Raw genomic sequence first — 72089 nt, 5'->3', positions numbered from 1 at the left:
TGTTTCCTCTGCTCTGGCTTCACTGTTAGGGTGGTGGGCCTTCGATCCAGGTCCAGAGACTTAGAGTGAGAAGACAGCATGTGGAGGGAGTTGTTGGAGCCGAAGTCCTTGCGGGCAGCCCCGGGGGACAGGTACCTCCCACTGGCAGAGCCTGGGGACAGAGAGCTATGAGAGGACGAGAAGGAGTGGGACTCTGTGGCTGAGTTACTCCTGAGGAGCATGACGTCGGGAGGTTTGTAGGCTTTGGCAATGTCCGCCGGGACAGGCACAGCCAGGGACTCCACAGAGGGAGGTCGGGACCTAACCCGAATGTGCTCCAGGTCCTCTGTGATGTTGTCCATGTCAGGCTCGTCGATCACACAGTTGTTGAGCTTGATAACGGGCAGGGTGAAAGCGCTGATCGAGGACGAGACGATTGACCTGGTCTGGCATCTCTTGGGGAAGCTGCTCTTCTCGTCCCTGTGGCGGCTGCCCTCATGCTGCAGACCAAAGATGGAGCCAGAGCGCTCTCTGTAGAGTGAAGGCAGGAGACCATGCCCCCCTTTGGCCTCGTTGAGAAGGCCCTCCTCGTCCTCCGTAGAGCTGGCCCTGCGAGACACCCTCACATTGTTCCCCATGCTGGGGAACCCTAGCAGGGTGTTAGCAGCAAGCTTGGAGGCACACTGGTTCTCATAGGTCCTGACCTCATGCTCCCCATAAGAGCCGGAGTAGGCCCCATTCATGTACTTGTGCTCTTTGATCCTCAGGCTGTGGATGTCGATGACGGTGGAGTACATGTCTCTCATGTGGATCACCTTGGTCTCCCGGTCCCTGTTTTCGTGCAGGATGGCATTGGCACAGATGAAGATGAAGATACCGATACCCATGGTGAAGGGGCCCAGCATCTTCATCTTCTCAGAGTGCAGGTGCTGCTCAAAGAACTGGGCCAGTGTACCGCTTTCCTCCTGGGTCACCCTGGTGTCGTTGGTGGATAGCTTGGCGTTGGCCGCTACGAGATCCTCTCTGTGTGGCCAGTAGCCCAGCACGGCCATGGCGATGCCCATCAGCAGGATCAATACACCCAGGATGAGGAAGAACCCAGAGGCAGAGTAGAAGCGGATCTTTCCCCTGACCACCACTACGTCGGCTCTGGGTTTACGCTTGGCCCTCCTCTTCTCCTGGGCCTCTCCTGGGGCTGGGGACTGGATGGGCAGGTGGTGTTGGGAGCGGGCCGAGTCCTGCCTCTTCAGCGCAGCAAGGTGGCCCGTAATCACTCCACCAGCTGAAATCATCACTACCGCTGTCCACGGCCCTGTAAAGACAAACAGAGAAGGGGAGTGAGACGCATCTGGTATGTTTACTAATGTCTCTTCTCTAGTTGCTGGGTTGCTGGCACTGTCCTCCTGGTATTCCCATGGTGGGAGGCAGAGCAACCATAACCTTTGGGGGGCGTCATCAAGCTGGGAACAGCATCTGCAGAAACTGCTCTTATGCTTGCTTTGGTAATTAAGAATGATGACAATTATGTTCTAATATTAATTCTAGTCACAGCCCATAGGCAACAATTAATCTGGCAATCTGGTGTTTGCCCTATTTGTTTTTTTCTTGTTAAAAGAAAGGAGAGCCTTTTTGGAAGCCAAAATGATGATTGAAATGGCAAATTGCATTATGTTTGTGAGCGAATGAATACAGATTTAGCTGTGATATAGCACTTTACATTTACACATGTCCCCTGCCTTTTCCGCTCCAGCTGTTTGTATCTCTCTCTCTCTCTCATATATCTGTCACTCTGTCTCGCTTTCTCTCTTACACACACCACAGACAAGCACACACAGATGCTCTTTTCCAAATGACTCCATCTATTTGTCATCTCAGGAGGAACATCTCATTTCCTAGTAAAAGGGTTTAAAGAAATATAACAGGCCGTTACTTAGTCCCTATGATCTTAAACGGATCTTAAATTAAAAAGTATAGAATTAGTTATGGCAGTCTATTAATGGAGATGACTCACAAGGGACCTTGAAATATATATATTTTACAGTAAAATAGAGCCTCAGCTAACACAAGCAGCACTGGTCAGTACTACTCAGTACTCAACTGTACTGACTACCATACACCATCCTATTTCAACATTTGCCAATGAACCATGACAATCAATTTATGGGAGAAATATGCTATCTTTTTAGGAACGGTAATCTCATCAGTGTTTCCAATAAAACCCCTTCAAAAGTACCAACAACCAGGTTGAAGGCAGGAGAGGTGCAGATACATGGTGCTTCACCAAGAGGTGTGTGGAGTGAATCCTCAACATCCTCTCTCTGTCAGCGCGAACAACAGGGGGTACTGTAGTGTGGACAGGTTGTCATGTTTACACACCAGAGTGTGTACGAGGAGCACACTCTCGCTCTATAGGGAATATTTACACCACCAGTCAGAAGTTTTAGAACACCTACTCATTCAAGGGTTTTTCTTTATTTTTTTAAACTATTTTCTAATGAAGATATCAAAACTATGAAATAACACATATGGAATAATGTCGTAACTAAAAAAAGTGTTAAACAAATCAAAATATATTTGATATTCTTCAAATAGCCACCCTTTGCCTTGATGACAGCTTTGCACACTCCGTTACATGTAAGGGATTGCAAAAAATGGTAACTGTAATCCGTACATTAACAGCATCAATATTGTTATCAGATTACAGATACTTTTGAAAAACTAGATGATTACTTGGAGGATTACTTTTAAATTCAGAAAGGATGCTCAATGACATTCAAATCAGCATTGACCATTTTTATCCATGTTTTTACCACCTGAGTGAGGCTGACCACAAGTCAGAGACCACTATGATGACACACCAAATGTTTTTTTTAAATTAATTAATTAATTAAACCTTTTTTTTTAACTAGGCAAGTCAGTTAAGAACTAATTCTTATTTACATAAAAGGCCTATCCCGGTCAAACCCTACCCCAGACGACTTTGGGCCATTGTACGCCACCCTATGGGACTCCCAATCACGACCGGTTGTGATACAGCCTGAGATGCAGTGCCTTAGACCTCTGCACCATTCGGGGGCCTTGATAGATCGCGGGAAAAGAGCAGGAATAGGCTTTTGTAGGCTACAGTCCGAGCTATGTCTTCTAATGGTGGGGCTGCTGTCGGCATCTAAAGATTATCCAACTTTATTAATAAACACCTGGAGGTAAGGATGACAGCAGCAATGTAGTTTACGGCGATATGGATATCACGTAATATTTATATTTACATAGCGCATTGATGTGAGTCACACTAGTACTCTCTCATTTAGCTATTTGCGCCTAACGCATTGGGGCTGTTCACAAATCTAAATGTGTATTTGAACCCAATAATGATTGAATTCGAGAAGTTTAGGCTGCCTATCAATCATTGTTTTTGAAACCAGTGGACAGCCAGTGAAAAATGTGCTCTTGCAAAAGCTGCGTAGAGCGGATTCAATGGAATAAAAGTGGGGCTTTTATTGCTCAATCTAATTCATGCTGATAAAAAAGAAATCCATAGGTCTAATGGACACATGCTCAACCTTGCACACTTTTGATAGACTTAAAGGGGCAATCTGTAGTTGCTACATCCATTTTTGTATTTACACAGTTGAAGTCGAAAGTTTAAATACACGTTCGTTGACACGACTCCGACCGAAGGACACTCCCCTTCACGTTCGGGTTGGCGCTCAGCGGTCGTCGTCGCCGGCCTACTAGCTGCCACTGATTATTTCCTCCCCCTCCTTATGTGTTTATTGAGTGCACCTGTTTTGAGTTAGGTAGTTAGTAGTAAGGCTTTATTAGTCAGCCGGCCCGCCTGGTTCTTTGTGCGGGATTAATTATTGTGACCGTCTGTTTGGTGTACTTGTGTGCACGTCTATGAGTTTTGTGTTTTCCCATTTTGTGGGGGTTTTCTGGACAGTTTAAGTCCCCCTGTTTGGGGCATTTGTTTGTTCATTACGCCCTGTGTTTTCGTGGGGGGTTGGTTTATGTTTGCCGTTTCTCTGTGCATTAAAATAGCACTCCCCTGAACTCTCTGCTTCCTGCGCCTGACTCCTCACCCACTACACTCAGACCGTTACATTAGTGAAATACATTTAAACTCAGTTTTTCACAATTCCTGCCTCCTGTGCTTGACATCATGGGAGAATCAAAAGAAATCATCCAAGACCTCAGAAAAGAACATTGTAGACCTCCACAAGTCTGGTTCATCCTTGGGAGCAATTTCCAAATGCCTGAAGGTACCACGTTCATCTGTACAAACGATAGTAAGTATAAACACCATGGGACTACGCAGCTGTCATACCACACAGAAAGGAGATGCGTTCTGTCTCCTAGAGATGAACGTACTTTGGTGAGAAAAGTGCAAATCAACTCAGAACAACAGCAAAGGACCTTGTCAAGATGCTGGAGGAAACAGGTACAAAAGTATCTATATCCACAGTAAAAACGAGTCCTATATTGACATAACCTGAAAGGCCGCTCAGCAAGGACGAAGCCACTGCTCCAAAACCACCATTAAAAAGCCAGACTACGGTTTGCAACTGCACATGGGGACAAAGATTGTACTTTTTGGAGAAATGTACTCTTGTCTGATGAAACAAAAAATAGAACTGTTTGGCCATAATGATCATCGTTATGTTTGGAGGAAAAAGGGGGAGGCTTGCAAGCCGAAGAACACCATCCCAACCGTGAAGCACGGGGGTGGCAGCATCATGTTGTGGGGGTGCTTTGCTGCAGAAGGGACTGGTGCACTTCACAAAATAGATGGCATCATGAAAGAGGAAAAGTATGTGGCTATAGTGAAGCAACATCTCAAGACATCAGTGAGGAAGTAAAGCTTGGTCGCAAATGGGTCTTCCAAATGGACAATGACCCCAAGCATACTTCCAAAGTTGTGGCAAAATGGCTTAAGGACAACAAAGTCAAGGTATTGGAGTGGCCATCACAAAGCCCTGACCTCAATCCTCTAGAACATTTGTGGGCAGAACTGAAAAAGCATGTGCGAGCAAGGAGGCCTATAAACCTGACTCAGTTACACCTGCTCTGTCAGGAGAAATGGTCCAGAACTCACCCAACTTATTGTGGGAAGCTTGTGGAAGGCTACCCAAAATGTTTGACCCAAGTTAAACAATTTAAAGGCAATGCTACCAAATACTAATTGAGTGTATGTAAACGTTTGACCCACTGGGAATGTGATGAGAGAAATAAAAGCTGAAAGAAATAATTCTCTCTACTATTATTCTGACATTTCACATTCTTAAAATAAAGTGGTGATCCGAACTGACCTAAGGCAGAGAATTTTTACTAGGATTAAATGTCAGGAATTTTGAAAAACTGAGTTTAAATGTATTTGGCTCAGGTGTATGCAAACTTCCGACTACCATTCAAAAGTTCGGGGTCACTTAGAAATGCCCTTGTTTTTGAAAGAAAACCACATCTGTTGTCCATTAAAATAACATCAAATTGATCAGAAATACAGTGTAGACATTGTTAATGTTGTAAATGACTATTGTACCTGGAAACGGCTCATTTTTAATATCTACATAGGCATACAGAGGCCCATTATCAGCAACCATCACTCCTGTGTTCCAATGGCACGTTGTGTTAGCTAATCCAAGTTTATAATTTTAAAAGACTAATTGATCATTAGAAAACCCTTTTGCGATTATGTTAGCACAGCTGAAAACTATTGTGCTGTTTAAAGAAGCAATAAAACTGGCCTTCTTTAGACTAATTGAGTATCTGGAGCTTCAGCATTTGTGGGTTACATTACAGGCTCATTGTAAACATTATACAGTGTTTGTTTACATTTACAGTCTCATAACATGGTTAAAACAAAACATTTTATATCACGGATGGTCAGTCCTTGCATCCATAGCTTTTCTATTAATCTGAGAGTGGTTACATTTCTCCAGGCCCAAATACTTATTTTCCACCATAATTTGCAAATAAATTCATTAAAAATCCTACAATGTGATTTTCTGGATTTTTTTTCTCATTTTGTCTGTCATAGTTGAAGTGTACCTATGATGAAAATTACAGAACTCTCACATCTTTTTAAGTGGGAAAACTTGCACAATTGGTGGCTGACTAAATACTTTTTTTGCCCCACTGTACATTTTAGTCTTCTCTAATGCCTCTTAAGGGGAAAGTAATCTCAAAGTAACGGAATGTAATCAAATTACGTTACTGAGTTTGGGTTATCCAAAACTTACTTTATTTGATAACAATTTTGGACAGGTAACTAGTAACTGTAACAGATTGCATTTAGAAAATAACCTACCAACCCTGCATCTGAGTACATCCCTCAAGGCACTTCCTTATAGTAGTTTAAGGTCACTGCACATGATTGCATGGTGAAAATACTAGATGGATCTACAAAATGTGTTATTCCCATTGCAGACAGAGAGGAAACTCTTGGGCGGATGCATGACAGTTGTATGACCCACTTCTCTGACTGTATCCATCCCCCACCCACCCAGTACCCCCCCACCCCCACCCAGCATTAGGTCTGAGAGGAGGTGTGGGTGGTGTAGCCTTTTGATGTCGACTTATCTAAAGTTCACCATGAAATACCAGGATGAGGAGAGAGAGAGGAGCAGTGGGCGGCAGGGGGTGGATTATATCAATACATCGGAGAGTGCAGTTCCTGTTGACTTTCTTTTCTTCTTTCTAACGATGTGTTTGGAACATAGAACATTGCTCGAATGCCACACGTTTTTTTTGCAAAGGACACACAGGAAATCTAATAAGAGTAGGACACCCCATGAGAATCATAAACATCAGTGGACATAAAAAAAACCTGTTCTGTCAGAGATAAAACAGAATAGATGAAAAACAGACAATAATATGTCAGGGTGTCAGTGAATATACATGTCTGTTCAGTGTTGAAAACCAAATCTAGTCTTCTCAGATTGTAATGTGTCAAACTTGACATGAGTTTAAATGATCAGATAATGCAAAATGTTGAAGGAAAAAAAAATCCCTTGCTGCTTTGGCAAATGATTTATTGACAGCAGCCATAGCAGATGAGATGAGGAGGATTGTGGTCCGGGCATTATTGTTGTGATCAAGGGGGCAGCCTGGTCTCATAGACTAGACGTAACATAGTAAATGTACATCTGTGACGCTAAAATTAGTATGATATGTTTGGTATGGTTACATAAGACAGATGGTTATGTAAGTCAACCACTCTCATAACCCTAACCTTGACCCTTTAACCTAACTCCTAACCTTAACCCCTAACCCTAACATCTAGCTAACATTAGCCACAACATATTGTTATTCGTAACATATCATATCAAATAGATGATACCACATGAAACATAACATATCACTCTAATTGGAGTGTCTCGGATTTACCTGTACTATGTTACATCTACCCATGAGTCCAGGTTGAAGTGGGAGGTGTTGTTCCAGACGCTGCATAATGTCTGGATTAGTGAGAGGGTGAGTGAGAGAGAGAGAGCCGTGTCAGTAACTTCTAGACGGGCGCGTGTGTGCAGTGTGTGGGTGGGCGGTGTAATGGTACCGCTGGTTCCAAGAAAATGAATAATTTGCACAGTAATGCAATAAACAATAATATAATCAATCACTGCATGTGCACGTGTAGAGATACAATATGTGAAAACCTACAAACACCAGATCAATAGAACATTTGCTGCTATGTTCCCATTCTCATTTTCAAACAAAATGCCTGCAGGGTAAATTGTTTAAAACAGATATGATGTAATGATAAAACAGCCTGTGATGAAACGATGGGAAGGAATTTTGAATTCACCAGAATAAAATAAAAAAAAATTGAGAGATCAAAGTGGTGAGAAGGATAGAAATGATATTTGATACGAGCGCAGCTCCATGAGACGACCCAGTCAATGGGATTCGATAGATAAAAACATCTGTTTAAATAAAGGTTCAAATAGAACCATGTAAATAATCGTTATTTTAATACAGAAAAGGCCATCGAGGACAAGACATTTTTTCTTGAAGAATAATGTAATTGTTTCTTACCTGTAAAATATGGTGCTTCTTTCTAGCTGGTGTTATTTGCCCATTACGCATGGAAAATTATAACGCAAGCCATGTTTCTCGACACTCGTGGTTGGCTTGCTATGTCCGTTTGTATTCCCATTACATTTATAATCGAGTGCCGATACGAAAAAGAATGAACTTCCAAAGCGAAAAGGTTTCATTGTTTCGCTCCATTTCCAAAACGCGCACCTGGACTGTTGGCTACACGTCTGTACTAACTGTTCCAAGCTGCGCAGGGCGCAGAGAATGTCTACTGTTGTTTTACTGTCAACCGTCTCAACTTTTTGTCACTAAAGATCCGGTGATCCACACACAGTCGACTATAACAAATCAAATACGTGTTCTGTTTAGCCTACTAACTTTAAAGTATTCACATCTGGGGACAAAGCGTACGTGAATTCTTTTGGAGTTATACCAAGACGCCTTATCATGTCCACTTTCTATTCTTCCATGGAATGGTAGCTTGTAAATAGGCTCTCTCCACCAGCTGGCTTCAGTTCGGAATAATGCATTTATTTGCGATGTAGACCAGGAAAAGCATTGTACTCCCACAGTGAGTAGAAAAACAACAAGAGAAAGCTTATTTGAATAATTTATGCGTGGAGAAGTCAAGCATCTGAATACAATATTACCATAATAGTTTACAATGTCCCCAATGCAAAGACAATAATTGATGCAAATATCGATAACAGGTAGTAATCTAAGCTCCCTGCATGTTGCTTTCAATCTAGAGATGCAAATGATTGAGTTAACCAAATCCTTTGATGATGACCATTTTAAGAATGCAATCATTTATAATGTCTCCATAACACAGACATAATAGTCTATATAGCCACTGAATCAAGATGAATCTCATTCCCTGTTCCTACTGCCTACATGCTGTGATGAGCAAGCACACTCGGAGTAAACAACCAACTGTAGCTTATTGTAGCAGGAGCAATTAAAGGGTTAAAAGCCCAGAGATCTATATCGAAATGTTGCAGATGTTTGAGTCTGTCATTTCCTGTGTTTATGCAATGCAAGTCTGGCTCAACTGGATACCAAAAAAAAAAACATATTCACTCGGGGCTTCGAGAGAGCTAGGGCTTAAAGTGTACGTGGCTGGGTTTTTATAATAATTTCTCCACTGTGATACTGCCTAAATGTTCTCATTTGAAATGGGACTAACCCAACTTCTAGTATTGTTAGGTTCCACTTCAGCCTTTGGGGTTGAGGGGCTGAGGAAAGGAGTTTAAAGAGGGGCTACGCCTATTCTGTCTCCCAACCCCTCTGGTCCTTGTTTGGAATTCTCAGGGTTTGTCAAATGAGGAGATTGACAGCATTGTTAAGATGGCGCCGAAGAGAATGTCTGACGTTTTACATGCCCGTAACAAATTGTGCTATTTTGTTTTTTTTGCATTGTTTGTAACTTATTTTGTACATAATGTTGCTGCTACCGTCTCTTATGACTGAAGTAATTTCTGGACATCAGAACTGGGATTAGTCACCACAAACTGGAGGAATCTTTTTCCTTTAATGAGTCCGACGAGAAAGATATACTGCTCTCCCGGGAACAGGCCCAAATCCCTCTCATTTGCATGGAGAAAAGACGGAGGAAAGGAGGATGCAGATCAGGCTGTCTTTTGAGAATCCATAGGCGAGCGAGTAAACTCCCACTGCCATCAATTCTACTTGCTAACATGCGATCATTGGAAAAATAAAACTGATGATCTACGATTATGATTATCCTACCAATAGGATATTAAAAACTGCCATATCCTATGTTTCTTTGAGTCGACACGGATAATATAGAGCTGGAGGGATTTTCAATGCACCGGCAGAACAGAGAAGCTACGTCTGGTAAGACGAGGGATGGGGGTGTGTGTCTTTTTGTCAATAACAGCTGGTACCCATTGTCTAATATTAAAGAAGTCTCGAGGTATTCCTTGCCTGAGGTAGAGTACCTTAATGATAAGCTGTAGACCACACTATCTACCAAGAGAGTTCTCATCTATATTATTCGTAGCCGTCTATTTACCACCACAGACCGATGCTGGCACGAAGACCGCACTCAACCAACTCTATGAGGCCATAAGCAAACAAGACAATGCTTAGCCAGAAGCGGCGCTCCTAGTGGCCGGTGACTTTAATGCAGGCAAACTAAAATCAGTTTTACCAAATTTTTACCAGCACGTCACATGTGCAACCAGAGGGAAAAAACTCCAGACCACCTTTACTCCACACACAGAGACTCATAGAAAGCTCTTCCCCGCCCTCCATTTGGCATATCTGACCATAATTCTATCCTCCCGATTCCTGCTTACAAGCAAAAACTAAAGCAGGAAATTCAGTGACTCGCTCAATATGGAAGAAGTCAGATGACATGGATGCTATGCTACAGGACTGTTTTGCTAGCACAGACTGGAATATGTTCCGGGATTCATCCAATGGCATTGAGGAGTATACCACCTCAGTCATTCATCCAATGGCATTGAGGAGTATACCACCTCAGTCATCGTTTTATCAGTAAGTGCATCGACGACGTCGTCCCCACAGTGACCGTACGTACATATCCCAACCAGAAGCCATGGATTACAGGTAACATCCGCATCGAGCTAAAGGCTAGAGCTGCTGCTTTCAAGGAGTGGGACACTAATCTGGATGCCTAAAATAAATACCACTATGCCCTCAGATGAACCATCAAACAAGCAAATTGTCAATAAAGGATTAAGATTGAATCCTACACTGCCTCTGACGCTCTTTGGATGTGGTAGTGCTTGCAAACTATTACGGACTACAAAGGGAAACCCAGACGCGAGCTGCCCAGTGACGCGAGCCTATCAGATGAGCTAAATCCCTTTTTATGCTCGCTTCGAGGCAAGCAACACTGAAGCATGCATGAGAGCACCAGCTGTTCTGGATGACTTTGTGATAACGCTCTCAGTAGCCCGATTTTCAAAGCCACGGGCATAGATGGATTACTAGGACGTGTACTCAAAGCATGCGCGGACCAACTGGCAAGTATCTTCACTGACATTTTCAACCTCTCCCTGACTGAGTCTGTAATACTTACATGTTTCAAGCAGACCAGCATAGTCCCTTTGCCCAAGGAAGCAGACCAGCATAGTCCCTTTGCCCAAGGAAGCCATTGAAGTAAAAGTAACCTGCCTAAATGATTACCGCCCCGTAGCACTCACATCGATAGCCATGAACTGCTTTGAAAGGCCGGTCATGGCTCACATCAACAGCATCCTCCCGGGTACCCTAGACCCACTCTAATTCAAATACCGTCCCAACAGATCCACAGATGACGCAATCTCAATCGCACTCCACAGTGCCCTTTCCCACCTGGACAAAAGGAACACCTATGTGAGAATGCTGTTCATTGACTACAGCTCAGTGTTCAATGAGACAGCCTATTGGGAGGAGGTCAGAGAACTGTCAGTATGGTGTCAGGACAACAACCTCTCCCTCAATGGGAGCAAGACAAAGGAGCTGATTGTGGATGACAGGAAAAGGCGGGCCATACAGGCCCCCATTAACATCAATGGGGCTGTAGTGGAGTGGGTTGAGAGTTTCAAATTCCTTGGTGTCCACATCACCAACAATCTATCATGGTCCAAACTCACCAAGACAGTTGTGAAGAGGACACAAACCAAACCTTTTCCCCCTCAGGAGACTGAAAATATATGGCATGGGTCCCCAGATCCTCAAAACGTTCTACAGCTGCACCATCGAGAGCATCCTGACAATTTGGATCACCGCCTGGTATGCCAACTGCTTGGCATCTGACCGTAAGGTTCTACAGAGGGTAGTGCGTACGGCTCAGTACATCACCGGGGCCAAGCTTCCTGCAATCCAGAACCTATTTAATAGGCGGTGTCAGAGGAAAGCCCATACTATTCCATTGACCTCCCCCCCCCACCTACATGTACAAATTACCTCTAAACCTGACCCCTGTATATAACCTCGTTATTGTAATGTTACTGTCTTACTTTTTATTATCTTTTACCTTAGTTGATTTGATCAGTATTTTCTTAACTCTTCTTGAACTGCACTGTTGGTTAAGGGCCTGTAAGTAAGCATTTCAAGGTAAGGTCTACATTTGTTGTATTCGGCGCATGTGACAAATAAAGTTTTATTGATTTGATATGAGGACCTTGGTGGTTTATTTGTGTGTTATTTATGGCTTTTCCGATTGCTCTAAGAGGGCGGAGTCGGTGTGCTGCGGCAAGTTGGGATTAGTCTGGGTAACATTTGAGACGCAGCCTTGGTGTGATGATAGATACACTGGAGTATCACTCTGCTGTCAATCTGAAGCAAATTTTCTGAGTGTGAGCATCTCAGCTGCATGTGGTCACATCCCACTGCCTAACTGTCTAATAACATGAGTGAATGGAGCCAGACTAGTGAATCTCAGTGAGGGGACAGGTTTTTATCCATGCATGTCCTGAGATCGTTATCCACACCAGCTGTAACTCAGTTGAATGTGCTGCATAACACATGCGTGACGAATGTGTACACACAGCACTATAATTGTGGTCTCTTTTTTTGTGTGTACATTCACTATCTTAAACCCTATTAAATTAAGCATATTGTGAGGAGTATTTCTGTTTTATACAGAAAAGCTGCTGAATTGTGTCAGGGATGTCAGTGAAAGGGCACTGTCTATTTTTCTAGGATGACATACAACTCAATTTGATGGATACATTATCTTCTGTTGATGGCTGAGATGAATCATGTTCGTGGTGTTATTTTCTTTTTATGTAGCTCTTTCAGTGAATCCCTCAAAGCCTTTTCCAGATCAGTTACGATGTATGGCATCCTTTAGGCTGCCACGGTTTCCTTGTGACTGTTGTGGTGTGTGAATACATTTGTCATTCATTTCATCTGAATGTTGGTCATACATTACAATTACCACTTTAAAGTGAATCCTCCTTGTACATGCTTCACATGCACAGTACATCAGGGCGTACATAGCGGCATCTTGAATATGATACATTAAGACATTAGATGCTGAACAAAACTCATTTAGGATACATTTATGAAATGTGTTGTTTTTTAAAAATTAAATACCAATATTCTGGATTATAGCATCTCAACTCAACACAGTCCCAAATACTCACAGTTCTCAAACTTAAGCTTGTGATAAAATCCACCCACACGAACCCTAGTGGAACAGAAGTGTAGTTCTAGTGACCTTTCCAAACAGTATTCATGTTTTTTTAACCTTTCCTTAACTAGTACGTGTAAATACAGGTCACGTGATCTTATCAATTACATGGAGTCAAAAAACTGGAGGGTGACCTATTGGTCAGGTCGAGTGTCACAGAAGATCATCGTGTGTTTCCCAGAGGTTACGCTCAGGAGAGAGGAAAGCGCATCACCCTGCGGAAGAGACAATGAACATCTGAGGTATTTTGAAGAAAAATCAAAAGGGGGTTTTTGTTTCTGATCTTCTCAGCAACCTTTGTATTAAGCAGCTCTCAGGTGCCCAGCCTTCCTTGGAGTGTATTTCTATAGAAGAGAGCTGAGTAGGTGCTGTGCTGCGGGAGAAGCACACAGTGAAGTAAAGCTTATTTCAACGGTCGGGCCAAATGCTGTCTCCCCAGATTAATCTCCTAACGTTCTGCAGGCTGTGTAGGTGTGATCATAAACCACCCCCGGGTCTAAAGATAGGTTACCTCTCGCAATTAGGATTTCACATGAAGAAAACTCGTCATCCTGACATTAAAACTAACAAAGACTGGGTAAATCTTGTGACGACAACGGTCTGGTCTGGATTCAGTCAATATTTGATTGACACAGAAGTTTGCCGTCATTCCTATCTTTTGTGTAAAATGGGGCGGAGGTTCAAAGCGTGATTATTTTACCCTGACAATTTCTTTGAGTACACTGTTGTCACTGAGTAACTGTTGAGTGATTTGTTAAAAAAATAGAAGCCCAGTGGGCAAAACCTGATGGAAAATACATTAGTATAATTATGGTCACAAACTTATTGAAAAATGACTTTTTTTAAAAAGAATTTTTACTGACCAGAATATGACGTATTTTTCTGACCACCATACCATACGACCAGATATTATGTACTGGTCAAAGTTAAGACCTCATCATAGGTGGTCATTACCAGGTTGAATACAGCTTATTACCTACTGTAAAAAGTATTGCAGAGGAATATACCAATTAATGTTTCAATCTGCAACATATTTTTACATTTCAAATAGATCAAGCAATGGCAAGAATGAATCTACATAAAAAATACCCATCTAGGTACATTAATTGTTTAACAATTCAGACATTACATGCATAGAAAGACTGGGACAGAGAATATAAAGGCCCATTGTTTTTTTAAATGAATGATTCCTCTTCTCTGCAGCTGCACACGTGTGTGAGTTTGAGTGAGCGACCGGGGAAATGAGCAGGAGCGAAATGGGAGAAACTTTACATGACTCACCGATTGAGGTGTCTGTTGAATCGGGACGCAAGGGTTTTGCACCTTGAAATAGGATTTGATTTACTTTACAAACTTATATTAAAATCGGTGCTACTTCAATTGGATCTACTTACAATGAGATCAGGCACTTATGGGCAGCTGAATAGCATGTCTCTTAGGGAACCCAGTCTCAGTGAGACCTGATGCAGAGGAAAAAACATTACTGATCATCACCACAGGTAGTACAAACCTAGCTCTTACCAAACGGGTAAGTAGGATTCAATACACATTGAAGATCAACATTTTGCACACAAAACTTACTGTTAATGACTACGGATTTAAGGACGCGTGGTTCTGTTTGTCCCTTTACCTGGGATGTGGCAGAATGCTTTACTGGTAACTGAGTGGGTGGCCAAGGACTGCTGACCTGCATCAGGTCATTGACAAGTTTCATGAACTGTAAAGACAGAATCGAATCATGATTAACCATTAAGTTCATTAACCTAGCTACTACAGAAGACCTAAGGTTTTCACTAAGTTAGACTTAGCCTAGCAAGTATATTGACTATGTTGCCCCTCAGAAATCTGGCAGTCAGGCAGACAGACGGAGAGAAAGTGAGATGGACAGAAAAACATATGCCTGTAAATGGCCAATCAGTTCCAACTAAAACAGATTCCAATCCAAGTTTTAGTTGGATCTGATATGCCTACCTCCTTATTTAGCTACTGAAATGTAGATAAAACTTGTGCACACATTATGTTAATTGCTGAAAAGCTTATTGTCATATTTTCAGGGGCAATAATTTTTTACTAATTATTGACTGAAATAAATGGGATAAAAATTGGGGTTTTGTAAATCCTGGTAGATTGTAGTAAGATATTGAAATAAAAGGCAAAGGCCTATGTGTTATTTGTTAAATTCTGAAAACAAGTTTAGTTAGTCAATAGAACATCGAAATTGCATACAGTGGAACAGAAGAACATGTGCAGCACAATAAACAGTGCAATTAGCTAACACAGACAAAAGATGACCGTTAGAAGACAACACACACAGCAAGCTACCAGATATCATTCATTTAAAAAAACATGATTTAATTGTACTGCGTTTTAACGGCAGTCAATTTTTGTAAGGGTTTCCTGTATATTGTACATGTTTATCATACACCCTGATACCCTAGAACAAATCTTATGGACAGAATGTTCACTTTTCAATTGGGTGGACCGCAACTACGAAAAACATTGCCATAGTTTGTCAAGAGCATTTATAGCGTCAGAGATTCTCTAAATTAGGGACCATCTCTGATAGATATAGGACCATAGAGACTGTCAACATTTCTTGCTTGCTTATAACCTAACAAATTGGATGACTTGGAGGTGAAATATATCATGTTTCCTGTTTAAAAAAAAAATTGGCTTCATCACCTGCCAGATAAAAACCTCAAATGGCCATAATTGAGCTGGATAAACTGAAGTAGACTCGGCCCGAGTACCATTAGCCAGAGCCTAGAGTGATATGATTCTGCTGGACTCGAGAAGAGCTTGGCCCACATGAAGGCCCCCAAGTCCCGAGTCCATGCCGAGTCCCTCAAGTCTCAAACAGAATAGGCCTGAGCCCAGCGTGTTGACTGGGTACAGTGTGCCATGAGACCTTAACCCACTTTGGGGGTCTCTGCCAGCTGTTGTTTGCCAGCTGAATCATGCGAACCCTGCTGAAAAAGAACATTACTCCAATTGTAATCGTTGTAATGGTTCTAGTGTCTTATATCCAATGGATCATGGCCCCAAACACTGTGTACATGTTTATATAGATTGGTTTCGATTCACTGAGTAGAATTTAGATAACTGGACAGTAGTTAAATCAGATTTGAACCATAAACCATAAATCAACCAAAAATAAGACATACTTTTCATGGAGTCAAAAAGAAATGAAACAGACCTGTTAATCTGACTAACCAGACTAAAAAATCTAGGTCTTTAGCACGTCGCATGCCTACTGAGAAGGATACTATATACTGTTCATGGCCTTGGAGGTTATTAACTGTATAGATACCACATAATATTATAACCAATTCTAACCATGAAATATGTTATCCTCATGGTTTTATTTTATTCACAGTCTTTTAATTATGAAAAACTAAATCAGGACATTTTTCTAATTAAGCGTATGATATATCTGACAAACCTGTTTACTACTCTGAGTTCCGATCAGCATGAGGATCATGCCTTGAGGAAGACTTGCTTGAGCAAACATCAGTGACCTACCGAGCCTTTGTATTGTATTGTCCTCCAGCTACAGTTGCCTCATATCCCCCTAGAGTGCATCTCCTCCACTCTCTTCTCCTCTCTTCTCCTGAACTCGCTCCTCTTCTTACAGTGGGTCAAGCTCAAGGCCAATTTCTTCAATAATGCCTGGTATAAAGGAGATTCCTGAAGGACGGTGCTATTGAATTAGAAAGGTGGACAGACGGTCTGAATACACTTAGCAAAGGACAAAAAGAGAACTAAACCCTTGGCACCATAATTCCTGTTCCAGTTGGTGGATGTGAAATCTATATAATCATCTGTTGTGCAAACCTCAGTTGCAATGGTTCCATTTATATCAGGTGTAGAAGCATTCTGTTGGCAGTGAAGAAGAAATGTATTCACTAAAATAAATATCCCCCAGAGCATCTGTTACGTATGAGTTTTTACTGAACCTTCTCATCGTACTACACCTGGTAACACATATTTTCAGTGTAGCCTACATGTTTTTGACCTGGGTAATATAGTAAGATGGGAAGCCGCCTATACCTAATTGGAGAAGCCGTGGTCCATCACAGACAGATCTCTAGTTACAGCAGTTATTAGCCTGTCTCCCAGGGAAGTGTTGGCCCTACTGATGCTGACACACTCTTTCCCCAAACACGGAGAGCTTCAACTCCAACTGAAAATCAGCCACGGAAACTTGGCTATTGTTAATCGCAAACCTCAAAAGTCCTACTTTCCATACGGTTCTCAAAGTGTTTACTGGCATGTCCTGTTCTTTACTCGAAAGAAGGTAGTAGCTTGGAGATGTAGCTTGGAGCTAAATGGACAAAAAACCTTGGCTGAATCATGAACAAGCTAATTGTCATGAAATACTGAACCCCTCAAACATGGGGGCTATAAAAAAAATCTACAGTTTCCATCCCTTCTAGTGCTCATCAGCTGTATTTTAGTCTGGAGGACATTTGAAGAATAGACTGCCATACAGCTGCAGTGGCAGGGACTGATAGAGTGTGCCAGCTTCTAATGTCACTTTCTCTGAAATGAGACATGGCATTCACGTTTTTCTTTGCATAGCTCCATTGTGTCACCCCCACAAATGAACATTGTGAAGTGTTTAACATAAAGAGAGCGTTTATTTATTCAGCAATGGTCTATATCTTTGAACCGTGTCTTTCAGCAGATCTCTGTGACGTCATTCTGAAATAGAAATATGATTGGGAGGAAAGCATGCATAGACATGTACGCACACACCCCTTTTACAGGCACACACGTACATGGCAATGACGCCCATCTAAAATACAGAGAACAAGAGATGGTGTCTCCATGGTAACGAGGATGCTGGTTGCTGTGGCAGCATGGCAGGAAAACCTTAGTTAGTTGAAGACCTATTTACACAAAGAAAAGCAGTGATTCACACACACTTACGATCTGATGCTGAAAAGCATAGTCTTCCCCTGTAATTTACTTTAGTCATTTAGTAGATTGAATAATACGATGTCTTAATAAGACAATAATGATGCACTCTGGGATATAAAGCACAACAAATTCGTAACATATTGCACAAATTGTATTTGTAACATATCACACGAATTACAAAATGTGTATGATATACGAATTGCAAAATTCGTAGCATATTACGCAAAATGGATGGCGTAGTACACAATTGGATGACGTAGTACACAAAAAATGGGGACCAGTTTTGGCTCGCGACCACTACTTTCAAAACTATTGGCTGAAATTATGCCAAGTTCAAGAGTGCATCTTTAATTCACATCTCCTTTTGTTAAATTGACATCCGTACCGTGTATCTTCATTCAGTCTGTGCTGATGTGAAGACATTGTGAGTGTCCAAAGTTATCCTGTGCCATAGAGTAATATTATTTAGATCATGAGGTGATGAGGTCTTGTCGATGTTGAGTTGGTTGCAAAAATGTTTTCTAAACGTATCCCAACTGTATCACATATACGTTTTTTTTTGTCTGGTCACAAACAGCTGATGTGTTGTGCATTGAAGTCCACAAGCGAAGGTAAAAGGTGAGAGGAGGGTAGAGCGTAGATGTGAGAAGGAATTAACGAGCAAAGTGATCATGCTGTTTGTATGTGGCTGCTATGAAAGTGAACTGTGTTTGTGTGTGATCATGGGTGTATCCGTTCTGCCGATTCTGTTGAAAAACGCTTCTTAAACAAAAGCAAACATACCTGAATTTGTCCAATAGAAACTCTCATTTGCAACTGTTAGACTAATGATTACAACCTAGATCAGCTAGATGCAGGCAAGAGTGTGAAAGATGGAATTGAATGTGTCACTGTCTGTCACCTTGATTACTCAAATGCTTCTCTCGACCTGTGCACCTTCGTTGTAAACTTTTATTTATAGGCTAGGTTGTAGCAACCTCATGATGGGTACAGGGAAAATGTTTGTATTATGTAGTAACCTTAACCTATCGATGTTACATTGAGCTGGGTGAATGGACAATGAATGACATTCATCCAATATCCTGTAATAGAAATAAGGCCATGCTCATGAAAATAATAATCGTCTCCCCTAATCTTAAACGGCACGACCTCCACTGCAACAGACAATGGATAGCCAGTTCAGCGGGAGTTATTGATTCATAATAAATCAACATCAAACATTTAGAATCTGTATGATCTGTTTAGAAAATCTTAAGGTGTTGTTGTTCTGGCAGGCTGATATTTTCTTTATACATCTATTATGGATTTTCTCCTGCCTTCCTGGTCTCATTATCCATAATCTTTCTTTTTGATCTAGAATTAAACTATGACTGGTTAAAACTCAGTTACATGCTAGTGGGAACAATAGGCTCTTATTATGTGTAAGATATAACCATCATTGAAAGAGAAAATAATTATTCAATTGGATAGACTACAGTCAGAATATACGTATTTGCCTTGTAGTGTAGGCTACATCTGCCTCTGTCATCATCCTGGATGTGCATCATCCCGGTCATCGACTGGCACTGGTCAGGGGCTTCCCAAGCAATTGCCTTACAGGCTGAGTGAGGTAATAGTGTGGAACATCTGCTCTATTATCAAGGGACTAACATCAGTGTAGATGACTTGGTACAACTGGAAAAGTGATAGGTTGTCAGATTTGGCTGCTGATTCCTGTTTTGCATAATTGGGAGAAGAATTCTGGAGCACTTTGATGACGTGATAAGGCCAGGCTGGGCCAGGCTAATTCAGCCAAATCTCACTTGGCTGTGACCGGGCCATATTGTTTTATCATTCTCCTCTCTTTCCCCTTTTACCCTGATCATTGCCATTTGGCTTGGATTTGAAGCTGAACTTGGATTGTCAGACTATTATGTCACAGAATCCTGCATTTGCAGAAAAGGAGCGGAGGTTGATTTTACTTTGATTAATCGCTAACCTTTGATGATCTTCATCAGATGACACTCATAGGACATCATGTTACACAATACATGTATGTTTTGTTCAATAAAGTTCATATTTATATCCAAAAATCTCAGTTTACATTGGCACGTTACGTTCAGTAATGTTTTGCTTCCAAAACATCCCGTGATTTTGTAGAGAGCCACATCAATTTACAGAAATACTCATAATAAACATTGAGAAAAGATACAAGTGTTATTCACAGAATTAAAGATATACTTCTCCTTAATGCAACCACTGTGTCAGATTTAAAAAAACTTTACCGAAAAAGCAAACCATGCAAAAATCTGAGTACGGCGCTCAGACGACAAATCCAGCCAAAGAGATATCCGCCATGTTGGAGTCAACAGAAGTCAGAAATAGCATTATAAATATTCACTTACCTTTGATGATCTTCATCAGAATGCACTCCAAGGAATCTCTGTTCCACAATAAATGTTTGATTTGTTCGATAAAGTTCATCATTTATGTCCAAATAGCTCCTTGTTGACGCACAAGCATTTATGTCCAAATAGCTCATGACGCAGGAGCAGACAAAAAGTCCGTTACAGTCCGTAGCAACATGTCAAACGAAGTATAAAATCAACCTTTAGGTTGTTTTAACATAAATCTTCAATAATGTTCCAACCGGAGAATTCCTTTGTCTTCAGAAATGCAATGGAAGAGAGCTTGCTCTCACGTGAACGAGCGTCACGAGCTCGTGGCACTCTGCCAGACCACTGACTCAAAGAGCCCTACTTCACAGTAGAAGCATCAAACAAGGTTCTAAAAACTGTTGACATCTAGTGGAAGCATTAGGAAGTGCAATTTGACCCCATAGACACTGTGTTTTCGATAGGCCAAAAGTTGAATAACTACAAACCTCAGATTTCCCACTTCCTGGTTGGATTTTTCTCAGGTTTTCGCCTGCCATATGAGTTCTGTTATACTCACAGACATCATTCAAACAGTTTTAGAACTTCAGAGTGTTTTCTATCAAAATCTACTCATAATATGCATATATTAGCAACTGGGACTGAGTAGCAGGCAGTTTACTCTGGGCAAGATTTTCATCTAAACGTGAAAATGCTGCCCCCTATCCCAAACATGTTTAAAAGGGTTACAGCTCTGTTTTCACAAAGCAGAACATTCCAATCCATTCCACAATATTCCAGTAAAATGAGCTGCAACATTATATGGTATGTACAGTGCATTTGGAAAGTATTCAGACCCCTTGACCTTTTCCACATTTTGTTACGTTACAGATTTATTCTAAAATGGATTGAATAGTTTTTTCCCCTCATCAATCTACACACAATGTGCTATAATGACAAAGCAAAACCAGGTTTTTAGATTGTTTTGTTCTTTGTTGAAGCACCTTTGGCAGTGATTACAGCCTTGAGTCTTCTTGGGTATGATGCTATAAGCTTGGCACACCTGTATTTGGAGAGTTTCTCCCATTCTTCTCTGCAGATCCTCTCAAGCTCTGTCAGGTTGGATGGGGAGCATTGCTGCACAGCTATTTTCAGGTCTCTCCAGAGATGTTCGATCATGTTCAAGTCCGGGCTCTGGCAGGGCCACTCAAGGACACTCCTGTGTTGTCTTGGCTGTGTGCTTAGGGTCATTTTGCTGTTGGAAAGTGAACCTTAACCCCACTTTGGAGCAGGTTTTCATCAAGGATCTCTTTGTACTTTTCTCCGTTCATCTTTCCTTTGATCCTGACTAGTCTCCCAGTCCCTGCCGCTGGGAGACTAGTCAGGATCTGCCACCACCATGCTTTTCCGTAGGGATGGTGCCAGGTTTCCTTCAGACGTGACGCTTGCATTCAGGCCAGAGAGTTCAATCTTGGTTTCATCAGACCAAAGAATCTGTGAGTGACCATTGGGTTCTTGGTCACCTCCCTGACCAAGGCCTTTCTCTCCCGATTTTTCAGTTTGGTCGGGTGGCCAGCTCTAGAAAGAGTCTTGGTGGTTCCAAACTTCTTCTATTTAAGGATGACGTAGCCACTGGGTTCTTAGGTACCTTCGATGCTGCAGAAATGTTGTGCCTCAAAAAAATCCTGTCTAGGAACTCTACGGACAGTCAATTGTTCTAATGTCAACTGTGGGACCTTATATCGTAGGTATGTGCCTTTTCAGATCATGTCCAATCAATTGAATTTACCACAGGTGGACTCCAAACAAGTTGTAGAAACAACTCAAGGATGATCAATGGAAACAAGATGCACCTAAACTCAATTTCGAGTCTCATAGCAAAGGGTCTGAATACATATGTAAATAAGGTATCTGTTTTTTATTTTTAGTAAATATGCAAACATTTCGCTTTGACATTATGGGTTATTGTGTGTAGATTGATGTACAAAAAATATTTAATCCATTTCAGAATAATGCTGTAACATAACAATATATGCAAAAAGGGAAGAGGTTTGAATACTTTCCGATTGCACTGTATTAATAATAATCAGGAATGACAGTGAAAATGGTTTGTCATATGCATATTGCTCACATGCCACCATGACATACATTATGAGGATGATCCACATGCGATGGAGGATTAATAAACTGAAGTTATGATCTTTTCCCTGGCTAATCAAAAACTGCTGCTGGGCTCAACACCATTCCTCTATTAGAGAGATAATGGCTGATGCATATGACCTCTTTTCACTGTAGCTTTAAGGCCAAGTCTCCCAGAGTTGCTGTGTTTCTGGAGGAGGAAGAGAAGGGCTGGGGATTAGCTGTGTGTGTGTGGGATAATTGGGCTTCTCCAGCTGCTGGATCACAGGGTGCTCCACAGGAAATCCCACAACGGCATTCACATTCCAGGAGGAGCTCACAGTTTTTAGAAATGACAATGTTGTGCGCGTCATTGCCCCATGTAGGAAACTATTAAGAATGTAGGCTATGAGCTGATGCTGTTTTTGAAACAGACTTTAAAATCTATGCCAATGTCTTTAAAGTATACACTCAGTTTTTCTAGCCAATCTAGCACTAAAAGTGAGAAAATGTACAGCACACAAGTTGATCATGAAGGATTAAAGTAACTGTCCAGTGTTTCCACATTTCTATTAAATATGACTAATAAGGAATTACAATATGAGTGAAATAGTTTTCCTTACAAAAAAATGTAATTAAGTATGTTAAAAAGCATATTTTCTGTGTTGAAATGGTGTGGGTGTACCCCGGTGGCGGTTAGTGGCATTCGAGATAAGGGAGGACAATATTTTTAGATAAGCATGGCCTTATTTCTATTGCAGTATATTGGATGACTGTTATTCATATTCCATTCTCCCAACTCAATGTAACATCGATAGGTTTAGCCTCCAAACATGATATTCAAATTTGCACTATACCCATCATGTGGCTGCTACAACCTAGCCTACAAATTAATGTTTATAACATAGGTGAACACGTAATAAGACAAATTGTAGTAATTACATTTTCATTCGCTTGTGGACTTCAGTGCACAACACAACAGCTGTCTGTGACCAGGCGCAAAAACTATCCAACTATCATACCATAACCGCTAACCGCTACATCGTTCTCACTATGTTAATGTTGTAGTTAACAAACTAAAATTAACGCATTAGTAAACCCACAATCCAATCCATGTGTACAATCACGCAGTACAGTGTAGAGCAAGCAGTTTAGTTGTGACACCAGCGGGCCCCAGTGGAAATAAACGAATAAAGCTTTTTTGTTGTTGTATTTCTTATTATTTGATCAAATAGAAACGCATTGAATAACACATTCAGAAATGGCAAAAAATACAGTAAAAAAATGTATAATTTAGGAATAAGGTTTTGAAGTGTTTGTCCTATATCTAGGTGATAAAACTACCTCCATACTTCCATTTATTTGTATGGGTTACCTTCAGATGAGTTCAGTGACACTTGTGGAGAACACCATTGTATTTGTGAGACTCTCCCCTTTCCACAGTCATATTAGTGTGTAGCCCAAGAGGTTCGGACGCTACAAACATTTTCATGAGATTTTGGGGGATGTCTCCTGGTCTGACAAACACTTTCAACCGCAGATGCAGATGGGTGAAATAGGCAGATGGGGATTTTTTAAAATTATGTTCATTAGATTGACGCACAGGATTTGACACAGGATAAGGATTTCAAATCAGTTATTTGGTGACATGTACATATATTTAGTATAGTTTTATCTAAAAAGGATAACTCTAATGTTTCGAAGGATGGTGTGGGCATATACCGGCCATAAAGAATATTCATGAGAGTAGACTGCTGATTGGATATCATCCTCTATGAGGAAATCGCCAGCATTTTTGATACGGTCTGTTTGAGATACAAGTGTGAGGTGTTTTTTTCTATAATTTATGCTTTGGACAGAAATATGAGTATAGGATGAGTCAAAAATATAATTTGTGTATAAGTTAACAGAATATGAACTTTTGAAAGTGAGATTTTCAATGGACAGTTACTTTAATAACACCAATTGAACTATCCATTATAATGAATCAGGATTCATTGTTAATGATAAAATTATCAGTCACAACAATTTTCCACTGAAGTTAATTTTCTAATAAAAAAAAATGCCTAAAAGATGGTGGCTCTCTGCCACCCTACTCCAACTCAAAATTGAAAGAGGCAATCATGAGATTACATTGTCATTAGAAACATAATAATCATAGGAAATTTTGCGTGGGAGCAAAAATCGGAAATAATAGCATAATTGCATTTCACATCTGATCCTCTCTACCAAATGTCAGTCAGGGCCAAACGTAATAAATTTACATTTGAATTCATTATCAGCCAAGTTCATGGACTGTTTTGTGTCTGAGGGCACATGTAGAATTATTCAAGCAGTGTAATAACAATCTGGAACATAGCCCTCGTCTATCTGCAATCTGCACTGTGCCCTAGCTACAGTACATTTGTTTATTCATGTGCATACGCATTCATAATCTCATAAGTCTGTGAGCTTGTTAGTTAAAAATAAGTTGCTCCTTTGTTGGAGAGAAAAATAGCACCAAACGTCATGATAAATATTCATTACAAGGCAAAAATAGATGCATATACCAGCTTGAGCTTGACATTTCCAGAAGATACCAACAACTGTCATGCTCTGGCTGCAGAGGTATTGGAGGCAATTGACTCTTATACTGTTTTTTTTTACAGCTATTCACCTTTTTAGGGTAAAAGGAAATATCCCCCCTGAAGCTAGTCATCTGTAAGTAACCTAATCTAGAGTCCTCCATGGGAAAAGGCTATTCGATAACAGAGTGTGTACTGAACACTTTCCTTCGCACCAAACATTGAATTAAGTTCAAATCATATAGATACACCAGGAATCTGTGGTAATGTCTATTTCTAAATTCTGTTGAAAATCTTTATGCTTTGCGGTACATAATACATTTCCATTCTGAAATCCTGTGAAAGACAAAAACACAGCAAAGACAATGATCCCTTGACAAACTTTCCAGCTTAGATTCTTAGTTGGAGGCGATTTAGAAGAATGGAGCGCCGACACAATGATCAAACATCAGTTGTCAGATGATTTGTACGTGGAATAAGGAATAATAGAAAATGAAAGATTGTGTTGAACCATGCGAAAGGGTTCACTGCATGAAAAGAGAACAAGTGAGTTATGTTTCCCTTCTTAGGGTAATAAATATGACATGGTGACAATAGGAAGAATATAGCACTTTGTGACAGGATGTGAAAATTCTTTGAGATTAGTAATATTCTTGTACTGAACACTTCAACAAAGCCAAAGTGGCTTTAGTGTACCCTGGAAAGAGAACTTGAGACAGAGGTAACACCTGGGACACAAGTAGACTTAACAGTAACACAAGAGGCAGCCTGTACTTCTCGTTGTATTTATTTGTGAATCAATACAGGTGGAATTAAAGGCTTCATCATTATATTAGCTTCAGAAATAGCAAGCTCTTTTCCCATTTACATTATTTTGCATAATTCTGCACACAGCAGTCTCACCCACCGGTATGAGATTTAAATAAATAAATAACAGCAAAACATATACCGTCATTTTGTTCTCTTTAGGCGTCGGCAAAGCAAATTGAAATAGCACATTTACAGTCAACGTTATTTAAAGAACACTAAGTATTCTATTTGAGATTATCAGCAACGTACCTATTCAATTATATTTAACAATTGCTTGAAATTGCAGTACATAAATCAATAATAGTGAACAATTGTCCACATGAAGAAATACCCATGTCCATATAGATAGCCTTTTATTTTATATTTGATTCAATCAACCAAACCCGTTCCCTGGGTTTGGTACATTAAAGTACTGTAAACAGACACTTGTCACTGCTCCAGAGGGCCTGAGCAGTACTGATGAGGTGACTGTACAGTACACAGGAGAAAGAAACCAGACCAAGATAACCCACATTGGTCTTTATACAGGTACTGTGTATTGCTATCCATAAAACATAAGAGTTGGGGGCATTTACCATGGGGAAATTAAATGCAGGGCCTGGTGCATTGAATTATTACAGTAGGTTGCCCCTGTTGGTTTGGTGAGAGAATAAAAATCCCTTTCTCCTCTCGGTTGAAATATACAGCCTTCTCCTGCAGCACCCCCAACCCATCAGACAGACAGAAGTGACAAGGATCAAAAATCATGATTACTTTCTCATGAATGTATTCATTTCTCTGACCAGTATGACGTCGGCATTCCAGAGAGACTGGAACAGCTAAAGCCAATCATCTTCTATAATACCAGAGACCCCCCCGTGCAGATGGCACTTTCTACATGATGAAAAGTTGCTTGATTGTGACGCACTAAAGGAAATCTGAAGGGTGAAAAAACTCATAGTCCTCTGCATTTCCAGTTTCAGTTTTTAAGTAGATCGAACAGCTTCGTAGCACCGCGCCAACACTAATATTAAAAACAATATGAAAATGACAATCCTATTGGAGATTCCTATTGGGGATTCTCAGTATGCAATGTGGTTGTCTTAAAAAAAAAGAAGAAGAACTTGTGCAATTCGGTTCGCATGAGATGCATCCGCTGGGAAGGACGGTTCTTTGTGCTTCACATCTTTGTCTGTAGACCTCCTAAGGGGAGAAAAAAGAAGAGAAAAATAGTAGCCTCCCATCTTCGTCAGAGCTCATTACATGCCGATTCCTCCGCCGTCTTGAACATCAAGATGGAGTTGTAGATCTTAATGGCTGGACCCAGCTTGATGCTCATGATCCTCACCAAGTCAACCTGGGTCAACAGCAAGAAGGCTTCGCCATCTATTTGCTGGACAAGAACATGGGAGGGAGGGAAGTGTTAGAGAAGTCTCACATTTTAAAATGGGCACCATCAAAGCACTTTCCTAATGACCATTTTTGCCTAAGGAATATGCTTCACATTCAACATCCAATAGCACGCAGTTAAGACATAGCGGTGCTCAAATAATTCCCTTCAAAGCAAGGTTTTTTAAAGGATTCTCCACCATGAGGGTTATGCAAATGTTCATGCCTCATTAGAGGGGGTGTTATTCAGAGGTTGAGTCATATTCTACTTTTAACAACCTGTCATAAAATCACTCGCTGTTACCGCTGACAGAATGGCACAATATGAACAGAAATTCATGAGAACCACGAGAAGAATTTCCTGTGTTTAATGACTTGGATAATCTGTAGAGAATACCCAAATAGGCCTAATTGAGTGGGCGAATCAAAGAAGACTTTTTTGTGTGCCTTAAACCACAGGCCTCTGGGACAATTAAGTTATACAATTGTTTGTGAACAATTGTTTTCATTGCGTCACAAAAGCAATACAATCAGTAATAGTTTTAAGAGATTATTTGAGGATTAATACAATACACCCATTTGTAGAAAAGATGACCAAAGACTACCTATCCCCAATCCAAGTCTATTTTTCTGGAGCTGAAAATACTCTGGTTTGATGGGAGAATGAAATGATGGTGGACACATGAGAGTGAATCAGGCGTCCACCAGCAGACTGTGTGACAGCTGTTTCTAGTGACAGCTGCTCTGTTTGCAGTCCTCAGTCAGTCAGTCAGGGACTAGCACTGCATGTCTTATGTATTACTGCTTCCACCACTCAATTTAGCTCCAGAGAAATATGTTTTGAGTTGCCTTTATTAGCCATTGGAACAGCTGGGTAATCCTTTAGTCGTTAACAGTTCTATAAAGTGATTCCATTCATGAATGTCAATCAAGCTGCCAGCATATTCATTATTTTCCCCATTGACCCACTGCCTCAAGTAGAGAGGTTCATCGACACAACAATTATCAATATGCCAACATTTATCTGTAAGGTCCGTTAGTTGAACTACTGAACTCATACAACCCTTACACCTCTACTACACTGCATTAATAAAAGTTGTAATTTAAAAGTTACATCCATTGGTGAGTTTTGCAGAGGCACTTAAAACTTCTCAAGCAGACTCAGATGAGACCACACCATTATGAAAGATAATGTGAAGGTAATGCTTCCGATGAAACCAAAATGGGATCTTTATAATCCCACACCAGACAGATTAATGGGAAGTCCTTTTCCCAGAAGCCAGTGTGCGTGTCAGTGGAGGCTCCTCAAGGGAGGAAGGGGAGGACCATCCTCCTCAATGAATTTCAGAAAAATTAAATAGTGAAACATTAAAAAAGTCAATCATTTTTAAAACGATACTAAATACATTTATGTTACCAAATAAGTGATTAAAACACACTGTAGCCTACAGTAGCCTCAACAGCACTCTGTAGGGTAGCACCATGGTGTAGCCGGAGGACAGCTAGTTTCCGTCCTCCTCCTCTGGGTACATTCAATACAAAACTGAGGAGGCTCATGGTTCTCACCCCCTTCCATAAGCCCTATTTGCATGGGCCTAGTATTTTATATAGAACGTCAGTTATGTAATTATTACACCAGCATGTCCGTTTTCCAGTGGATGATTCGGATGGGATTAGTTTTACCAAACTGCCTCTGTTATATTTTTTTCCCTCATTCACAATTGACCGTTATTACGGAAGCCTGGAGGCTCTTCTAGGCATGAAGATATTTCAAATGTCTAGGGATAGCTTTAAATTGGCCTAATGGCCTTCAGTTCAGAGAAAGTCTAAATAATAGTAACGACTACCCCGCGGCATCCCTGTTCCATCTATTGCTGTTCACTGGACCCTATGATCACTTGGCTACATAGCTGATGCCTGCTGGACTGTTCATTAATCACGGTACTCAATTTTGTTTATTTTTTTGTTTACCTGTCGGCCCCAGCCTCGAACTCAGGCCCTGTGTGTAGTTAACCAACCCTCTCTGCCCATTCATTGCCATTTTACCTGTTGTTGTTGTCTTAGCTGATTAGCTGTTGTTGTCTTACCCGTTGTTGTCTTAGCTATGCCTCACTTTGTCTCTATCAAATGTCAATATGCCTTGTATACTGTTGTTTAGGATAGTTAGCATTGTTTTAGTTTACTGCGGAGACCCTAGTCCCACTCAACATGCCTCAGATACCTCCTTTGTCCCACCTCCCATACATGTGGTGACCTCACCCAGCATAACTAGTGGGTCCAGAGATGCAACCTCTCTTATCATCACTCAGTGCCTGGGTTTACCTCCACTGTACCCACACCCCACCATACCCTTGTCTGTACATTATGGCCTGAATCTATTCTACCACGTCCAGAAATCTGCTGCTTTTATTCTCTGTCCCAAACGCACTAGACGACCAGTTTTGATAGCCTTTAGCTGTACCCTCATCCTACTCCTCCTCTGTTCTTCGGGTGGTGTGGAGGTTAACCCAGGCCCTGCGTGTCCCCAGGCACTCTCATTTGTTGACTTCTGTAACCGAAAAAACCTTGGTTTCATGCATGTTAACATCAGAAGCCTCCTCCCTAAGTTTGTTTTACTCACTGCTTTAGCACACTCCGCCAACCCTGATGTCCTTGTGGTGTCTGAATCCTGGTTTAGAAAGGCCACAAAAAAATCTGAGATTTCCATACCCAACTACAACATTTTCCGTCAAGATAGAACTGCCAAAGGGGGAGGAGTTGCAATCTACTCCAGAGAGCCTGCAAAGTTCTGTCATACTTTCCAGGTCTATGCCCAAACAGTTCGAGCTTCTAATTTTCTTCTAGTCTCTCACTGTTGCCGCCTGTTATAGACCACCACTCATCACTGTCAAATGCTCTCTAAATCACTTCTGCGAGCAGGCCTTTCTAATCGACCTGGCCCGGGTATCCTGGAAGGATATTGACCTCATCCCGTCAGTCGAGGATGCCTGGTCATTCGTAATTTCCTCACCATCTTAAATAAGCATACCCTGTTCAAAAAATGTAGAACTAAGAACAGATATAGCCCTTGGTTCACTCCAGACCTGACTGCCCTCGACCAGCACAAAAACATCCTGTGGCGGACTGCACTAGCATCGAATAGTCCCCACGATATGCAACTTTTCAGGGAAGTCAGGAACCAATATACGCAGTCAGTCAGGAAAGCAAAGAGTAGCTTTTTCAAGCAGAAATTAGCTCTAACTCCAAAAAGTTTTGGGACACTGTAAAGTCCATGGAGAATAAGAGCACCTCCTCCAAGCTGCCCACTGCACTGAGGCTAGGTAACACGGTCACCACCGATAAATCTACGATAATCGAGAATTTCAATAAGCATTTCTCTACGGCTGGCCATGCCTTCCTCCTGGCTACCCCAACCCCGGCCAACAGCTCCGCACCCCCCGCAGCTACTTGCCCAAGCCTCCCCAGCTTCTCCTTCGCCCAAATGCAGATAGCAGATGTTCTGAAAGAGCTGCAAAACCTGTACCTGTACAATTCAGCTGGGCTAAACAATCTGGACCCTCTCTTTCTAAAATTATCCGCCACCATTGTTGCAACCCCTATTACCAGTCTGTTCAACCTCTCTTTTGTATTGTCCGAGATCCCTAAATATTGGAAAGCTGCCGCGGTCATCCCCCTCTTCAAAGGGGGTGACACTCTAGACCCAAACTGTTATAGACTTATATCCATCCTGCCCTGCCTTTCTAAAGTCTTCGAAAGCCAAGTTAATAAACAGATCACTGACCATTTTGAATCCCACCGTACCTTCTCCATTGTGCAATCCGGTTTCCTAGCTGGTCACGAGTGCACCTCAGCCACGCTCAAGGTACTAAACGATATCATAACCGCAATCAATAAAAGACAGTACTGTGCAGCCGTCTTCATCGACCTGGCCAAGGCTTTCGACTCTGTCAATCACCGTATTCTTATCAGCAGACTCAACAGCCTTGGCTTCTCAAATTACTGCCTCGCCTGGTTCACCAACTACTTCTCAAGAGTTCAGTGTGTCAAATCGGAGGGCCTGTTGTCCGGACCTCTGGCAGTCTCTATGGGGTTCAATTCCCGGGCCGACTCTTTTCTCTGTATATATCAACGATGTCGCTCTTGCTGCTGGTGATTCTCTGATCCACCTCTACGCAGACAACACCATATACTCTGGCCTTTCTTTGGACACTGCGCTAACTAACCTCCAGACGGGCTTCAATGCCATACAACTCTCCTTCCATTTGCTCCAATTGCTCTTAAATGATAGTAAAAACAAATGCATGCTTTTCAACCATTCACTGCCTGCATCTGCCCGCCCGAATAGCATCACTACTCTGGACGGTTCTGACTTAGAATATGTGGACAACTACAAATACCTAGGTGTCTGGCTAGACTGTAAACTCTCCTTCAAGACACATATTAAACATCTCCAATCCAAAATTAAATCTAGAATCGGCTTACTATTTCACAACAAAGCCTCCTTCACGCACGCTGCCAAACATACCCTCGTAAAACTGACTATTCTATCAATCCCCGACTTCGGTGATATCATTTACAAAATAGCTTCCAATACTCTACTCAGCAAACTGGATGCAGTCTATCACAGTGCCATCCGTTTTGTCACCAAAGCCCCTTATACCACCCACCACTGCGACCTGTATGCTCTAGTAGGCTGGCCCTCGCTTCATATTCGTTGCTAGATCCACTGGCTCCAGGTCATCTATAAGTCTATGCTAGATAAAGCTCCGCCTTATCTCAGCTCTACCAAGTCACGATAACAACACCAACCCGTTGCAAATGCTTCAGAAGGTATATCTCACTGGTCATCCCCAAAGCCAACACCTCCTTTGGCCGCCTTTCCTTCCAATTCTCTGCTGGCAATGACTGGAATGAATTGCAAAAAAATAGCTAAAGCTGGAGACTTATATTTCCCTCACTAACTTTAAACATCAGCTATCTGAGCAGCTAACCGATCGCTGCAGCTGTACATAGCCCATCTGTAAATAGCCTACCCAATCTACCTACCTCATCCCCATATTGTTTTTATTTACTTTTCTGCTCTTTTGTACACCAGTATTTCTACTTGCACATCATCATCTGCTCATCTATCACTCCAGTGTTAATTTTCTAAATTGTAATTACTCCGCTACTATGGCCTATTTATTGCCTTACCTCATCATGCCATTTGCACACACTGTATATAGACTTTCTTTTGTCTATTGTGTTATTGACCGTACGCTTGTTTATTCCATCTGTCTGTTGTTGTTTTTGGTCGCACTGCTTTGCTTTATCTTGGCCAGGTCGCAGTTGTAAATGAGAACTTTTCTCAACTAGCCTACCTGGTTAAATAAAGGTGAAATAAATAAATAATAATAAAATTAAAATAATAATAATAATACATATCAATAAGAACCATTAACTGTAACCTATGCAGATAGTTAATGACGTGACATACACTAAATTACCAAAAGTATGTGGACACCATTCCAAAATCATGGGCATTAATATGGAGTTGGTCCCCCCTTTGCCGCTATAACAGCTTCCACTCTTCTGGGAAGGCTTTCCACTATATGTTGGAACATTGCTACGTCGTCCATTCAGCCACAAGAGCATTAATGAGGTCGGGCACTGATGTTGGGCGATTAGGCCTGGCTCACAATCGTCGTTCCAATTCATCCCTAAGGTGCTCAATGGGGTTGAGGTCAGGGCTCTGTGCAGGCCAGTCAAGTTCTTCCAAACCCATCTCAACAAACAATTTCTGTATGGACCTTGCTTTGTGAGTGGGAGCATTGTCATGCTAAAACAGGGAAGGGCCTTTCCCGAACAGTTGCCACAAAGTTGGAAGCACAGAATCTTCTAGAATGTCATTGTATGCTGTAGCGTTAAGATTTCCCTTCACTGGAACCCACACTGCCCTATCCCATCTGGACAAGAGGAATACCTGTAAGAATGCTGTTCAGCCCCCCAGAGGTTCGCGCCCAGGCTCTGTCGCAGCCGGCCGTGACCGGGAGGTCCAGGGGGCGACGCACAATTGGCCTTGCTTCGTGAGGGTTTGGCCGGTAGGGATATGCATGTCTCATCGCGCACTAGCGACTCCTGTGGCGGGCCGGGCGCAATGATTACTTTATTCTACATTATGATAAACTGTCCAATGTTTTTTAATGCGTGAAAATGGGGGGACCATGTACATCGGTTCATCCGATATGTATGAAAGTACCCTCAAATTAAAGCTGACAGTCTGCACTTCACCCTCATTGTATCCTTTCAAACTCAACGTACTCGAGTACAGAACCAAAATATTTAAAAAATGGTCACTGTCCAAGCGGGTTGACTAATATGATGATAATGATGTCGGCTGTGTGTGGCGGTTATGATATGGTTTGACTTGGGAAGGTTTTTTCGCCTGGTCACAGGAAACTGATGTGTCTGAAGTCCACAAGAGAAGGGAAAAGGTGAGAAGATCAGAAGGAATACAATGATTAAAGGGATCATGCTATTTGTAGCTGCTATGAGAGTGAACTGTGTTTGCGTGTGATCAGGGGTGTATTCATTCCGCCGATTCTGTAGAAAAAAATTCTTAAACGGAACAAAATGGGTATAAACACATCTGCATTTGTCCAAAAGACTCTTGTTTCCAACTGACTAATGATTACACTCTAGATCAGCTAGATGCAGGCAAGACTGTGCAAGGCGGTACTGAATGTGTCAATGTCTGTCACCTTGATTACTCTAATTTCTCGCAACCTGTGCACTTACGTTGTAAACTTTCATTTAAAGGGTACGTTGTAACAACCTCATGATGGGAATAGGGAACATTTGAGTATCACGTAGTAGCCTAAACCTATTGATGTTACATTGAGTCATCCAATTTGCTGCAATAGAAATAAGGCCATGCTCATGAAAAAAATTATCGTCCTCCCGTCATCTTTAATGGCAACGACCGCCACTGGTGTGAGTGTGTGTATGTATCAGTGGTTAGCTGCACGTTCTGTACTGAAACTGTACCTCGTCTCTGAAAGTGTGCACGTGTTCCCTACAGCCTGGAAGACCTTGGATGAACTCAATCACCTGTAACACATTGGACATCATGCTTAGTATAGTTATCCAAATGAACAGCACAGTCATTGCACAGCAAGCAACATCGTAGTGACAATGCAAATCATTCATTACCTCCTCCACTGTCCATGAAGCCACTTTGCTTGAAGTGATGCCAGCCACGGTGGGAAGTAGCTTGCTGTGCTGGTCCCAGCAGAAAGGAGAGCTGCTAGGGGATGGCGAGGTGCATGGCATGAACACTGACTGGTGAAGGGCTTGCTGTAGTGTCAGCTCTACTTTAGGGAAGGGAAGGAAATAAACATACAAAAATCCTCAAATTAATTCACTTAAATTTGGAAAAGCAAGGAATTTGTTGCTGTGATCACCTAAAGATGAACAGCTCGATACTAAAGGGATCTGATGGAAGTCTTTGGAAAGGTTAGAAGAAACAGAATGCAGATGCTTGCTGCTCACTCCTAACCATATTGGGAAGCTGCCTGTTTCTTTATCCAGGCATAAACTAGGCTTTGAGCATCTTACCAACGTTTATCTCCTAAAATTGACAATTCAAGTGAAGCGGAAAATTGTGGTGTTTTGAGTCATTCTAAGGTTTTGATGGAACACAAAGATAAATATTGCCCGGGGAGGAACAATTCTAGAGAAATTCACATTAAGATCACCTCATTGGTTAATTGCACACAAGGTCCAACCAAAATTTGACTTCCGCTTTTAACCCAACCCTTCCGAAAGACACACATACATACACATTCAATTTGTTACATTTTTATGTAGGAACTAATCTACTGTAGCAAGAGAGGGAAGCAATGACAGTCTGGACCAATTAGAGAGGTAGCAAGGGTCACAGACTCATGGGTCATAATTCATTAGGACAAATTTAATGAGGTGACAGTTGTGACACAGCGACTTCATGTAACTTTACTTTGGTTGACGGAGAAACTTACAACAAAACAGTTGTTCGCTTATGAACAAACACCCAGAGGACATCAATATTCACGTTTCAGAGAAATGAGGGAGTATTTTCTGGAAGAGTCTTCACTCGCCATTCTAATGAGTAAATACCTGAGAGGCACTGGGTATGCATGTTAGAGAATGATCACTGCTCATTATATCTAGAATATATACACAAATAAATACATATATATATATGTATATATATACATGTATATACGCACGCACGCTTACACACACACACACACACACACACACACACACACACACACACACACACACACACACACACACACACACACACACACACACACACACACACACACACACACACACACACACACACACACACACACACACACACACACAGTTGAAGTCGAAAGTTTAGTCATTAAAACTTGTTTTTCAACCACTCCACAAATTTAGGACATCTACTTTGTGCATGACACAAGTAATTTTTCCAGACAGATTAATTTGTTTACAGACAGATTATTTCACTGTATCGCAATTCCAGTGGGTCAGAAGTTTACTAAGTTGACTGTGCCTTTAAACAGCTTGGAAAATTCCAGAAAATTATCATGGCTTTAGAAGCTTCTGATGGGCTAATTGACATCATCTGAGTCAATTGGAGGAGTACCTGTGGATGTATTTCAAGGCCTACCTTCAAAAGTGCCTCTTTGCTTGACATCATGGGAAAATCAAAAGAAATCAGACAAGACCTCAGGAAAAATAATTGTAGACCTCCACAAGTCTGGTTCATCCTTGGGAGCAATTTCCAAATGTCTGAAGGTACCACCTTCATCTGTACAAACAATAGTACGCGAGTATAAACACCATGGGACCACGCAGACGTCATACCGCTCAGTAAGGAGACGTGTTCTGTCTCGTAGAGATGAACGTACCTTGGTGCAAATGTGCAAATCAATCCCAGAACAACACCATCTGTGTAGATGCTGGAGGAAACAGGAACAAAAGTGTCTATATCCACAGTAAGAACGAATCCTATATCGACATAACCTGAAGGTTGCTCAGCAAGGAAGAAGCCACTGCTCCAAAACCGCCATAAAAAAGCCAGACTACGGTTTGCAACTGTACATGGGGACGAAGATCATACTTTCCTCTGGTCTGATGAAACAAAAATAGAACTGTTTGGCCATAATGACCATCATTATGTTTGGAGGAGAAACGGATAGGCTTGCAAGCCGAATAACACCATCCCAACTGTGAAGCACGTGGGTGGCGGCATCACGTTGTGGGGTGCTTTGCTGCAGGAGGGACTGGTGCACTTCACAAAATATATGGCTTCATGAGAGAGGAAAATTATGTGGATATATTGAAGCAACATCTTAAGACATCAGTCAGCAAGTTAAAGCTTGGTCGCAAATGTGTCTTCCAAATGGACAATGACTCTAAGCATACTTTCAAAGTTGTGGCAAAATGGCTTAAGGACAACAAAGTCAAGGTATTGGTGTGGCCATCACACAGCCCTGACTTCAATCATATAGAAAATGTGTGGGCAGAACTGAAAAAGCATGGAGGCCTATAAACCTGACTCTGTTACACCAGCTCTGTCAATAGGAATGGGCCAAAATCCATCCAACTTATTGTGGGAAGCTTGTGGAAGGCTACCCAAAACATTTGACCCAAGTTAAACAATTTAAAGGCATTGCTACCAAATACTAATTGAGTGCATGTAAAACGTCTGACCCACTGCGAATGTGATGAAATAAATAAAACTGTATGTTCAGTTGAAGTCAGAAATGTACATACACCTTTGCCAAATACATTTAATCCTAGTAAAAATACCCTGTCTTAGGTCAGTTAGGGTCAACACTAAAACACTCTACAACTTTTGATTGGGATCACTTAGAAATGTCCTTGTTTTTGAGAGAAAAGCACATTTTTGTTCATTAAAATAACATCAAATTGATCAGAAATACAGTGTAGACATTGTTAATGTTGTAAATGACTATTGTAGCTTTAATGGAATATCTACATAGGCCGATTATCAGCAATCATTACTCCTGTGTTTCAATGGCACGTTGTGTTAGCTAATCCAAGTTTATAATTTTAAAAGGCTAATTGATCATTAGAAAACCATTTTGCAATTATGTTAGCACAGCTGAAAACTGTTTTACTGATTAAAGAAGCAATAAAACTGGCCTTCTTCACGAGACTAGTTGAGTATCTGGAGCATCAGCATTTTTTGGTTTCGATTACAGGCTCAAAATGGCCAGAAACAAAGAACTTTCTTCTGAAAGTAGCCTTTGTCAGTCTATTCTTGTTCTGAGAAATTAAGGCTCTTCCATGCGAGAAATTGCCAAGAAACTGAAGATCTCTTACAACGCTGTGTACTACTTCCTTCAGAGAACAGCACAAACTGTCTCTAACCAGAATAGAAAGAGGAGTGGGAGGCCCCGGTGCACAACTGAGCAAGAGGACAAGTACATTAGAGTGTCTCGTTTGAGAAACAGACGCCTCAAAAGTCGTCAACTGGCAGCTTCATTAAATAGTAACCCGCAAAACACCAGTCTCAACGTCAGCAGTGAAGAAGCGACTCCGGGATGCTGGCCTTCTTGGCAGAATTGCAAAGAAAAAGCCATATCTCAGACTGGCCAATAAAAATAAAAGATTAAGATGGGCAAAAGAACACAGACACTGGACAGAGGAACTATGCCTAGAAGGCCAGCATCCCGGAGTCGCCTCTTCACTGTTGACGTTGAGACTGTTGTTCTGTGGGTACCATTTAATGAAGCTGCCAGTTGAGGACTTGTGAGGCATCTGTTTGGGTAGGCACAAAACTACCTTCATACTTCACTTGTTTTGTGGCACTTGTGGCAGTTGTAGAGCAAAATGGAAAATGTCATGTTCCTTGAGTCTCCCCTTTCCATAGAGTGGTCATAATAGTTTGTATGTCAAACGTTTGGAACGCTACAGACATTTATGTGAGAACTGATTTTCAGGATGTCTCATGATTGGACAAACACCGCTCTAGCTCTGCCACCTTTCATCACAGATGGGGAAGTGCGGTACTGGCGGATGCAGTGGGTTGTTATGTAATTTAGATTGACGCATCGACTCTGGGGGGTTAAACCCACATTCTAATCGTAAACCCCTTTAAATCGGATCTAAAATCCCTCATGACCATATTATAATTCTACTGCGTCGATGAAGCAACTGCCTTCTTCATTTCATCTGTTTATCTTACTTCACTCTAGTGCATTTTGCAAAGCTCCAGAACGTGATCAGACTCACTCACCATCACATTTAGCTTTAACAATACTGTGATCCATGTTAATATGAATGCATTTTTTTTTTATTCTCTAAATCCTCACGTAAGGGCCTAAAACCAAAACCATGCATTAAGTTTGACTACGATAAAATATATCTGAGGCCATACATGTGGAGTAGATTTGTTGATTTGTACATGTTAATCTGCTCCATGCGGCACCACTGACTATGCTCGGCACCAGAATGAAAAGAACAACTGAAGACATGAACAGAATAAGGAGCATTTGTTGCTGTATAGGATGCACAGGTCTCGGTATAATCACATGAAAAGGGACCCATATAAAGTGACACGGAGAGAGATGGAGCTTTGAAAACTCCTTACAGAAGGTGATCAAAGCCAAAGTGCCTTTACTGTCCAAGGCAGATATACAGACCAATTAACCCAGCATCATCCTAAACGGAGCTAGAGGAGAGCGACCGAGTCATTCAACGTCACCCAGAAACATCTATTCCCTTATTGTAATTAAGTATATCTTCCACAGCTGTACATGAAGTACATGCTGTTTACAGTTGCTACACACAGAGCAGTGGCAGACCCCGCAACTGTCAGAAAGGCCAGTGTCGTTTGATGTCTGTTTCAGGAAAACATCTTCTGTGTGTCTCTGTATTCAAAGAGTATTTCCCTCCAGTTTGCTGCTTGCTCCTGGTTCACTCTCATTACTGACTGTTACCTTCTATCCCTTCAGAGGAGTGAGAACTCACAAAGGACCGGAGCAGAGCCTTGGATGTTCCGACACTAGAACATCACACAAGGAACCCTGAATCCACAGTACTGTACTGTGGAAGGAGTGAGTCATCCCTATTGCTTTAAGCTTTTCCCTATTGTCTTTAGGTTCGGTTTAAACTACACTGCAAAAGACAGTTTTGGTACTCAGTGCTGTTCGGTTTCATTGGGAGAGGATGAGAATATTGGAATTCTCAATAAATGAACTAAAACCAAAAGGAGCTAGGGCTCAAATGACAACAAACAAGACATTCAAATCATTTTGGCGCATGCCAAAGACACGAACATCCACATAATAACACTGTGTGAAACTTTTGCTTTGAGAGCGTGTGCCTAGCTCTGGCAAGACGCAGAGTGAGGGGAGGAGACATCCCAAGAGGTCAACACATTCAGCATAGTAAAAGACAGAGGGAGAGATGGATCTACATTACTGATTCACACTGTGAAGGAAGGCACTGGGTAATGAGTGGGAGGCCATAGATCAGACTGTACTAGGGAGAGACATAGTGCAGTGACGCCCTTAAGATATTTGAACGATAGGAAGAATAGAATGTTGTACAGAGACAGTACCTTTGGTTTCCATTATGCATGACACCTCACTCTCCATTTCCTCCTCCACCGGCTCCTCGACCTTCCTCTGTTTGCATGGCCGCCCAACCCTGGGAGAGAGAAGGGAGTCAATAGAGACACACAGATAGGGCAGTACTGCAGGGACTGAGCTCACACAATTTGGAACAAACTTTTCATGACATATTGAGTCACTACTTCATTGATTATCACTGTGCATTCCGAGATGTTCCAATACTAGCCGTCACTACTCCTGGGATGAAAATGTCATTGCTTGTAATCACTTTTAAATCCTAAGAACACGCTGCTCTGGTTGAGTCTTGATAAATCCTAAATAACAGGGTGATGACTTGAGTTTCTCTCTAAATTAAACTTAGCTCAGGCATTCTGTCGCCTCTCTTCTCCATGTGCGCAGAAATAGTTTTGTGCATTGGACTGAAAGAAGGTCCCAACTCCTGAATAAAATAAAGATAAAACTTAGCCCCCGTCCCTGGACAACCAATTAATCTATGCAAATAAGTTTTAGCATTTAAATAACCTATACAAATCAAGCTGCCCACATATTCCATCAGTTATCTGAAATACCAACACGTCTCTGAGGCCATACGTGTGGAGTAGAAATGTCTAGTAAAATGGGATTGAGTGCATATTAGAAACACCTGCTCGTAATGACATTTGATTGCTTGATTATTATTTTTTTAAAGAGAAACAGCATGATGTCATAGATGACTCATTGAAATCTGATGAAAATAGTGCATGATGGTTTTGGTAGTGTATGCCTAAGGAGGGACTAACCTCGTCTCCAGCCTTCGAGAGAGAGCCGGCTGGTGGACAAGATTAGGCAGGCATGAGTCAGATGACAGTTTGACAAAGCTCAGGGAAGATGCGGTGGAGAGGCTTGGTAATTACAGCAATCTTCAATTATACTACTCTGACTGTGGCTCTCTCTGTGTGGTAATAAATGTGGTCCAGAAAATATATATTTATTTTTTAAAGCGAGAGAGAGGGACAGTTGTTGGCTATTAGGGAGCGAAGGCCGTGCAGCGTGTGTGAATGTGTGAGGTAGATACAGGAGGCTCGGAGTACCAGAGCAGCAACAGAGGGAGAAATGACTTCTTGCTAGTTACAGTTGAAGTCGGAAGTTTACATACACTTAGGTTGGAGTCATTAAAACTCGTTTTTCAACCACTCCACACAATTCTTGTTAACAAACTATCGTTTTGGAAAGTCAGATAGGACTTCTACTTTGTGTATGACACAAGTCATTTTTCCAACAATTGCTTACAGACAGATTATTTCACTTGTAATTCACTGTATCACAATTCCAGTGGGCCAGAGGTTTACATACACTAAGTTGACTGTGCCTTTAAAACAGCTTGGAAAATTCCATCTTTGGAAAATCAAAAGAAATCAGCCAAGACCTCAGAAAAAAAATTGGAGACCTCCACAAGTCTGGTTCATCCTTGGGAGCAATTTCCAAATGCCTGAAGGCACCACGTTCATCTGTACAAACAATAGAATGCAAGTATAAACACCATGGGACCACGCAGACGTCATGCCGCTCAGGAAGGAGACGCATTCTGTCTCGTAGAGATGAACGTACTTTGGTGCAAAAAGTGCAAATCCCAGAGCAAAGGACCTCGTGAAGATGCTGGAGGAAACAGGTACAAAAGTATCTATATCCACAGTAAAACGAGTCTCATATCGACGTAACCTGAAAGGCCGCTCAGCAAGGAAGAAGCCACTGCTCCAAAACTGCCATAAAAAAAGCCAGACTACCGTTTGCAACTGCACATGGGGACAAAGATTGTACTTTTTGGAGAAATGTCCTCTGGTCTGATGAAACAAAAATAGAACTGTTTGGCCTTAATGACCATCGTTATGTTTGGAGGAAAAAGGGGGAGGCTTGCAAGCCGAAGAACAACATCCCAACCGTGAAGCATGGGGGTGGCAGCATCATGTTGTGGGGGTGCTTTGCTGCAGGAGGGACTGGTGCACTTCACAAAATAGATGGCTTCATGAGAGAGGAAAATTATGTGGATATATTGAAACAACATCTCAAGACATCAGTCAGGAAGTTAAAGCTTGGTCGCAAATGGGTCTTCCAAATGGACAATGACCCCAAGCATATTTACAAAGTTGTGACAAAATGGCTCAAGAACAACAAAGTCAAGGTATTGGAGTGGCCATCACAAAGCCCTGACCTCAATCCGATAGAGAATTTGTGGGCAGAACTGAAAAAAACATGTGCGAGCAAGGAGGCCTCAGATGATTTCTAAGATGATTTCTTTTTGATTTCTAAGACATTCCCAGGTTTATAGGCCTATCACAACTAAATAAATAATGGGTCTTATTGTGATGGCAAAGGCTATACAAAATGGTTTTATACGACTTCTTAAAACGTAGATGCTCCAAAGGCGCGCATCAGCAGCTCGTATGAGTAGAAGCCCGGAGATGCTAAAATGTGTTTATGTTAATTAACAAGTCAATTACCGCAAGACCGCCAGTCATTTGCATGACAATTACCGGCTGACAAAACGTTAGTGACTGCCACAGCCCTACATCAGGTCCTCACAATCCTATCAGTCGAACACTGGACCAGCTGGCAGTAACGACACAGTCGCACACCGCTCAACCATCAGATTGAGTGCGGGTTCTGTCAGCCATTCCGGATAGTGCAGGGCTTTTCACGTGTATTGTAAGGGCCACTCACCTCCTTTTTGGCTCTGTGCCGGCGGGTTTCTTGATTGACCGCTCCATGGCACTCGCCACCCCGATGCCAGCCTTCTCACCCCTGCCAGGCTTGTCCAGGTGATTTGGGTTGGCGCTTAAGTGCTTGCTAAGAAATTGGCAGAAAAATGATTTTTTTTTTAAGTACAATAATAAGAGAGCCATGTTTGGTGTGGAACGGTTAAGCATGAGAGTCACTTCAGACAGAAATAGATGAGAGCTGTTCGCACTTTTTTGGGGGGGCGGGGGGGTGTTAAAATACTCGAAGGAATTTGGAAATGAAGTTGAACTGCAAAATTCGAAGCTACACGATGATAGTCTCGGCCAAACTCTACATTCTAATACGCCTACGCTGGAATCATACATTTCCCCCTACAATATCTGTCTCAGACTGTCTTGAGAATATATTGTAGTTAAAGCAGTGTTTTGGTTACTGATTGGTCCTTACTCTGCAGTGGGAGCTGGAGCTGGGTTGATATCTGGGTTGGGTTCTGCCCGTCGGGGTCGCCCCAGTCCACCTGACCCTGGCATCTCACCACTCAGACGGTCTGGCAGCACTGAGTCCTTGTTGATGTTGATGTCAGAGTATGGACATCCCACCGCACTGCAAGTCAGAGCATATACATTATTACAAATGACTGATTTAACCTGTGCCCGTTTTAAGTGCAATATTTTGTCACAAAAAGATGCTCGACTATGCATATAATTGATAGCTTTGGAAAGAGAACACTCTGACGTTTCCAGAACTGCAAAGATATTGTCTGTGAGTGCCCCAGAACAGATGCTACAGGCAAAACCAAGATGAAACTTCAACCCGGAAATGAGTAGGATTTTTGAGGCTCAGTTTTTCATTGTCTCCTTATATGGCTGTGATTGTGCAAGGAATGAGCCTGCCCGATCTATCGTTTCCCCAAGGTGTCTGCAGCATTGTGACGTATTTGTAGGCATATCATTGGAAGATTGACCATAAGAGACTACATTTGCCAGGTGTCCGCCCGGTGTCCTCCGTCGAAATTGGTGCGTCATCTTCAACTGCACGTCTTTTTCCAAACGATTCACCAGAGAAAGGAGACTACCACGAACAATATATCAATGAAGAGATATGTGAAAAACACATTGAGGATTGATTCTAAACAGCGTTTGCCGTGTTTCAGTCGATATTATGGAGTTAATTTGGAAAACAGTTCACCGTTTTGATGACCGAATTTTCGTTTTTTTTTTGGTACCCAAACGTGATGTACAAAACGGAGCGATTTCTCCTACACAAAGAAACTTTCAGGAAAAACTGAACATTTGCTATGTAACTGAGAATCTCCTCATTGAAAACATCCAAAGTTCTTCAAAGGTAAATTATTTTATTTGAATCCTTTTCTGGTTTTTGTGCAAATGTTGCCCGCTAAATGCTACGCTAGCTATTACAAATGCTTGATTTGCTATGGTTCAAAAGCATATTTTGAAAATCTGAGATGACAGTGTTGTTAAGAAAAGGCTAAGCTTGAGAGATAGCACATTCATTTCATTTTGCGATTTTCATAAATAGTTAACGTTACGTTATGCTAATGAGCTTGAGGCTATAACTGGATACAGGTTTTATTCATAGCCAAACGTGAACAAAACGGAGCGATTTGTCCTACACAAATAATATTTTTTTTTTTTAATTGAACATTTGCTATCTAACTGAGAGTCTCCTCATTGAAAACATCTGAAGTTCTTCAAAGGTAAATGATTTTATTTGAATGATTTTCTTGTTTTTGTGAAAATGTTGCTGGCTGAATTCTAGGCTTATAGCTATGCTAGCTATCAACACTTACACAAATGCTTGTTTAGCTATGGTTGAAAAGCATATTTTGAAAATCTGAGATGACAGTGTTGTTAACAAAAGTCTAAGCTTGAGAGCAAATATATTTATTTCATTTCATTTGAGATTTTCATGAATAGTTAACGTTGCGTTATGCTAATGAGCTTGAGGCTATAAATAGAATCCCGGATACGGGATTGCTCGACGCAAGAAGTTAAGGAAAAAAAAGACTTGGTGTAATAACTTCATAATAGGCATTAATTACAACTTAATAACAAGACAAGATATTCATTCACACATCAGTGATCTTGGGGACAGAATCAAAAGCTAATATAAGCAAAGCAGCAGAGAGATATGTATATATGTTTTAAGGCAGCTCGCTCACACCGAGTGAGTGTGTGTCACAAACGCTCTTTCCTGTCTAATCGGGGAAACATTGATGTTGGCATAAAACAGTTTACACCATTCCTAGTACTACTCAATAGTCACTACAGCCAACCCCAGAAGTGATTCATTTCAGGGTGATGAATCTCAATTTGGAAACATTGAACGTGCTCTAACTCAAGAGACAGACAATAGCGGTCTGTAGACTGAGACTACTTCATTCACAACGCCTTGTCATCGTCCACCTGTGTAATATGCTATTTCTCCTTATCTTAGGGGGAAACAATACTTTACCTCAACTAAAAAGGAAAGGGGATGGATCTATATAAACAACATATTTGCACTGAAATGGATAGGTAAGCCTCGCTGTCACACTGCGACCACTCTGACTGACGATGGGAGAGAGAAAGAGATCGCGTTTCTCCCTTTCTCTCACTCTCTGCTAATCCCCCTCTCATTTTTCTTGGCTGCTGTCACACATTTCTTTGCATAATGAGGGCTCTTTCCCATCATTTCTGTGTGTAGCTAGCTGTCGCTCTACCGCTTTAATATTCCAGGTTTGCCAACAAACACTGATAAAGCACCTCTCATACCATAGATACATTTTAATACACTACAGTCTGTACTCAGGCTCCAAGTTAATCAGCTTACATTACAGACACTGAACCAACGGACTGTGTCCCTATTAAAAAGTCTCTCTACCGCAGTGTGCATGACCTCCGGTCACTCCGTAATAAAGCACGGCAACGTCGGGAGAAAGACCTAGAGTCATTCTGCCTTTTCTGCAAATATGTTTCTGCTCACATTAGTAGATCTCCAGCTGGAGGGGTACATGCTGTACGAAAGCCCGGTGAGGCAGAGGTGGGTGTATAGAGAGTGGAGACGCGGTTTCTCAGGAGAAAAGGGTAAGAATTGTGATGAATACTGATGGGAGAGAGTGACACTCATGTGCTTACACCGCTGTGCCTCTAGCTCCACACAGCCAATTATACAGGCTCTATACAGCCTCACCCCAGGGGCATTCAGGGACATGTGGATCATGTACAATACCTACCTATATTGTTGACCTCCGGACCTACCACAGCTGCTGTAGGCTAACATTCACTTTCAGTAGGAATACATTGGGTGTCTCTTGCATTATGAGTCTCTATGCTACAGTAATAAACATAACTGGTAACTGGTGGATCAATGAACCTGAAGCCCAGTTTGACCAGCAACAAGTGACAATTCACCGGCAAGTAGCGATGTGAAGCCTGTTGGGGTTACAAGTGGACATTTCTATTGGATGGTAGTTTTGATGGCCTGGCCAACCAGACAGAGTGATTGCTCGGAGTGTGGGTACCTGTGGTGGCCAGAGTAGCGGGCTCCTTTGATGTGGCCCACACCTTTACACCCTGGGGTGGGACATCCGCCCTGCTCAGACGACTCAAACAGCTCCTGTGGACCTGGGGATGAGGAGAGGAGATGGGGGGGGTGAGATATTACATCCAGATCTACCTAGTGATACCCTATTCCCTACATGACTTCAGGCGAACCATCCTCAAATAATGTTCATCTAATCGAGCCGATTAATGTAATGCGAATGTGCAGTGTCCATATTAGGATAGCCTCAGTCACATGGAGTTGGTGTCAACATCCCAAGGAGCTGGTACTATTGACAGTCAGTACAGGTAGAGAGAAAGCAGATATGTCCCTGGATGTGTCCATATGACACGAGTGAGCTGCCATGTGGAGCAGTAACTCTCGCTCTGAGAACGCAGCTCTGTACTCTGAAACATGACGGCAGTATCAGCTGCACTCTAATCACAACTCCTCACTCCACGTTTCCATGGACACCACTACACAGGGAGAAATTAGTAGTAAGTGGAAAGGGAGGCAGAGAGAAGTTCATTGTTCAGCTCCCAGCATCCTCAGGGTAAAATGCAGGATATTGACCACAGAGAGCCAGGACTCATGAGCCATCAAAGAGTCATTTTGAATAATTTGCTTTTTTCCCCACCAACAAGGCTTCTTCCCACCACTCCTTCAATATAACAACAGCAGATCAGATTAAATCGACCCAGAGACGGAACCATCTTTTCAGGGAAAAGCATATCAAGCTATTTGCGATTGAACGGGATAAGAAATAGCAGCGTCCATTGAGGCCTGGCTCTAAGTGTGTCTGCTAGGAACCGTAGGTCTGGAACTGAGGCAGGGAGCTGGACATGAATAGATTAGGATGAGTCATAAAGCCACTCACTGATCGGGGGCTGGAGGGGGTGGCCTGTCTTAGCACACCAGCCCGCAGGGTGGATGTCTGGACTGTCTGTGTCCACCCAGTAGTCATACTCATCCGTCCAGCCATCAAAATGGATCTAGAGGAACACACACCAAGGACAAACAGTCACAGTAGAGTCCGACCACACACGATAAATATAGAAATGTGGGGAAAAGAGATTTAATCAAAATCATGGTCGAATGATAAAGACATATCTTGGAGATTAGAAGCTGAACTACTGATTGCGTCAATCTAGCTGACAAGCACCGTCTCGGACTGAAGCCCCTGGCACTGCCTTTACAGCTGGTGGAGGCTAGCCTGGGCTATCTGTGGGAGGCCGACACACAGCATAGTTGGTAACTATCGCTCATCCTCTGTTCTTATCCACACTCCTGACAATGATAGTGTGCTTCACAGTGTGGGGCAAACAAGAGGAGACAGGAGCACACCAGGGTGTCGTGGGAAGGCAGACCCTCCTAGTACACAGCCTGCTTCCCTGCCTTGCTAAAAAAACAATTGTTATTAGTTCAGTTGAAGACAACATGATATATGAAGCATGCGCTGGCACAAAGGGACTGAAGACGGGGAGACAGCATGAGAATGTATGTGATGCTTGAAGGACAATGAGAGCATGAAACGCATGTCGCGTTGGTTCGTGTATGAGTGGTGAGAGTGATGGTGGTGGGGGGTATGGATGGAGCTTCAGAAAACAATCTTGGAATGAGTGAGAGAAGATAGGAGGTCAAGATCAAAATCGAAAGCCTTGTATATAAAGTGACAAGTGACAGTAGAGAAACCAAAGCTAAGCTGAAGGAGTATGAGTTTCGAAACCCGGAGGGACTGTATAGACTGGAGCTATGCTATCTTGGGCTATTCTTGCTCCATGCGCAAAAGGGTTTAGACTGAAATGACTGAACAGTATAGGCATAAGTAGGGCAGAGGGAGAGGCACTGACATACACCTCAGGCAGCCAGCTGTCCATCGACTCCCAACACTGACCTACTGTTCACTTCAGAGTTCAAAGAGCATGGAGAGCAGAGCTCTCCTGAAAATGGTCTCAAGGAGAGAGTCAAGGAGATGTTAATTTGATGTACTGGAAACTGGAATAGAGGGACAATGGTGAGGTCTTGAATCATTTGTATACGTATTCCTAGTAAATCAGCACATTTCTCCCACAGGACACCTTCATACAGAGTTCATCTCCCAATTTTCCACGTAGAGCTGGAGTTTCATCCTTTTTTTGTTCTTTGAAATGTTTAGTGAACCAGAACTCAAGAGATTATACTCAAGGATTATACTAGTTCAGATCTAGGGTCTAATAGCTACACACTTCACAGTGCAGATGAGTGACGTATTGGCTAATCCTCCTGTCATGTACAGCTCAACTAAACCACACACACACACACACACATGGATGGATACTGGTAGACACAGTGGTCAGACAGAGACAGATAAGAGAGTTGAAGAGATGTTCTCACCTGGACCCTGTGGTCATCAGTGTCCACCACGGTGGCCACTCTGACAAGCATGGGGTTCCTCTTGTCCACCGTCTCCAACTTCATGAGTGGCTGGAAACTGTGGGGTGGTTTCTGTAGAGGGAGAGTGGGGTGGGGTGGGGGTGGGGGGTGTTAGGGCTCAGAGACACCAATAGCGCTTGTAGGCCAAGAGTACTTAGCACTTCTGAACATAATTTGCGAACCGAGTGCGCTCTGATTTCACATGTAGAATTGCATGAATAATTCCGGTAGTCCGACCTCTACAGCGGGTGGTCCTTAAAACACAGCGCGCTGACGATCGGCAGACGAACACCAGACCCACATTCGATGCGAAGAGCATGCATCTTTAGGCAGCATATCATATGTCACACTCTGTGGCAGACGGCCAGCTAGGCTACTCCAGTAAACTGTGTTGGAATGTAGACGTGGGGCTGCCACATCGTCTTGCGTGCCGAGGATAGAGAGATAAACAGCCGTACCCCTTTAAAAGCCCTGGCAGGAGCCGGTGACGAGTGGGTCTCCTCCAGATACTTTCCCCAGGAGAAATTCTTGACATTGGGGTAACCTACAGGAAAGAGTAATGAAAAAGACTGAGCCAGATTGAGCACGACTACACATGCTGTATCACGTAGAACATGTGTGGGTGGGTAAAGTCCCTTGTGCTCTCTGTCATTCTAAACCATCGGTCTTCTCCACAGTGGAATAACATCATTTACAGATCAGATTAAAACAAACAAAAAAATTCAGTCATTTAGCAGACACTCTTTATGCCAAGTGACTTACAGTAGGGAGTGCATACATTTTCATACTTTTATTCGTACTGGTCCCCCATGGGAATTGAACCCACATCCCTAGCGTGGCAAATGCCACGCCCTACCAACTGAGCTACATGGGCAGTGATCTGCTTGGAAACGTTCCATGTGTTGATCTTTACTTTCAGAACTGTATGCTCAGTCATCATTACACATGTGTGGTATCCTGGCAGGATCTGTAGGATACATAGTGAGTTAGTATCTCACCTGGAGGCTTGGTGAGAATCCTGTCGTTGTCTTGACACCAGCCCACTGGGTGGATGTATGGACTGGTTGCGTCACACCTACGGAGGAGGAGCAGGAGAAGGACAGTGGTAACAAAATGCTATCTGCTCAGCAGATTTCTCATTTCTTTGTATATATACACATGTATATTCCTCCTCTCTTCCCTATAAACGGTTATGACATGAACTTCCCCAAAAACTGTTACGGGGGATTGAATAGGGATAATGTTTAGGAATAAGCACAAGGATAGGAGAATAGGTCAGCTGACATTGTGACAGACTCTGAGCCACTGTGGCTTCAGCCACCTTTATATGTCTGAGTGATTAACCCGTTCAGCTAACCACGATGGCATGTTATGCAACAATCACTTTGACGTACCGGGAAGTGTCAGGGCGAGAAAGGATACTTCCCTCACAGCTTCCCACTGCTCCCTCTCTCCACGTCAACCATCGGTAGGACAACATATATCTATCACTGAATGATGGACGGCGCACCACTGACGAGTAGATTGCAGGCAGTAATACTCCTATGATGCTGTCATTGCATCAGCAGTGCAGGATAAATTGCAAGGGGCTTGCATATCTGCACAACGGTTTACTATTTCACCATGGACTCAACATACTGTATCGAAACCAATCCCTTGTTGTGTTGTGCCAGTGTGACACAACTGTGTAGTAATCTACATTTGAGCATTGCCATTGTTTCTACCTCAGTGGTCAGTGTTGTTACAGCAAGCTTGTCTGAGGGACAACATAGACTCCCAGTGTCCTACTCTCTGGCCAGGCCAGGGTGAAGCAGAGCCCAGTGGAGTGGTTAACCTGCTCTTTGGCCCAGAGGTGTGATGCTGTAGGGCCTGTGACTGGCTGACGTGAGCTGTAGCGACAACACATGAGAGAGAGAGCGTCATCTCCCTGGGTGAATCTGCTCGTCCCTTAACCGCTCCAGGCTCTACTCTCTCTAACTCCTCTCGTCCTTGACATTTATTTGACGATCATCCATAATTCAGCCAATACAAGCTCTTGTATCGTGCAGACTGGGACTTCCTCCTGGCGGTCCAAATCCCAAGCTGGGAGGGCTTAGAGCAGGCACGAAACGACAGTAACGACACGCGCAATTCTCAGTCGGAAAAAGACAAACAAAGGCGAAAATCAACAAGGGTTGGAGGGATGGCAATTTTGGGGGAAAAGACTAGAGAATTGTGAGGAAAGTGATATGCGTGCTAGTGTCAAAAGAGTAATTCATGGTACAGCCGATTCATACTGTACTTAAAATGTATTACACAAGTAATGTAGCTTGTTTGCTTGTGTAAAATATTCATAACAAACACTCTGGTAAGAGGCAATGCTTTTCTCCTCCCAGACACAAACATTCTGTTGTAATAAATCTAGCACCATCTAGTGCCCAATTCTACAACAAGAAAAAGAAAATCTACGTGACTTAGATATGAAATCGGTAAACACAAATCACCGCTTTGATTTTGAAGTCTGAAATATCATAAGGAAATGTTAGGAAATGTAAATCACAAAGTTAGACATTACCAGAAGTCGTAGCTCTCGTCCCAGTCATCAAAGTGCACCAGGAATCGACTGTCCACCATGTCTGTTACTGTGGCAACACAGATGAAGGAGGGGTTCTTCTTGTCAATGGCCTCCAGCTTCATCCCAATTCTGAATCCTAAAGGAGTGACAGTCTGGAAAATAAACACAGGACAGTTACTCAGAGACAAAAAGCTCACATTTGGCTCAGCCATGAATCTTGTTATATTATAGCCTTTCAACTGCTCATGAAACTACTCAATATCTATGTTGAACGGGTTGATGTCAAGTATTGTACTTCAATGAAGGAGGTGTAAAACTGGGCGTGAAGTCTAACTAAACTGAACAGTTTCACCTAGCGATAAAACACTAGTATCAAAGCAATATGAAAGCGATCCATAAGACCTTGGACACACTCAGATATTGTGTCAGAGAATTGCGGATGGAGCCAATGGAAGTCAACAGTTGCCGATAGAATGACAACGCCAATGGAGATGATTGTCCGAGGGGGGGGGGGGAAGAACGCACAAACGCTTTGTCTTTTGATGGATGCAACTTGTCCAAACTCCCTCGAGAATGGTTGAATTTAGTTGAACTTTTGACGGACAAAAACTGACAATGATGTATGTCATATACAATTTCATCCGAGTTTATGCATCGGAGTGTGTCCCCCCCCCGGCCTAAATTAGATCTGTAGGCTGCTCTTACCGTGTTCTGATTCTCAAACAGGGCCTTGGGAGCTGCCTGGGCTTTGCTCAGCTTGATATACGACAACCAGCTGAACTCCTCATCCTTTAAACCTGTCCATCCATAGAGAGAGAGGGGGGTAATTTGGATCATTTTACTCTTTATCAAATATCCCTGGATCAATTTCAGGTATGCTAGTAATCATGCAGAAAATAGCTACTAAAAATGCATGAGTATTGTTTTCCTGTTGCCATAGGTAACCTGCTTGCACAAAGAAAAACAAATGAATTAAAACCATCCCTGTATGACTAGTCTCACATAGGAAAGAAAACTGGCCAGCAATACAGTGGTAAGGAAATACTAATGAGAAGATGAGGGAGTGCTACAGTAACAGTTTGAAAATGTCCCATCCAAAATGACCAATACTGTATAACGTTATTAGCTTTTCCAGGTGGATATCTGTCAAAGGTAGCATGTCTCTTACCTTTGGGGGGGTGAAGCGTGTGTCCTGTTTTCTCACACCATCCCACAGGGTGAATGTCTGCAGAGTTGGAATTCACCCAGAAGTCATAGTAGTCGGAGTACTTGTCAAAGTGAAGCCGTATTCTGTGTCCTGAAACCTAAACATGGAAGAAGCATTAAGCATCTTCACACATTACCCGGTTATCCTGTGTTTGCTACTCAAACGAGATTAATTAAGTAGTGACCTACTGACTAGATGTGCACATGATGCCAACATAGAGAAGTGGACATAATTCAAAGTACAAAAATGCATTTATGGTCTTATAAATATTGTATTTTACAAATGCCATTGCATAGCAACCCACAAGTCATCACAACTATCACAGCTATGCACTGGAACAAGAACAACGACAATGCAGACTTTGCTTCAGATCTTCCCAAAACTGAAGATTTCCATGACATGAGTTTCGGCTCCCCTGAGAGGGCCGCGATGATGAGTCGAGGTGAGAGGTTACCTCAGCTACAGTGAGCACACAGTACATGGAGGGGTGCTCTGGATCCACTCCCTCTAGCTTCATTCCCACCCGGAATCCATTCTTACTCTGGGGGAAGGCCTGGTGCTGAAAGGAAAATGGGACATCATTAGTTTGAAAAATAATGAACTTAAAGCTGCAATATGTGACTTTTTGGGCGACCCGGCCAAATTCTTATAGAAATGGGAGTTATAGATCTGCCATTCTAATGAACTTAAAGCTGCAATAATGGGAATTTTTGGGCGACATGGCCAAATTCTCATAGAAATGGGAGTTATAGATCTGCCATTCTCATTGAAAGCAAGTACAAGAAGCGGTAGATATGTTCTATGTGTGCAATTTCTATGCTTCACGTTCTAAGGTTTCGTTTCTGCATCTTTTACGTTTGGGTTTGGAAAACCAGCTTCAAACCGAGGAAAGTACAATATTTATGGTTATGGAAAATATATTGCACAGCAGTTTAGATAGTAAACGGATTCTCTACACTATACTTGCTTGTTTTGTCACAAACTGAAATTATGCAAACTATTAGAATATTAGCAACCAGGAAATGGTGGAGCGATTTCTGCATAGTGCACCCTTTAACACTGTTTTTGTAGGCAAAGACTAATACATGTGATTAATGAGTTGAAATTAATTTATTCTCAACATGTAGGAAAAAATGTAGGACTTGATGTGAAATATCATCTTAACCCTGAATGACAAGCTGTAAAGGAGGAATAGACAAAATAATAGAATGACTAGAAGGAAACGGAGAAGGATAAGGGTTTAGGATAGGGGTTTAGATTTAAGTATTCAAGATTCAATAACCCATTCTATACAGGCCTGAGGGGTATGGTATGACAGCTCACCTCTTTGAACAGTTTAGTGGGGGCAGCAATGGCTTTGTCCTGCTCCAGATATGAGGCCCAACACCAAGACTTCTTTTTCCCTCCATATGGAACAGCTTCCATAGTGAGACAATGATTCATTAGATTGTGTAAAAAGCAATACACAACATTACATTGAAACACATACAGTTAGTGTGTGTGTGTGTGTGTGTGTATGTGGAATTGGCAGTGATTATATCAATATGGTGATTGTGAAAATTGTGAAAATGTGTATCCGGGCCCTGAGTGGCCCCTCACGAGTGTCCCTCCCACTGCATGTTTCTACTCACTGTGTCTCAGTAGGCCTGCGTCCCCCCTCCGTTTCCTCCTGCCTCGCGGCGCGCCACGGGTCGTCTTCCTGCTGTCTTTCTCCTCCTGTTTGATGCACACAGGAGGATTTACACACTAGAACATTAGAATATGCAGTAACATTTTAAGACTAAGAATTCTAAGAACAGTACCAGTCAAAAGTTTGGACACACCGACTCATTCCAGGGTTTTTCTTTATTTTTTACTATTTTCTACATTGTAGAATAAAAGTGAAGACATCAAAACTAGGAAATAACACATATGGAATCAACCATCAAGCGCTATGATGAGACTGGCTCTCATGAGGACCGCCACAGGAAAGGAAGACCCAGAGTTACCTCTGCTGCTGAGGATAAGTTTATTAGAGTTAACAGACTCAGAAAATGAAGCCCAAATAAATGCTTCACAAAGTTCAAGTAACAGACACATCTCAACATCAACTGTTCAGAGCAGACTGCGTGAATCATGCCTTCATGGTCAAATTGCTGCAAAGAAACCACTACTAAAGGACACCAATAAGAAGACACTTGCTTGGGCCAAGAAACATGAGCAATGGACATTAGACCGGTGGAAATCTGTCCTTTGGTCTGATGAGTCCAAACTGCTGTGTCTGAGACGCAGAGTAGGTGAACAGATGATCTCTGTATGTGTAGTTCCCACCGTGAAGCATGGAGGAGGAGGTGTGATGGTGTGTGGGTGCTTTGCTGGGAACACTGTCTGTGATTTATTTAGAATTCAAGGCACACGTAACCAGCATGGCTACCACAGCATTCTGCAGCGATACGCCATGCAACCTGGTTTGCGCTTAGTGGGACTATCATTTGTTTTTCAGCAGAACAATGACCCAACACACCTCCAGGCTGTGTAAGGGCTATTTGACCAAGAAGGAGAATGATGTAGTGCTGCATCAGATGACCTGGCCTCTACAATCACCCGACCTAAACCCAATTGAGATGGTTTGGGATAGGTTGGACTGCAGAGTGAAGGAAAAGCAGCCAACAAGTTCTCAGCATATGTGGGAACTCCTTCAAGACCTTTGGAAAAGCATTCCAGGTGATGCTGGTTGAGAGAATGCCAAGAGTGTGCAAAGCTATCATAAAGGCAAAGGGTGGCTACTTTGAAGAATCTAACATATAACATATATTGTGATTTGTTTAACACTTTTTTGGTCACTACATAATTTGATTGGTACTGTATATAAATGTGATATTTCAGTTTTAGAATGTTTATACACTTGCAAACATTTCTAAAAAACTGTTTTTGCTTTGTCATTCTGAGGTATTGTGTGTAGACTGATGAGGGAAATAAACGATTTTATCAATTTTAGAATAAGGCTGTAACCTAACAAAATGTGGAAAAAGTCAAGGGGTCTGAATACTTTCCAAACGCACCGTACTCACACATACAATATAGACTAGAGCAATGTGATATTTTGGCACAGGCAATGAGGACAGTGTTTACAAGGTAGTATTGAAATCATTCTGAATTTGTGTTTACTGTACATTGAAATGTTTCCATTTTGAAACAGTAATGATAAATCAGAGATTAGCCAAGAGTTATCTACACCAGTCGGGTCGCAGCACGTTCTGTGAAGCATTCATTTAGTAGGAGTTATGACAGCTCAGCAGGAAAGGCATGCAGGCTAACACGTCACCCCTCAAAATCCTGTGCAATTTGGAGTGATGCCAAAAGATTTACAGACTTGAGGTTCTATACCATATAAATCAAATAAGCATATATCTACAAAATGTGATGAAATATCAGTAAGATGTCAACAGTTATGTATAATTCAGTAGGTACACAATTCAGGATAACATTTGTAAAAAAAAAAAAAATGTTTTCAATCCTTAGCGTAATAAAGTAATACTGACATAGACTTCATCATCGGCCTCAGGCGGGACCTCTGGGGTGTCCATCTTGTACTGCTGCAAAGACCTCTTCCGGCTCACCCCCACCACCTCCCCATTACTCTTCGAAACCTCCTTCTTTAGCTTCAGCTCACTGCAGTGGAAAGAAAATATAGAGTAAAGGTTTGTGCAAAAAAAGGATTACCCTTCTAATAAACTATAGTTTCAGTAATAGCTGAACTGCAAAATAGCTAAAGCTTGGTCAGCATGAAACATTTAATGCCAAAATAGTCTTCATTCATGGCAATTTCTGAAATCTCTGCGCAATGACTAAAAGAATAAACAAAGAAATGCACTGTGGTGCTGGGCAGAAAACCAAACTGATTGTGTTACTAGGATATTATTAGATTGTAGAACTAAATTGATTTTCAAGTCTAACATTTTAAGGGGGACCACACCTTGTATTTCATATACATAACGCATTACTCCTACATTGACTTACTCAAGGGCTGCCTATGAAGAATCCTATCATCATCAGCAGCTAGAAATATGGTCAAAATCTAACAAAAATTACAATCCAACTCCAATTTTTCCAAATTAAATGTGATTAACTGTTCATTACAGTATGTATAGTCTGTCTTTCTCTTCTCTGTTGCCATGGCAGTAGTAAATCCACAGAAGGAATACCACATTAAGGTGCAACGTTCTGTTCGCAGTTTCTCCCATTTAATACAATGGATATTTGGGGCCCACGGCAGCACTGTCTGTCTGTCTCTCTCTCTCTCTCTCTCTCTCTCTCTCCAGCTCAGAGCATGCATGAGCATCACCGCTAGTCTTTACATTAACTAACTGATCAATTATTTCTGGCTTCCACCTTGCATAGGATGGCTTGCCAAAGAAAATGTTTAGGAGGTAGACTTATCGATTTTCTTAAGCATATGAAATATGTGTATAGTTGTTGTGGTTATGAATGTAGGAAACTAAATATATACGGTTGCTTATATCAGCACATCGAGACAAGAATAATAAAAAATAATAAAAAAATAACGTTAAACATTTACTTAACCATGATAATTTGGCATAATATCACAATGTTTGTCTCTCATTGACTGGGTGAAAGTGTGTACTGGCCATTATGTCAGTGTACTGTACATAAGCGGAGGTTATTACAAGCAGAACTTCATAAGCACAATAAACACCAGCTCAACTACCGGAAAGTAGCATATGCAGAAACTGCAGTTAAGACCAGACCAGAGTAGATGCCCTGGATACTAATGAAACCCTAGTCCTCCCCACTCCCTAGGCCGCTCCCCAGCCCACTCACTCCTGCTGGTCCTGCTGCAGACAGCGCTCACTGCAGTGGAGGCCATCAGACATGAAGTCCACGGGGGAGCCCTTCCTTTGGCAGCGCACGCACACCAGGCCTCTCTGGGCCCACTGCCCCTCCTGCATCTCCTCTATCTCTTTCACGGCTACCGCAGCACTGTCTGAGAGGGTTGTGGAAGGAGGGAGAGAGGGCGAAGAAAAGAGAGAGTCACAAATTCATCCTCACCCATATCCTGTGTGGCTAATGAATCATTTCTATGCTCAGGGTCAATAACAACAGGGCAATGTGATAACATAAAAGGTTCTCGTGCATTCCCTGTTTCATTAATAAACAACAGCAACATAGCCACCAGCTAGACTGAGACTCAAATTGAAGGCCTTATTTGGAGATAATCAGAAATGCTCAAATAGATAGCTGATAGCTGACTGCTTATAATGATCACGATTCACCATTTTGTGCTTAGCTTTGCTGAGCTCAATACGACTGACTCTCGTGCCTAGGGTTAGACACAATTATGACAATTATTGAAAATGCACACGTCTTGTATATCAAAGGTATGAACATGAAATACTATTTCAGACAGCAAAGTTACAGGATGGATTATTATCTAGTTTTGTAAATAGCCGTTATAGACAATATAATGATTTGCCGTGAAATGTAAAAACAAAGCCAACTCTACAGCAGCTTCTTAAAGACTGTATGCATGGTATGTGATAAGCTGGGGAAAACGTTCCGTTAAACATGCCCATTTGAAAGACGAAAGAGAAGATATATGCACATCCCACCCGATCAGGTGCATCTCAGACCCCAATGGGGATACAAACATTGTACATGTGTATGCTACCATCTCACAAATATATCCCTTCCGGGAGCATCTAAAAGTTGTGGACATTGAACCATGCCATCTTACCCTCCTGAGCAGTCGGCACTGCCCATGTAATGGTGGCATGAGCTTTCTTCACACTCTCATCTTCTCCCTCCTCTGTTAGGACCTCCAAGACTCCAAACTCATTCACCTTAAACTGATAAACATAACACAAACTTTCAAAATGGATTAAATCAATGTTTTTCTCTCACCCATCTACACACAATAGCCCTGAATGACAAAGTGAAAATGTGTTTTTAGAAATGTTAGCAAATTTATTGAAAATGAAATACAGAAATATCTCATTTACATAGGTACTCACACCCCTGAGTCAATACATGTTAGAATCACCTTTGGCAGTGATTACAGCTGGGAGTCTTTCTGGATAAGTCTCGAAGAGCTTTGCACACCTGGATTGTACAATATTTGTCCATTTTTCTTTTTTAAATTCTTCAAGTTCTGTCAAGTTGGTTGTTGATCATTGCTTGAAGGCCATTTTCAAGTCTTGCCACAGATTTTTAAGCCAATTTAAGTAAAAACTTTAACTATTCCACTTAGGAACATTCAATGTCGTCTGGTAAGCAACTCTAGAGTATATTTGGCCTTGTGTTTTAGGTTACAGTCCTGCTGAAATGTAAATTTATTTCCCAATGTCTGTTGGAAGCAGACTAAACCAGGTTTTCCTCTAGGATTGTGCTTGTGCTTAGCTCTATTCAGTTTATTTTTTATCTAAAAACGCCCTAATCCTTGCCTATGGCAAGCATACCCATAACACGATGCAGCCACCACCATGCTTGAACATGTGAAGAGTGGTACACAGTGATGTGTTGTGTTGGATTTGCCCCAAACATATCGCTATGTATTCAGGACATAAAGTCAATTTCTTTCCACATTTCATACAGTTTTACTTCAGTGCCTTACTGCAAACAGGAAGTATGTTTTGGAATATTTGTATTTTGTTCCTGAGTTAGGAAGGACCCCTGTATCTTTGTAGTGACTGGGTGTATTGACACACCACCCAAAGTGTAATTAATAACTGAAATGCTGAAAGGGATATTCAATGTATGTTTAAAAAATATATATATTTACTCATCTACCAATAGTTGCCCTTCTTTGCAAGGCATTGGAAACCCTCTCTTGAATACTTATTGACTCAAGACATTTCAGCTTTTAATTTTTAATAAATGTATAAACTTTTCTAAAAACATAATTCCACTTTGACATTATGGGGTAATGTGTCTAGGCCAGTGACACAAAATCTCAATTTAATCCCATTTTAAATTCAGGCTGTAACACAACAAAATGTGGAAAAAGTCAAGGGGTGTGAATCCTTTCTGAAAACACTCTATATGTGAGGAGTGAGGACATACTGTATATTCAGATGAATACTGTGATTAGCGCCATGTGACCTAGTCAGGAAAAAGTCCTTGGTCCTAATTATACAATTTATGATTTATACAATTATATATATATATATATATATCATTGATTTTGTCATTACACAAATAGATCATTCTACTTCATTATAATGTGTCCTTATTCTGATAGGTATAACACAAGTAGAAAAAATAATGATATAGATATAGATATATATATGGCAACATTGAACCTTTTCAGCTGTTGTGGTGATGTGTACCTTCAGCTCACTCCCAGTTAGGGTTCCAACACCATCTTTCCAGTCCATGGCACCATACACATCAAAATCAGGGGTTGCTGCATTTGTAGCTGCATTTCTAGCATTTTTAGACTCATCCATGTTAAAAATGGGGATATCTGAAAAAGACAAGATGAAGCCACACCAGACAATAAATAACACTGTGCAGAATGAATATGGCATAGGCCTACTGAATCTACATAAACTGACTTTTAAAAAATCAGCTTAGTGAAGTTATTGCAACCGTAGTCCTGCGCAAAGTGCATGTCAAATGAAAAGAAGAGAAACAAATGAACGTTTCGCACAGAGCGGCTTTGCAACAGTGTCTCAATAATGTTTCACAAAGCCGCTTTGCAACAATGTTTCAATTATTGTTGAAATGTAACAGCGGAAGGCCTGCAACATTGTAACTCGGTGACATACATCAACCACTAGAGGTCAGTGCTGACTAGGTTTAGACGACTGCGTTTGAAACTTTCAGACCCTATCAAACAATGAAATCACTGAACAAAAAATGTAGATGATGATTTATTGATGAATTATTGATAGTTCATGCAATTAGGCCTATGATCGATCAATATTGCTGTCTTTCAAATATAATTCCTGACGTTTCGGTAGGGTATATAATTTGTGTGTTATGTATGCGCCTAAAATAATAAGTATAGGCATTAAGACAGTAGCCTACATTAACAGCAAATCGTTGCCAGGCATTTACGAAATTGCAATATGAAAGTAACTTACATTTTATGCATGCAAAATGCATTTCCATCACAAACTATTTGAAAGATCGATCCTCTTTGCTAAGCGTCAAAATTGCATCATATGCAGAGAACACTTTTGAATTATCAACAAATATTATTACAAAGGAAAATTCCGCGTGTTTACTGTGCACATGTTATTCAACCTGTGTGTTAGATTTTATCATCAGATGTCCATTGTCGGTTATGAGCGTTATTAATATTTATTTCGAGCTTTCTGAGTCAAATAGTTTTAATTACGAGTGGGATTAAATGATTCGGTTGGGCGCAACCAGTTCGCATTTCCTTTGTATTCCAACTAGGTGTGTTACAGATATTTTGTGATGTCCCTTAGCAAGACGCTAATCATGCATTGTATCATATATTAACACTTTTCTTTGCTCTGATACTATTTAATGTGTTTTAAAGCCAGTTTCCCAAAATGGCGGAGCTGGAATATAGTCCTATATAATTCTCACCGGCAGGCCTGCAGACTCGTTGCTCTACAACAAAAATATTATTTTAACTGCCTTGAAAGCTTTTTGGAAGGAAATTATGGTATAAATATTTTAGTCCAGTTCGCTTGTCAAGCGCAATGTCTTCCTCTCCCCAGCCATAACAGGGAATTACACTGAAGCAAACATTATTCTTGAAAGAGTACAATATACCATTATTATATACGTCTCTGGGAGACAAGAAATCTAGCACAACATATTTTCTGTCATTGCAGTAATTTTCGACGCAACTTTTGTTACAATTTTAGAACGCAATATATTCACGCTCTACGCATTGAACCTCTTCCTGGCTGATATTATTGATGACACGTCCAGTCGTTTTGTACTTATTGCTAAGTTTTGGTCAAATTCCGTCGCAATGAACCTCTAGCGAAAGTATTATATAACAGATCACTCATTACTATAATACATAATTTCCTCCGTCAATTGTTTTATGCTAAAGTACATTTGTTTTAATTTGTCTGTTTCTTACCCAAATTCTCCCACGAGTACTGACAAATTGCCCAGGCAGCCGTCAATGCGCATGAGCATGGCTCTGAGCGAGTGCTTGCGGTGGGTGCCTCAGCTAGACTGTAAAACACATCATGCCAATATCGAAAGTTTGAGCTGGTTGAATAACAACATATGTAATAGAGTAAGCCATTATTTGTCGCATAACCTTGTCATCGACATAAAACCATCAGCAAATTATTATGGATGCGTTGTGGATGTTTGGAGACTGAGATAGGCGATGATTAGAATAAAATAACACGAATACCACGTTACTAAAAATAAAACCCAGTTTGCTTGTCGACAGTGAAATGGGGTGACTTGCGAAATAGCACAAAGAACGTACAGAAACGTTTTAATACCGATCCTTTAACCTAAGTTGCGCCATCAACCTATTTTTCAATTTAGTGTTTAGGTTGACGCATCAACGTCGTTATCGTTACAGTTCAAAATAAAAAATAATCTGTGCTCCTGAGTCCTGTGCAAGAAACCATGCAAATTAAAGCAGATTATTGATGTACAACGTTTCTTTATGCCATGTTGTAGTCCGTTATTACTATGAAAAAAATTGGCTCAACTTGATTGAATGACATCTAAATGAAAAACAGTAATGGGCTGTATCCATGGCCTACTATTTAATTCCATAACTCAGACATCCAGCTACCTTTATTGGACTTCTAGTTTAGCTTCTCTAGAGTTGATCAAGGGAACTCTAGAACACAATAGAATAGAATGGAGAACCGATATAACAGAATAGAATATTGTATAATATAATTGAATACAGTTAGAATAGAATACACTAAGTTTGACTTTCACCAGTGATGGCTTTCCAGACTGAAACAAATGTTGTACAGTAACGTTTTGTGTAGATGGTGTAGTCAATCAAGCTTATCATTCATTACCATTACCATTGCCTGAAGTTATACAAAACATATCCCCTATGGTCTTATAGATATGATCATGAGTATGACTACTTTTTCTGTAAAATCTTTCATACTTATGGGCTGCTCTGTAAGAGCACGTATGGCAAATGCGTACTGCATGGGGTGCTACTGTTGTTGCAGATCACCATACTGTTTGTACCTTATGGAGCCCAATTCCAAGTTATGGAATGTCCATAGCCATAGTTTCATGGCATAAGGGAAATTACTTCATTGGGAGCCCTTTCCTGCATATGACTGAGCAATTAACTGAAGAAATGCTTTGTGTTGGTGATCTCTCCTCTAATGCATGTTTGGCGATGGTTACATACAGTAGCCTGAGTTCACCACGCAATCCACTCACTGTACATAACATTAGTGATTAGTGAGTTACAGTGTCACTAATTCACCAAAAATAATATGATGCAGTGCTTATTAAGGAGGGCGATTGTCAAAAGACATACTGAGGACTGTGTTTATGGTTTAAGTGCTTAGGACTTGTTTCTGTTTCCTCAAAGTTCTGTCATGGTTTTAATGACCCACGTAGCAGGGGCCTTGTTAATGTTTCAACTCTAAACATTCAAGAATATGTCAGGCTTGCAGAGAGATCACACGTCGCACAATACACTGTAGATCAGTGGGCCAGAGAAGCAGATCGTTCTGAAGAACTGCGTGTCCTATTTACATTTCATTTACCCAGAGTCAAGTCTGGCTTGCCTCCTGGTGCTCCAGCAGCTGTTACAGTATATACACCCCAACAGGCCAACAACACATTAATATTCTAAACAAAAATATGGCCCGGTGAATATGCATGCACTGACATCACAGTGTGTGAAGACAAGTTGGTTGTCATACCACTCAGGTGTTTTCTAGCCATTGTGGGTTGGCGCTGCTGTAGAAGTGGTCCGGGCCTTGGGTCGGGCTTTATCCAGAATGGATTGAGATAGGAATCTTTTTGCATGTGTTTAAGACCATTAAGAACAGTCCTCATCCCCTGCTTTGTTTGCTCTAGGTAGGCTACCTTTTAACAACTCCAATGATAAAAGATAAAGGCGGCCATTCATGTTGTTGGACTGCTGTTGCAGGTATTGTGGGTATTGAGGGTATTCTCTGAAGCGCTATAAACCAACATCAATCAAGATCAAGACCAATGTCAGTTAAACATGGGTAAATATGTTGGACTCCAGTTTTGGATACCACAGGAAGTGGCGTAGTAAGGGAACTAAATGTACATGTTTACCTGTCAACTTAGTGTGGTACTGTGTACAGTCATAACCAAAATTATTAACAAAAACAAAACAAACAAAAAAATATATATATAAAAATATTATTTATACTAATACAATCGCTCAGAAAAAGAGATTTTGTTTAATAAAATAATATTAGTTTTTTTTCTCAAAAAGATTGGGGTCAAAATGATTGCCACCCCTGTTTTCAGTCAGTTTCAAGTCCTGAGACTGAGACGGTTCTGTGGCCAAGTAACCATTTATTTTTGGATTTTGTTGTGTGCTTGGGGTTATTGTCTTGCTGGAAGATCCACTTGCAGCCAAGATTCAGCCTCCTGGCAGAGGCAACTAGGTTTTTGGCTAAAATGTCCTGGTACTGAGTAAAGATGATGATGCCGTTGACCTTAACTAGGCCCCAGGACCAGTGGAAGCAAAATAACCCCATAACATCAAAGATCCAGCCCCATATGTTACAGTCGGTGTGGGGTTCTTTGCATCGATCCTTCATTCGATGCCAAACCCACCACTGGTGTGTGTGGCCAAAGAGCTCTATTTTCATGTCATCTGATCATAGCACTGGTTCCGATCCAAGTGCCAATGCCGTTTATCAACCTTCAGGCCTTTACATTTGTTGAATGACATGAACATTTAACTCATTGGCCACGCACAGCAGTAGTGAGTTTAGCGTCGAAAGCAGGATGCGAAGAGCCCCATACTTACTGCAAAATATGGTGGTGGATCGCTGATGTTATGAGGTTATTTTGCTTCCACTGGTCCTGGACTTTACCCAGTACCAGGACATTTTAGCCAAAAACTTGCTTGCCACTGCCAGAAAGCTGAAACTTAGCCGCAAGTGGATCTTCCAGCAAGACAATAACCCCAAGCACACAACAAAATCCGCAAAGAAATGGTTTGTTGACCACAAAAACAACATTTTGCTATAGCTATCTCAGTCTTGACTTGAACCCCATTGAAATCCTCTGATTTGAATTGAAGACGGCAGTCCAAAGATTCTGTATGGAGGAATGGTCTAAGATCCCTCCCAATGTGTTCTCCAATTTCATAAAACATTTTTGAAAGTGTCTCAGTGCCGTTTTGCTCACAAAGGAAGGGCGCCTGAGTATTGAAAACAGGGGTGTCAATCATTTTGACCCCTGTCTTTTATAGAATATTTTTAATTACTTGTTAAATAAATAATTTTTCACTGAGTAATTGTATTAGTATAAAATAATATAATTTCCCTTTTTTTTAGCACCCAATTTAGCTCAGTTTTTTTGTATTATTTTTTTTATACAGTCTTTTTGCTCATTTTTATCAAGGGTGCCAATCATTTCGGTCATGACTGTAGGTCATGTGCTGCTGCTGTCTATTGTAAATATCACAAAACAGCTGACTAGTCAATTTAGAGCATTTGGTATGAGTATAGTTTAAGCAAGTATTTTAGTGTGTAACGCCTACATGTTCTTCCTTTTAGTAGTTTTGTGGTGACAACAATGGGTGAATGACTCCATATTATTATGGATCATATTATAGGTTCTATTAGGAATGAACGACTGAACTTCTTGGGGTCTTGTGTGATGGAGTCTTATATAATGTAAAAATTATTCTCCAGAAGTTGCTGATGGACATGATGTCCTTCTATTCTGTTTACTACATTTTGGTCAGCCTTCGCATTGGTATTTTCAGGGTCTAAAATAATAGATATTTTACACAATATTCAAATGAAGTATATCCTGTCTTTCATATATAGTAGTTCCATTGTCATATGTTGTGGTACATGATTGACTTGTACTTCCTTTCTCGTGAACACAGAAACTACCCACAAAAACATGCACGATCTCTGCATGGAACCCACATTTAGCTTTCTGCCAAAAAGCATCACAAATGATGTCCCTAGTGCTACCTCACACATTTACTGTAACTACAGTTAATGGCAAATGTATCATTTATGACTTAAGTTTCACATGATTCATATTCTTTGCAGGGTACATGAGGACATGAGGTTGACAGCCTTTTAGCACACTTTGACTTCACAACAAAACCATCATGGCAAAGTCCAAAATAGGTGAGTTGATCCAAGGCTTTATTCTTGTTATTCAGTAGTTGGAAACATGACCCTTTTTTAGATTGATTACCAATTATGTGTGCTCATGTTGGTAAGCATGTTGGCTGGGTTTCTATATAGCACTTTGTGACATCTGCTCAGTGGTGTAAAGTACTTAAGTAAAAATACTTTAAAGTACTACTTAAGACGTTTTTTGGGGGTATCTGTACTTTACTTTACTATTTATATTTTTGACAACTTTTACTTTTACTTCACTACATTCCTAAAATAATGTACTTTTTGCTCCGTACATTTTCTCTGACACCCAAAAGTACTCGTTACATTTTGACAGGACAGAATGGTCCAATTCATACACTTATCATGAGAACATCCCTGGTCATCTCTACTGCATCTGATCTGGCGAACTCACTAAACACAAATGCTTCGGGTTTGTAAATGATGTCAAAGTGTGCCCCTGGCTATCCATAAATGAAAAAAAAACAAGAAAATGGTGCCGTATGTTTTGCTTAATATAACGAATTAGAAATCATTTATACTTTTACTTTTGAAATTTAAGTACGTTTTAGCAATAACATTTACTTTTGATACTTAAGTATATTTAAAACCAAATACATTAAGACTTTTACTCAAGTTGTATTTTACTGGGTGACTTTCACTTTTACTTTTCTATTAAGGTATCTTTGCTTTTACTCAAGTATGACAATTGAGTACTTTTTCCACCACTGCATCTGCTGATGTAAAGAGGGCATTATAAATACATTTGATTTGATTTGTCAGTTCAGGTGTGTAGTTTGGATTCCCTGCACAGTGACTGTGATCTTCATGGAGCTGACTTATCTTTCGGGAGGCTTGATATTTGCGTGGATTGTGGAGGAGTGGGTATGGGACTAGGCCATCCCAGTCAAACTAATACACATCGATCTGACGGCAGCAGGTAAGCAGCAAGAGATTTAGGCAAGGGGAGAAGAATCTCATTGTCCAAGGGTTCATAAATGTAAGCTTTTCTGAACAAACCTGACATGACTCAAACCATCAATGACTTCTATTTGGCATATTTACTCTTTAGTTAAATCGACAGATTATTACAATTATGTATCTATGGACATCCCACTGCCTGCTGTCTACTTTGCATTCAAATCTGTGTCAAGCACCATGCTTCAAAGGTCCCTCTTTCTATTGTGTGACATCAATTGGTGTTGATATTGTATAGCAGTCAGCCCACGTACTGTAATGATATCTGGGTGCCTGGTGCTGCCTGTGCTCTACAGTAATGCCAGGTTTGATAATAGCAAACACATTAATGACTCCACATGAGTCTTCTCCCCACCTAAGCCACATTTTTCACTGGATGTTTAAGTAGGACTTTCAGTAACAGCTAATGGATTTGATTAGAAGAACAAACAATGTCCATGTTAATTCTATCGCTGAATTGATGGGATTTCAATCTAGGTTATGTTAGGCATGGTTGTAAGGCTGCTTTAGTATAAAGATGGCTGTCACAATAACATCATGTTCATACATGCTGGCTCATTAGTTACACAAGCTGACAGAAAGCATGATTTTATTGATTTATTTGTTTATTATGGTTGAAAATGTGTCATATTCAATTACTATCCAGTCCGTTTCTTTCATCCAGTTGTTCCATCACTGGATTGCTATTGGTAAGAAATCATACTTGATGTCAGGCAATTGGGAGCCAATAAAAATATAATTAGTTTTCATGTATTATCGCATGAATTAGTCATTCTACATTTATTTAGCAAGGGATTCAATATTTAGGTTTATGATTAAAAATCGACTCTTTCCCTAATCTTATCCATTCTGTGTTTTACAGGTTCTGAATTGGTAATGATGATGGAGGCCAATGATGATGGAGGCTAACTTCTATCATACAAGCTTTTCAAGAATCATTTTCTGTATCCGGTAGAGCTCCAAAATGTCTGGCAAAAAAACATTTACACTAGCTTTTCATCAACAACAAAATATACAGTTGAAGTTGGAAGTTTACATGCACCTTAGCAATATACATTTAAACTCATTTAATCTTAGTAATCCTAGTAAAAATTCCCTGTCTTAGGTCAGTTCGGGTCACCACTTTATTTTAAGAATGTGAAATGTCAGAATAATAGAAGAGAGAATGATTTATTTCAGCTATTATTTCTTTCATCACATTCCCAGTGGGTCATACGTTTTACATACACTCAATTAGTACTTGGTGGCATTGCCTTTAAATTGTTTAACTTCGGTCAAACGGTTCGGGTTGCCTTCCACAAGCTTCCCACAATAAGTTGCGTGTATTTTGACCCATTCCTCCTGACAGAGCTGGTGTAACTGATTCAGGTTTCTAGGCCTCCTTGCTCGCACATGCTTTTTCTATTCTGTCCACAAATTGGGATGGTGTTCTTCGGCTAGCAAGCCTCCCCCTTTCTCCTCCAAGCATAACGATGGTCATTATGGCCAAACATTTCTATTTTTGTTTCGTCAGACCAGAGAACATTTCTCCAAAAAGTATGATCTTTGTCCCCATGTGCAATTGCAAACCGTAGTCTGGCTTTTTTTATGGCGGTTTTGGAGCAGTGGCTTCTTCCTTGCTGAGCGGCCATTCAGGTTATGTCGATATAGGACTCGTTTTACTGTGCATATAGATACTTTTGTACCTGTTTCCTCCAGCATCTTCACAAGGTGCTTTGCTGTTGTTCTGGGATTAATTTGCACTTTTCACACCAAAGTACGTTCATCTCTAGGAGACAGAATGCGCCTCCTTCCTGAGCGGTATGACGGCTGCGTGGTCCCATGGTGTTTATACTTGTGTGCTATTGTTTGTACAGATGAACATGGTACCTTCAGATGTTTGGAAATTGCTCCCAAGGAGGAACCAGTCTTGTGGAGGTCTCCAATTGTTTTTCTGAGGTCTTGGCTGATTTCTTTTGATTCTCCCATGATGTCAAGCAAAGAGGCACTGAGTTTGAAGGTAGGCCTTGAAATACATCCACAGGTACACCTTCAATTGACTCAAATTATGTCAATTAGCCTATCAGAAGCTTCTAAAGCCAGGACATCATTTTCTGGAATTTTCCAAGCTGGCACAGTCAACTTAGTGTATGTAAACTTCTGACCCACTGGAATTGTGATACAGAGAATTATTGTGAAATAATCTGTCTGTAAACAACTGTTGGAAAAATGACTTGTGTCATGCACAAAGTAGATGTCCTAACCGACTTGCCAAAACTATAGTTTGTTAACAAGAAATTTGTGGAGTGGTTGAAAAACTAGTTTTAATGACCCCAACCTAAGTGTATGTAAACTTCCGACTTCAACTGTACAGTCAATGATATTGTTTTATGTTCCGTTTTTTTACTGCACACTTTTGATACTCTATGAATCTACATAATATAGGTTGCAATTATAGTTTGTTTGGAAGGAATTGTTTTGCATTTTAAACACGTCTTGCAAAAAAAGGCTTTTTGTTTTGTGAGTCTGGTCCATATCCTCTTCCATGCCATTGAAAATAATAAGGAATCACGTGATCTTTTTTATTGTTTTATTTCACCTTTATTTCACCAGGTAGACTAGTTGAGAACAAGTTCTCATTTACAACTGTGACCTGGCCAAGATAAAGCAAAGCAGTGAGACACAAACAACAACACAGAGTTACACATGGAATAAACAAGCGTACAGTCAATAACACGATAGAAAAAATCTTTACGCAGTGTGTGCAAATGAGGTAAGATTAGGGAGGTAAGGCAATAAAGTGGCGAAGTAATTACAATGTAGCATTTAAACACTGAAGTGATAGAGGTGCAGAAGATAAATGTGCAAGTAGAGATACTGGGGTGCAAAGGAGCAAAAAATAAATAACAATATGGGGATTAGGTAGTTGTATGGGCTTTTACAGATGGGCTATGTACAGGTGCAATGATCTGTGAGCTGCTCTGACAGCTGATGCTTTTTAGAGGTGAAATAAACACAATTGTTATTACTGTATTATTACTGTAACAAAATGTTATTACAAAGTGTTACTACTGCATTATTACTGTAACAAAGTGTTATTACTGGGTTATTACTGTAACAAAGTGTTATTACTGTGTTATTACGGTAACAATGTGTTATTTTAAAAAGTTATTACTGCATTATTACTGTAACAAAGGGTTATTACCACGTTATTACTGTAACAAAGGGTTATTACAAAGTGTTACTCCGGTATTGTTACTTTAACAAAGTGTTAATACTGCGTTATTACTGTAACAAAGTGTTATTACTGTGTTGTTATGGTAACAACATGTTATTAAAAAGGGGTATTACTGCATTATTATTGTAACAAAGGGTTATTACCATGTTATTACTGTAACAAATGGTTATTACAAAGTGTTACTACGGCATTATTACTGTAACAATGCGTTATTACTGCGTTATTACTGTAACAAAGTCTTATTAGTAAGCGTTATTAGAAAGTGTTATTATTGCGTTGTTACTGTAACAAAGGGTTATTACAGCATTATTACTGTAACAACGTGTTATTACTGCGTTATTGCTGTAACAAAGGGTTATTACAAAGGGTTATTACTGCGTTATTACTGTAACAAAGTCTTACTAGAAAGTGCTATTACTGCATTATTTCTGTAACAGAGGGTTATTACAAAGTGTTACTACCACATTATTACTGTAACAAAGGGTTATTACTGTAACAAAGTGTTATTACTGTATCAAAGTCTTATTAAAAAGTGTTATTACTGCATTACTACTGTAACAATGGGTTATTACAAAGTGTTACTGCTGCATTATGACTTTAACAAAGGGTTATTACAAAGTGTTATTACTGCGTTGTTACTGTAACAAAGGGTTATTACAGCATTATTACTGTAACAACGTGTTATTACTGCATTATTGCTGTAACAAAGGGTTATTACAAAGGGTTATTACTGCGTTATTACTGTAACAAAGTCTTACTAGAAAGTGCTATTACTGCATTATTTCTGTAACAGAGGGTTATTACAAAGTGTTACTACCACATTATTACTGTAACAAAGGGTTATTACTGTAACAAAGTGTTATTACTGTATCAAAGTCTTATTAAAAAGTGTTATTACTGCATTACTACTGTAACAACGGGTTATTACAAAGTGTTACTGCTGCATTATGACTTTAACACGGGGTTATTACAAAGTGTTATTACTGCGTTGTTACTGTAACAAAGGGTTATTACGGCATTATTACTGTAACAAATGGTTATTACAAAGTGTTATTACTGTGTTATTACTGTAACAAAGTGTTATTACTGCATTATTACTGTAACAAAGGGTTATTACAAAGTGTTACTACTGCGTTATTAATGTAACAAAATGTTATTACTGCGTTATTACTGTAACAAAGGCTTATTACAAAGTGTTATTACGGTGTTTTCACTGTAACAAAGTGTTATCAGAATGTTGTACTACTGTCTTATAACACATCACCTCATTAACACTAAGAAATCTTTGGGATAGCATAGTGGTGAACGTGATTAAGCCTGAGCATCTGTTGTCTGTCAAAGCGCTTTGGATTAAGCATGCTTAGAATTACCGAGGCAGTGGTGAGCAGTTAGTCAGTCGCTCCTCCTCGTTACCTTGATTGGTGTCATTTCAGTACAGAAACCAACATCCTTCTCTTGAAGGGGGTCAGTCTGCTGATCACTCCATTCTGCAATACTGACCCACGTCACAGTTGTAATCCCAGTGACCCCACATTTACACAGACACACCCCAGACAGGGAAGAAAGACTGAGAGTAAACTAAGATGATTGAAAAGCTACATCAGGAAGTACAGTATCTGCCCCTAATATGGTTGATTTGCATCACACAACAAACACAACAGTCAGACCCACAGTTTGATTTTCAACTGTCCCCTTCCATTCACTTTGAAGACATGAATAGCAGCATGTTCTTTGTAATGGATTTGTAGTTGGAATGAGAGCACAGGAAAGAAGGGCATTAATCATTTAATGAGATTACGCAAAGGTGCTGGAGGGTGTATGGGAGGGGACCCAAGGGCAGGTCTTCGGGGGCTGATTGCCTACAATGTGTATGCTCTCTGTGAGTGTGTGTGCGCTGTGTGTGCGTATGTTTGGCTGTGTGTGTGCCGTTAACACCACTCTGCAGCACATGGCAAGGTGAGCCATGGAGTCGAAGAGGTCCTCCCCTCACATGGGATAAGGGGGTTCTCCTCCTCTCTGCCAATAGAGCGTTGGACCTCAACAAAAAATGGTTACCATGGTTTCCAAATTCGTCTATTATCTTCATCTAAGGTATGGAACCGATTTTAGGGCTTGCTTTACTGAATGTGTGTCACACTATCTATTATGGGATATGGACTTGAGCGACTTATGTGTCGACTGTGTTGCAGGATCTCTGCAAACACATGCTATCCTCTTTTTTTTCTGATTTG

The 72089-nt window shown here is 41.1% G+C and overlaps 2 protein-coding genes across 5 annotated transcripts in view; both read right to left on the bottom strand.

The window, feature by feature from the left end:
• Positions 1–8926, bottom strand: part of tmem200a (transmembrane protein 200A) — a 12275-nt gene extending 3349 nt beyond the window's left edge. The window contains exons 1-2 of the mRNA XM_064990893.1: positions 8011–8926; positions 1–1291 (exon numbers count right to left, since the gene is read on the bottom strand). The exon at positions 1–1291 is cut by the window's left edge and continues 3349 nt beyond it. Coding sequence (XP_064846965.1) covers positions 1–1271 — 1271 coding nt within the window. The 5' untranslated portion in view covers positions 1272–1291; positions 8011–8926. The remainder of the gene's footprint in view (positions 1292–8010) is intronic.
• Positions 8927–25913: 16987 nt separating this feature from the next.
• LOC135557544 (lethal(3)malignant brain tumor-like protein 3) lies at positions 25914–61520 on the bottom strand. Of its 4 annotated transcripts, none has more exons than XM_064990889.1 (22): positions 61442–61520; positions 59673–59836; positions 58109–58220; positions 57196–57358; positions 55896–56025; positions 54006–54090; positions 53698–53792; positions 52829–52933; positions 52336–52471; positions 51873–51964; positions 51168–51319; positions 49612–49688; positions 49072–49157; positions 48575–48685; positions 47079–47193; positions 46182–46284; positions 43106–43261; positions 42641–42766; positions 39931–40019; positions 34512–34672; positions 34347–34409; positions 25914–27324 (listed from the first exon to the last, which is right to left on the bottom strand). In XM_064990889.1, the coding sequence occupies exons 2-22, from the start codon at positions 59817–59819 to the stop codon at positions 27181–27183; spliced, it is 2448 nt and encodes an 815-aa protein (XP_064846961.1). In that variant the 5' UTR covers positions 59820–59836; positions 61442–61520; the 3' UTR covers positions 25914–27180. The 4 variants fall into 4 exon arrangements, with proteins under 4 accessions (XP_064846961.1, XP_064846962.1, XP_064846963.1 ...); XM_064990890.1 differs by having other exon boundaries at positions 34512–34669; XM_064990891.1 differs by having other exon boundaries at positions 59700–59836.
• Between the last annotated feature and the right edge of the window lie 10569 nt (positions 61521–72089).

This window comes from Oncorhynchus masou, chromosome 16 (genome assembly GCF_036934945.1).
Source record: "Oncorhynchus masou masou isolate Uvic2021 chromosome 16, UVic_Omas_1.1, whole genome shotgun sequence".
Classification (NCBI taxonomy): Eukaryota; Metazoa; Chordata; class Actinopteri; order Salmoniformes; family Salmonidae; genus Oncorhynchus; species Oncorhynchus masou.
This window is presented reverse-complemented; position numbering and strand designations above follow the sequence as displayed.

Excerpts from the sequence above, each read along its gene's own strand:
- LOC135557544 (XM_064990889.1), bottom strand. The coding sequence starts at position 59,819 with ATGGATGAGTCTAAAAATGCTAGAAATGCAGCTACAAATGCAGCAACC. Across the intron at positions 52,934-53,697 it reads CCACTAAACTGTTCAAAGAG|CACCAGGCCTTCCCCCAGAG; the intron begins GTGAGCTGTCAT and ends TTTTCCTTTCAG. Across the intron at positions 51,320-51,872 it reads TGTTTGAGAATCAGAACACG|ACTGTCACTCCTTTAGGATT; the intron begins GTAAGAGCAGCC and ends TTTATTTTCCAG.